This window comes from Cannabis sativa, chromosome 1, assembly GCF_029168945.1.
Source record: "Cannabis sativa cultivar Pink pepper isolate KNU-18-1 chromosome 1, ASM2916894v1, whole genome shotgun sequence".
Taxonomy (NCBI): domain Eukaryota; kingdom Viridiplantae; phylum Streptophyta; class Magnoliopsida; order Rosales; family Cannabaceae; genus Cannabis; species Cannabis sativa.
Genome location: NC_083601.1, coordinates 64,355,744 through 64,427,832, shown reverse-complemented (window position 1 = coordinate 64,427,832; position 72,089 = coordinate 64,355,744). Strand labels below are relative to the sequence as shown.

The window sequence follows — 72,089 nt, the reverse complement described above, 5'->3', positions numbered from 1 at the left end:
GATAAGCCTTGTGGATAGGTGTAATATATTGTATGTTATGTGTTTTTCTTACTGAATCTGTCGACTCACGGATATTATTTCTGTGTGTAGATAAAGGAAAGGCGAAGGCTGAACATGAGTGATTTCTGAGCTCAAGAGATGATTGCACATGTCGAGATGGTGCGACCTGGAGTGTTCGGTCTTGGGACGTCTTAAGCTGTATTTTGTTGTCGCCATGTGACATGTCTGTAAAAGTATTTTGATAATTATTGTAAAAGTTAAAAAACGGGATCTTGATTTATGTAAATATATATATATTCATATAGTTTAATAGTTTAAATAAAAAAAAATTTATATGGCACGATTTTTGAGAAAAATCCTTTGATTAGTAAATGTAGCATGTTAATTAGAAAATTACGGTAATGCGCTTAAGTATCAGGGCATTACAAGGGTACGGGAGGACTGATGAAATAAGTCACGTTGCTCGAGGATCAAAAAACTGTCTATGCATTTAATGCGGCATAGGAAAAAGCATCTAACACCTTACACTGACAGACGTAAGTTAAACTAATTGAACAAAGTTGTGCATAATTGAACAAAAAGTTAAATTAATTAAAATGAATAAAGATATATACATATTAATAAAGAAATACTAAGGGATGTGCTAAACACCATAAATAGTGACATATTGTTATTAAAAAAAGAACATTGCTATTAGGCACCAGTGGTGTCTAGTACCTTCTCGACATATCGCGTTGTGATTGGCTAGCGATACTCCCTAAAAACTATTATATTAAATTATATGGGACTCGATACTTAGTTAGACCAATACGATATTGACACATAGGAGGGTACTAGGCACCACTGGTGCCCTTTAGCATTTCTCTTAAAAAAATCATTCATTAAAAAAATAAAAAGAAAAAAATGAGATCATAAAAAAACACAAAATGACAAATTATCAAATCCATTTATATATAATAAATTTGACACAATATTTATTATGATACAAAATTTACATTAACATAAATATACAATTTTATTATTTACTTTTATACTATTTTTATTATTTTATTAGTATATTTAGCTTTAATGTTAAGACTAATTAGTAATTTTTCTCCCTGAACTTTGACATGTACTAAATCATGCCCCCTAAAATTTTTTGGCCGTTAAAAATTCCCCCGGAACTATTGAGATTATTAAATTTAAGGACTTTTGTCTAATTATAGTAAAAAACTTCTAACATGGATGAGAGTTCAAGGGGCATGATTTAGTACATATCAAAGTTTGAGGGGCATGATTTGATAGATATCAAAGTCTGGGGAGCATGGTTTAGTACATACACAAGCACTGAAAACAGTAAAATTGAATGAAATTTGTAACGCCCTAATGCTAAGGCACGCTACAGTGCTTTTTCAATTATTGTGCAATCTTTGCTAATCAAAGAAATTTCTCGAAAAACGTGTCAAATTAAAACTTTTGCTTTAGATATTAAACTTTGTAATATAATATAATATTTACAAATTCCAGGATCCCGTTTTTAAACTTTGTAAAATTTACTTTTCAAACTATACATTCAAAATACACAAGTTCTAGGTCGCACAGCGACTTTCAAAATACAACTCCCAGATGTCTCGAGACCGAACACTCCAGGTCGCGCCGCTTGACATGTACAATCTCACCCGAGCTCAGGTTCATTCCTGTTCAGCCTTCGCCTTTCCTTTACCTACACATAGAAGCAGAAACTGTGAGTCAACAGACTCAGCAAGAAATGCATATAACATACCATATAATTTCCGACCTGTAAATAGGCGCCCATACACCTATTTACAGAGCTTAACAAATGAGTATGAACGTTCAATACCAGGGTACAACCACTATACCACATACACATCGTACCTCACTGTACAAGTGTTGGTAGGGTTTACCCCGATCACTGAGTAACACTGAGTGATGTACCACACACCCTAGCATTTTCCCATGCTTGTGTTGGTATCACTGTATCGTACTCACAATCACAATAATCACTATACCAATGCACTCTATAACTCATTCATACAAGTGTTGGTAGTGCTTAACATAATTCAAGCATGCATATACAAACACATATACACACATTCAGATAATCACATCATATATTATACACAGTTCTTACCTGTTTTCCGAATTCAAGTGTGCTGGCCGACCTGAACGAAATTCACGTGCTAGATGGATGCCCTAATCACAATAATTGCAACACAGATGAGTGACTTGCTAAATCACTTTCCGGGACTTAAACTTGAAACTAAAAGTTTCCCTATCGATAAACCTCATGGCAATACCCTAAATATCTCAAAATTGGCCAAAACTAGGGTTCTGGAATTTCCCCCAACAGGCAGACCGGTTCCCAACCGGCAATCCGGTTCTGGGTCACCAACCGGTCGACCGGTTGGTACTGGTCCCCCAGAACCGGAATTCCGGTTCTGTGCTGGGAACCCAAAAATCATCCCCCTTAACTCAAATCAAGCCCAAACTTTACCAAACTCTCCAGTACACCTATACAATGCATACACAATAGAATCCAAGCAGTATTTCACAGAACAAACTAATAAATCCAATTATGCCATTAAAGCTCAAAGCTTGAGTTTCAAAACTCAAGCTTGCTTAGAACCAATATCCAGCATCAAAACCAGAAGCTAGGGACTTAATTTAACTCAAATAACCTATACAATTCAAACCCTAAGCATTTTAAAACCTAACAGCTCCCAACACCAAGAATCACAAGTTCAAACTAAGTAAAAAGCTCAATAATACATAAACAAGAGTTCTAGAGCTTACCTTAGATGAAACCTCCTTGAATCCTAGCTTAAATTCAAAGAAATGGAAGGAAAAATTCTGGTTTTGGTCCTTGATTTGTCTCAGCCGAAAGAAAGAGAGAGAGTGTTCAAGAGGAAAGGTATTTCTTCAAATTTCTTTTCTTTTCTTTGACTTTCTAAATTGGAAAAAGTATTGATTAATCCTTTGCTGAAAATAAAGGCTACTTGTCACCTCCCTAGGCAGCCACTACACCATTCTTTTAAAAAGACTTAAATACCCTTAAAGATATAACTTAAGTATTTCTAAAGCTAGGGGTAAAATGGTCAAAATCCATAACCCCGCTCAATCCCGATAATTTATTTCCTCTAAATTATTTCCCACTATGAAATAGGATTCTAAACTTACCCATGTGATCAATCTAGCCATCCATCGCATTTTCCGTTGTCGCCGAGCAAAAATTACAAAATTGACATATTTCACATATAAGCTAAATAATACCCCTAGAGTTTAATAAAATCTTCAGAATTGAGAAATTATAACTCTAATATCTATTTCTAAATATTGGGGTCCACAATTAAATTAATTCACAAATAATAATAAAATAATAAAAATTAGTGCTAATTGCCTTTACTAATCCACATTACTAGAGCGGTCATTACAATTATCCCCCCGTTAAAAGGATTTCGTCCCCGAAATCTAACCTGAATAGGTCTGGATGTTGAGTCCTCATATCCGACTCCAATTCCCAGGTGGCTTCTTCCACCTTACTGTTCCTCCAGAGCACCTTAACCAGTGCAACAGTCTTGTTCCGAAGAACTTTTTCTTTTCTATCCAAAATCTGAACAGGTTGTTCCTCATAGGATAAGTCTGGTTGTAGTTCAAGGGCTTCATAACTCAAGACATGAGTCGGGTCTGACACGTATTTCCTTAACATAGATATGTGAAATACGTCATGAACAACCGATAACGCTGGTGGCAAGGCTAGCCGATATGCTACCTGCCCGACCTTCTCGAGTATCTGAAATGGCCCAATGAACCTAGGGCTTAACTTACCCTTCTTCCCGAAGCGCCTAATACCCTTCATTGGTGAAACTCGCAGGAAAACATGTTCCCCTGCCTGAAATGTAACATCTCTGCGCTTCGGATCAGCATAACTTTTCTGCCTGCTTTGAGAAGCAAGCATCCGAGCCTTGATCTTATCAATAGCTTCATTGGTCATCTGCACTAACTCTGGACCCAGGTACTTCCTTTCTCCTGTCTCGTCCCAATGAATAGGAGAACGACATTTTCTACCATATAACATCTCATAGGGAGCCATCCCTATTGTACTTTGGTAGCTGTTGTTGTAGGAGAATTCAATTAAAGGCAAGTACTTACTCCATGAACCCTCAAAGTCCATGACACAGGCTCGCAATAGGTCTTCTAAAATCTGGATAGTTCTTTCTGACTGACCATCAGTCTGAGGGTGAAAGGCTGTACTAAACTTTAACTTGGTACCCATAGCCTTCTGAAGACTCACCCAAAATTTCGATGTGAATTTTGGATCCCTATCTGACACAATAGATTTAGGGACTCCGTGGAGACGAACTATCTCCTTCACATACAATTCAGCATACTGATCCACTGAATAGGTAACTTTCACTGGTAGAAAGTGAGCCGACTTTGTGAATCTGTCCACGATGACCCATACTGAATCATACATCCCCGTAGTTCTAGGTAAACCAGTTACAAAGTCCATTGCGATGTCCTCCCACTTCCATTCTGGAAGGACTAAAGGTTGCAATAACCCTGCCGGCCTCTGATGTTCAGCCTTAATCTGCTGGCAGGTTAAACACTTGGACACGTAGTCCACCACATCTCTTTTCATCCCATACCACCAGAAGTAGGGTTTCAAATCCTGATACATCTTGGTGGTTCCCGGATGCAACGAATAAGGCGTGGTGTGAGCTTCATCCAGTATTTCTTTCTTAAGCTCACCAACATTAGGAATACAAACTCGAGCTTTATATAACAACATTTCACTGCTCGAGACTGAAAAGCCTCTAGGCCGACCAGCCACTACTTCGTCTCGAACTTTAACTAGCTCGGGATCTTCCAGTTGTGCCTTTCTGATTCTCTCCAACAGATCAGATTGGAGTGTTAAATTTTGTAATTTCCCAACCACGAACTCAATTCCTGGACTAACCATTTCCGAGGCTAGTTGAGGAGCTACCATAACCGTAGTACAAACTTGCCCGGGACCATTTCTGCTTAAAGCATCGGCCACAACATTGGCTTTCCCGGGGTGATATAAAATTTCACAATCGTAGTCTTTAACTAACTCCAACCACCTTCTCTGCCTCATATTCAGATCTTTCTGGGTGAAAAAGTATTTGAGACTTTTATGGTCAGTATAAATCTCACACTTTTCACCGTAAAGATAATGTCGCCATATCTTTAAAGCAGAAACTACCGTAGCGAGCTCTAAATCATGAGTTGGGTAACGCTGCTCATAATCCTTCAATTGACGAGAGGCATAGGCTATGACTCTGTCAGCTTGCATCAGAACACATCCTAGACCCTGTCTGGATGCATCACAATAAACAACAAATTTCTCTTGGTCTGATGGCAAAGCTAACACCGGAGCTGTTATCAAACGCTGCTTCAACTCCTGAAAGCTTGTTTCACACTTATCTGACCACACAAATCTCTTATTTTTCTTGGTCATTTCGGTTAGGGGCATAGAAAGTTTAGAAAATCCTTCGACGAAACGTCGATAATACCCTGCTAACCCGAGAAAACTTTGAACTTCCGTCACAGACTTGGGCCTCGGCCAATTTTTCACTGATTCTATCTTATTTGGATCAACCATAATTCCATTCTTTCCAACAATATGACCCAGAAAGGACACTTCAGACAACCAGAATTCGCACTTTTTGAACTTGGCATACAGCTTGTGATCCCTAAGTCGCTGTAACACCATTCGAAGATGATGCTCGTGCTCCTCTTCTGACTGAGAGTATACAAGAATGTCATCGATAAACACTATAACGCAGTTATCGAGGAAATCCTTGAATACCCTATTCATGAGATCCATAAAGGCCGCAGGAGCATTAGTCAATCCGAATGACATTACCAGAAACTCATAGTGCCCATACCTGGTTCTAAAAGCAGTCTTCGGTATGTCCTCCTCCCGAATTCTAAGTTGATGGTAACCAGACCGTAAATCAATCTTCGAAAACACTGTCTTTCCCTGAAGCTGATCGAACAGATCATCGATCTTGGGCAACGGGTACTTGTTTTTAATCGTCAACTTATTTAGTTCTCGATAATCAATACACATTCTGAGGGAACCATCTTTCTTTTTCACAAAAAGAACCGGAGCTCCCCAGGGCAATACACTGGGTCGAATAAACCCAATATCAAGCATCCCCTAGAGTTGTAACTTAAGCTCCTTGAGTTCTGCTAGATCCATCCTATATGGAGCTTTAGAAACAGGTTCAACTCCAGGTGCCAAATCAATTACAAAGTCAATCTCTCGCTGTGGCGGCAATCCCGGCAACTCCTCAGGAAACACATCAAGAAAATCTTTCACCACCCGGACTACCTCAGGCCTAAATGTTTCAGGTCTGCTGGAGTCAAATACCACCGCTAGAAATCCTACACAACCATTGCATAGTAAATCCCTAGCCCTCAGCACAGAAATAACCGGGATCCGAGACCACAGGCCCGATCCAACATAAACAAATGGATCTTCACCTTCCGGCTGAAAAGTCACCATTTTACGCCTACAATCTATACTGGCCGAATACTTGGATAGAAAATCCATTCCCAGTATAATATCAAACTCAGTTAGTTTCAATTCTATGAGATCAGTACTCAATTCCCTATCTTCGATCCTAATTGGCATAGACCTAATGCGCCTATTAGAGATAACCAATTCCCCGCTAGGCATTAGGGTTCCAAACCCTCTTTCTAAAATATCACAAGGCCTACCCAAAAGATCAATCACTCTTGTAGCCACATATGAACGTGTAGCTCCCGAGTCAAATAATACTGTAAATAACAAGTTGTTGACGGGAAGCCGACTGTCTATGAAGGACTGGCTGCAGCATCAGCTTGGGTAATGGCAAACACACGAGCAGGAACTAGTTTCACCTCAGCTTTCGAATCCTCTTTCTTTGCCTGGGGGCAATCTTTCTTGAAATGCCCCACCATGCCACACAGAAAGCATGTCTTCCGGTTACACTCTCCCGGATGATGTTTCTTGCACCGTGGACACTCAGGGTAAGAGTAACCCTGGCGTCCTCCTCTACCTTGGTTCCCACAGAACCGCTTACTTTGCCCCGAGCCACCAGAAGCTGGAACAACTTTTCTTTTCTGCTCAGTGGTGGAGTCACCACCATCCCTACCATAAACAAGAGTAGGAACAGTGGGGGTTCCACCAACACTCGGAGTCACCCGGGGCTCCTGAAGAAATTTCACTGCTCCCTCGGCTCTCAGAGCCTTTTCAACCATCTCTGCATATATGGTTGCTTCAGTAGTAGTAATCACCAGATCATGTCGAATCTTTGCACTCAAACCCGCCAAATATTTTTCTTTCTTGCTAAAATCAGTCGGCACAATTCCCGCCGCCAACTTAGCCAACCGATCAAACTTTGTCGTGTATTCAGTAACCGACATTCCCTCGGTTTGAACTAGATCAGTGAACTCTTTCCGCTTTGCACTGCGGACTGCTTCATTATAATACTTGGAGTTAAATAACTCCTTGAATTCTTCCCAGGTCATCAGTGTGACGTCTCGAGTGAGGGTTATCAACTCCCACCACACGAGAGCATCTTCCTGAAACTGGAAAGTGGCGCAGGTCACCCGATCATTTCCAACCACTCCCATAAAATTGAGGATGCGTTCAATCACTGAAAGCCACTGCTCGACCTTCATCACATCAGGGCCTCCCAGAAACACTGGAGGTGCCTGTTTCCGGAATCTTTCGTACAACGGCTCCATACGGTTGCCAACAGCAGGTTGTTCTGCTGGCACCGCAGGAACTGCAACGGCCTGAACCACTTGAGGAGGCACGGCAGGAGGACCCTGCTGCCTCAATCTTTGGATCTCTTCATCTTGCTGGCGGATTCTATCTTGCATCTCAGCAAATCTTTGCTCCCAATCAGGAGGAGCTTGAGGTGGATTTACAGGGCGACCACCCTGAGCTCTGCCACGGCCACGGCCGCGACCACGAGGATTTTGAGGATTCCCCTGACCGCCTCCGGTCTCAACCATGCCACCCTGACTTCTTGTATTTTGCGGGACGTCCATTTAATAGGACTTAGCCTGCGAATCCATAAGCCAGGCAGGTTAGACAGCGATCAAAACTTAAAACCGCTCTTAAAGACTTAAAGGCAACACACTTTTAATATTAATTATTTAAAATCTAATATGCTTCCTAACATGCTTTCACATTCACATTTATTAAAGTACTAAGCAAGTACGGGCTTACTGAACCGTGAACCGAGCTTTCTCTGATGAAGATTGTACATGTCATAGCAAGCTTCGGTAGACAAACCTGGCGGCTCTGATACCAAAATTGTAACGCCCTAATGCTAAGACACGCTACAGTGCTTTTTCAATTATTGTGCAATCTTTGCTAATCAAAGAAATTTCTCGAAAAACGTGTCAAATTAAAACTTTTGCTTTAGATATTAAACTTTGTAATATAATATAATATTTACAAATTCCAGGATCCCGTTTTTAAACTTTGTAAAATTTACTTTTCAAACTATACATTCAAAAAACACAAGTTCTAGGTCGCACAGCGACTTTCAAAATACAACTCCCAGATGTCTCGAGACCGAACACTCCAGGTCGCGCCGCTTGACATGTACAATCTCACCCGAGCTCAAGTTCATTCCTGTTTAGCCTTCGTCTTTCCTTTACCTACACATAGAAGCAGAAACTGTGAGTCAACAGACTCATCAAGAAATGCATATAACATACCATATAATTTCCGACCTGTAAATAGGCGCCCATACACCTATTTACAGAGCTTAACAGATGAGTATGAACGTTCAATACCAGGGTACAACCACTATACCACATACACATCGTACCTCACTGTACGAGTGTTGGTAGGGTTTACCCCGATCACTGAGTAACACTGAGTGATGTACCACACACCTTAGCATTTTCCCATGCTTGTGTTGGTATCACTGTATCGTACTCACAATCACAATAATCACTATACCAATGCACTCTATAACTCATTCATACAAGTGTTGGTAGTGCTTAACATAATTCAAGCATGCATATACAAACACATATACACACATTCAGATAATCACATCATACATTATACACAGTTCTTACCTGTTTTCCGAATTCAAGTGTGCTGGCCGACCTGAACGGAATTCACGTGCTAGATGGATGCCCTAATCACAATAATTGCAACACAGATGAGTGACTTGCTAAATCACTTTCCGGGACTTAAACTTGAAACTAAAAGTTTCCCTATCGATAAACCTCATGGCAATACCCTAAATATCTCAAAATTGGCCAAAACTAGGGTTCTGGAATTTCCCCCAACAGGCAGACCGGTTCCCAACCGGCAATCCGGTTCTGGGTCACCAACCGGTCGACCGGTTGGTACTGGTCCCCCAGAACCGGAATTCCGGTTCTGTGCTGGGAACCCAAAAATCATCCCCCTTAACTCAAATCAAGCCCAAACCTTACCAAACTCTCCAGTACACCTATACAATGCATACACAATAGAATCCAAGCAGTATTTCACAGAACAAACTAATAAATCCAATTATGCCATTAAAGCTCAAAGCTTGAGTGTCATAACTCAAGCTTGCTTAGAACCAATATCCAGCATCAAAACCAGAAGCTAGGGACTTAATTTAACTCAAATAACCTATACAATTCAAACCCTAAGCATTTTAAAACCTAACAGCTCCCAACACCAAGAATCACAAGTTCAAACTAAGTAAAAAGCTCAATAATACATAAACAAGAGTTCTAGGGCTTACCTTAGGTGAAACCTCCTTGAATCCTAGCTTAAATTCAAAGAAATGGAAGGAAAAATTCTGGTTTTGGTCCTTGATTTGTCTCAGCCGAAAGAAAGAGAGAGAGAGAGAGTTCAAGAGGAAAGGTATTTCTTCTAATTTCTTTTCTTTTCTTTGATTTTCTAAATTGGAAAAAGGATTGATTAATCCTTTGCTGAAAATAAAGGCCACTTGTCACCTCCCAGGCAGCCACTACACCATTCTTTTAAAAAGACTTAAATACCCTTAAAGATATAACTTAAGTATTTCTAAAGCTAGGGGTAAAATGGTCAAAATCCATAACCCCGCCCAATCCCGATAATTTATTTCCTCTAAATTATTTCCCACTATGAAATAGGATTCTAAACTTACCCATGTGATCAATCTAGCCATCCATCGCATTTTCCGTTGTCGCCGAGCAAAAATTACAAAATTGACATATTTCACATATAAGCTAAATAATACCCCTAGAGTTTAATAAAATCTTCGGAATTGAGAAATTATAACTCTAATATCTATTTCTAAATATTGGGGTCCACAATTAAATTAATTCACAAATAATAATAAAATAATAAAAATTAGTGCTAATTGCCTTTACTAATCCACATTACTAGAGCGGTCATTACAAAATTAGACAAAAGTCTTTAAATTTAACAATCTCAATAGTTCGGGAGGGAATTTTTAACGGCCAAAAAAGTTCAGGGCCCACGATTTACTACATGTCAAAGTTCAGGGGGAAAAATTACTAATTAGCCTAACGTTAATTATGAACTATTTATATTTTAGTTTTATTGTTTTACATTAACAAATTAATGATAAATTTATTATTTTTTTTATATTTGTAATAAAAATATTAAATTTTGCATCAAAATTTACAATTATATATTGGAGCACAATACTAAAAATTAATGTAAATATATCACAAAATCTTTTTCTTTGTGTTAAATATAGTATAATTTTATCTCACATTGAAAATGTTCTTAAACTTATGTAAAATTAAAATTTTAATCGAAGTTAATAAAGATGTACATATTAATAAGAAAATATTAAGGGGCATATTGAAGTGTCAAATACCACAAAATGTAGCATACCATGCATTTCAATATCAACTCCCATAAATTTTAATTTAATAAATAAATTAGAAAAATGCTAACCAGTTATTGAATACTACATTGTAATGATATTGAACACCTTAAGGAGTCACATAGAAATCCCTTCCTACATTAGAAGGGATTTCATCGAGAAGACGATTGTGGGTCGGACTTTTTTCAACAAAGGGATCTTCAAAGGTCTTCTCAGATCGGCTTTTGCACAAAAATGGAGGTTATGGAAGGGTTGGAACATCAAGGAGGAAGATAAGAACATCTATATGCTAAGGTTCCATAAGAAAAACAAAGCGGATTTTGTTGTGGCCAGAAGTCCGTGGGCTGTGTGCGGAGGACATATGGTGCTTAAATCACTACCAGCTTATGGGAGATGGTGGTCAGCTAATCTGGATCTGATGGCCATATGGGTTAGGGTGTATGTTGTGCCACCACGGTTTTTTACTACTAAAAATGCTACTGCCATTGCCAGGAAGATTTGTGGGATAGTGAGTATTGATCGTATGTGGAGCAATGGGTTCCTTGTGGCGGAGTACATCTGATTCAGAGTTGAGATAAATTTGAGAAGGTCGTTACTAGTGGGACTGTTTCTACCGATGGAGGAAGGAGTCAGTTTATGGTGTTATTTCAAATATGAAAATCTCCCAAGAGTGTGTTTCAAATGCAATATTATCGGCCATGAAGAAATGCAGTGTGCGAGGCGACAAAAGCAGATTACTAATGAGTTTGACCACATTGTCCTTATGTATGGACCATGGATGAGATATGGCACTAGATGGAAACATTATTTTGAACGTGTAGAGATGGAGGACACGACTAGGGAAATGGGAAACTTAATCTTGATGCGGCGGTGGAAGTTGATGAGGCTAGGATTGGGGACCAGAGTGTGGAACCTGATCATGGGTTAGTTGGCACATAAGTTCACGTAAAAGGCATCGAGAAGCAGGACAATGCAGTTCGGCCAACCCAACCTCCGATGGTCGAAACGGTTAGGAGTATCAGTGATTTTGATGAAAGTAGTACTGTAGAGAATGATGACGTGGAGGGTCTGATTTCAGAATCGTGCTAAAAAATGGACGCGGTGACTGTACAAAGAATGGTACGAATAGCAGTAGTGGAGGGCAAGAGGTTGTTTAGGTGGCCCCCACTGATTCGCAAATTGGATACTTGGCGATGATTTTCCAAGGGGTTATTAATTTGGATTCAAAATCTTCTTACAAATTCAAAAAACAAAAGCTGAAGGGCCTTGTTAGAAAGGATATCAATGGGCTGGGTTTTGCTATTGGGCCCACGCTTGAAGGGCATGGGCCTAGCAAGAAAAGGAGACATGGAGAGACTTCTTTTGAAGGCAACAACTGGGCTAATACGGGGATGCATGAGTTAGTTGGCCCAATTAAGAAAATGTTCTCCAGATTTATCAATGATAACGGTGATAAACTGGGAAAGGAGTACGAAGTAAAAGAAGGTTGTCCAGTGGGGAATTTCGATAAGGGGTAATTCTCGAAGGAAAGCTGAGAAGCTAGGCGAGATCTTTGGAGATAATGAAGATGCTGTCCATGGAGACTCCATCCAAGATTTTGTTCAGGCCGAGGAGGCGAGCCGTATCATGCTCTCCAACTCTATATGTTAGTCCTTTCGTGAAACTGCCAAGGGCTCAAAAAACCTCAGGCAGTGAGGGCATTGCAAACGTTGATTCGTAATGTCAATCCAAATGTGGTTTTCCTCATGGAGACCAAAAAGAGTAAGGAGAATATGGAGGGGATTTGGCAAAGATTGGATTTTAATGCGGGAGTTGCAACGTCGACGCTGGGTGCTGCGGGTGGTGTGGCTCTTTTTTGGAAAATTGGGTGGAACATTCAGGTTCTCTCTCTGTGTATCGATAAGATTATAGTGCGCTTTGGTGAGGACATGAATTTCAAATCTTGGGTAGGATGTTTTGTGTATGGGCCTCCCAAAAGAAATGAAAGGGATAGTTTTGGGGGGTCGATGATTGAAATGGTGAATGGCCTCGTGGACGAATGGGTGGTTATGGGGGATGTTAATTCCATTCTTAACCAGAATGAAAAATTGGGAGGTAGGCCAGTATGTGAAAGTGAAGGTCGAGGGCTTCAAAATTTTGTGTTTGACTGTGGAGCGATTGATCTAAAGGGTATGGGTGCGATGTTTACATGGTCTAATGGGCAGGATTGGCATAGTCTGGTTCGAGAAAAGGAGGATAGGTTCCTTTGCTCTTCCAACTGGCTTACTCTTTTCCCTAAAGCAGGCTCCAAGATTATTTCCATTAGGCACTCTGATCACGCGACTCTTGTTTTGGATACGGTGATGGATGGTGCCCCATTCAAAGCTCCTTTTTGATACATTGATGCATGGAATAAGGATGAAGGTTGCAAAGCTATTATCCATCAGGCCTGGAACATTGATATCTCTGGGTAATATAGCTTCATCCTTTGCTCCAGACTTCGATCGATGACAGAGGCCTTGAGGAAATGGAATAGGGATTGCTTTGGCCACTGTAATAGAAAGCTTAAATTGTTGGAGCGATTATTAGTCGAGGTCCAGCATTGTGCTCCTTCTTTAGAGAATGATCAAACTGAAAGTGGGATCTTGCTTGAGATGGAGGAAGTGGAAGCATGTCAAGAAGATATTTAGAAGCAAAAATCAAGAGAATTATGGCTGAAGAATGGAGACCGCAACTCTTGATTCTTCCATGCTTATGTTCTGGTCAAAAGAAAAAAGAATTTTATTTGGGCGGTTACTGAAGACGGAGATCACTGGATTGAAGATCAAAGACTTATAGCTAATTTCTTTCGAAACAAGTTCCTAGAGATTAGAAGTCATTTATGTTTACATGTAGTTTTCATGTTTATGGTTTAATATATACAAAATCTGTTATGTCCATAACATATAGTCATTTACAATTACAGTGATGTCAACACAGTAGAATGTGATTGTGATTATATGCTTCAAAAGACAAAGTCCCTGTTTCATCAGTGTATTAGATTTACACTGATGTGATAATCAGCGATGAAGTGTACTTACACTTTGCATAAGTGTTATGTTCTTCCCAGAACATTGGCAAAGTATACTAGTTTTGAATGTATGGAGTATACATTGGATTGGGACTGATATTGATGTTGGTAAAGATATTATTGTTGGGTTTTGTGCCCTAAATAAAACCCATTTAATTATAATCAGATTTACTTATTAATAAAGATCAGAAATAACATTTTATGTTGCATGGTTCACATGATTTATTTCATGATTATATATATAATGTATGAATTCTATTTAAGTCCAGAACATATGAATTTGTTAAAGATTATAGTGTTGTCAGCACAGTGGAATATAATCTTAATTATATGTTCGAAAGTTTATTCCCTGATTTGTCAGAACACTGGATTTAGACTGACATGGTATAATTAGCGATAGGTATTCTCACACCTTGGAAAAGTGTTATGACCTTTCCAGGACATTGGCAAAGTTTACCAGTATCGGATGTATGGAGTATACATCGGAAGGGACAGATATTGAACTTTGATTAGATATATCAAAATTTACCGTAATATCTATTCAATTCAATATCACCTGTTGATCCTAGATCAAATGATCTTAATCCTGATATGATTAGGTTCGATCTCAAGAGTACTATACATGTTCTTTGATTTGTTAGTTAAGCCTACTTTTGGGTCAGGGTGATACGTACATTTTGGGAACATGATAGTATAATTGAGTAGGAGCGCTAACATAAATATGGAGTCTATAACTTCTATAGGAATTTAGAAGTGAAACGATAATATCCTTCGAGCTTGGCTAAACAGAGATAAATGGTGGAGATCTCATTTCACTTCGCTGAAATATCATTTATACGAAGCTAAGTGTTTTAAGGATAAAATACATTGAAGGTGTAACGGTAATTTAGTTCCTATTCAAAGTAGATCATCTATTAGAGGGTCATTGATCAAATTAGGATTATAACAATGGATAACTAATGACGTATCTATATTGTGGAACATATAGAGCGTTCTATATGACTGAGAGTGCAATTCCAAGTTCTAAGTGTGGATTCAATAAGGAATTAATAAGTTAGGGAATTTACTTGGTAAATTCGGTTCAACTTATTGGAAGCTCAGTTTATATAGGCCCATGGTCCCCATACTAGTTGAGACCATACTGCTTGTAAGACTTAGTTAATTGATTTTGATTAATCAATTATAATTCTAAAGTTAGACTATGTCTAGTTTATGAAATTTCACTAAGCAAGGGCGAAATTGTAAAGAAAATAGATTCTAGGTTTATTTATTAATTAAGATACTTTATATGTCTAAATTAATAAATATATTAAATGACAATATTATTTAATAATTATTTTTAGGTTATTAAATAATTAGAATTGACATTTAAATGGTTAAAATTGGAAAATTGGCATTTTTGAGAAAATGGGAATGAAAAATAACAAAATGGAAAAGTTGCAAAGTGAGGCCCAATTTCCTTATATGGCCGCCCACTATGCAAAGGGTTTACCATTTTATTTTTCCATTATTTTAATGCCATATAATTCTAACCTAAACCTAGACGGCATTCTATAAATAGAAAGTGTTGGCTTCAGGAAACTCATGACTTTGCATATTGTTCCTTTCAGAAAAATCCATAGCCACTTTCCTCTCTCTTTTCTTCTCTTCAAATTTCGAAAATTCCTTAAGTGATAGAGTAGTGCCCACACACATCAAGTGGTATCTCAATCATAGTGTGTAAGACTGTAGGAGAATCCAAACAACAAGAAGGAGAATCAACATCAAAGGAAGGAGAGAAACAGATCCAGATTCAGATCTTGATTATGCTCTGCTACAGAAAGGAATCAAGGGCTAGAGATCTAGGGGTGGATCATCTCATAGTCAATAGATAAGAAAGTGTTAGTTTAAACAAATACTAATTTTCTAAGAAAATGACTAAGTCTGAAAATAAAGTAGCAAATAAAGGAGATAATTTTTTCCTTGATTCCAAAAGTGTTCTATCATCTTATTTGACATATGATGATTCTACTGCCTCTGTTGTCTTGACACAACCGAAGAGGTCAATACCATTTAGTTTTCTTAGACACAATTCACGGTACCTTGTCGTAGTGGGAGGGTTTCTAGGAACTCACCTTCTTATGACTTGGAAGACACTAATGATTAAAATCTATTGTGAGTTTAAACAAGTAATGGATTGTCAAGATGAGAAACTAAGAAGAAAAGCCAAGAGAACTATAGTTTAATCCATTCACATGGAGTAACCTAAAGTTTTCGATTACAAGGACATGAAAGGAAATTTTTGTTAATAAGTCTATTCAATGGACTTAACAAAACTTCCTGTTCCTAGTATTATAGGTTTGAGTTTATCTAAACCTATGGCTTGTGGTATACCTGGTAATTACTTACTCTAATGCAAGCAACTTACTTTAGTAAGATGCTGAAGCATTTTCTTTCCAATGACAATCTATAGAAGCTTCACAACTTCTAGGCATAGATTTTATTTATCTAAGGAAAAGTTTCAACTATTCTAGAAAAGATAAAGCCATGAAAGAATTTCTCAAATCAACAGTGAGAGGTCTCAGATATGCTTTAGTATGCCTTAGACCAGACACCTGCTGTTGAGTGGGAGTAATGAGTAGGTATCAGATTAATCCAGGAGAGGAACATTGGAAAACAATCAAGTAAATCTTAAGATTAAGAAGAGGAACTATATGTTTGTCGATAAGGGTATGTTTAAAACTCTTAGACTACACCACATCAGATTTTGAGACTTGCCTTTGTGCTAGAAAGTCTGCTGATAAGATGGTGATTACTCTGGGGGTGGAGTAGGGATTTTGGAGAAGTGTAAAAACCTATCTGAAGTCTCTAGGTCTACCAGAGAAAGACTGAATGTTAAAGTTGCAGGAAAGGTACTTATTCACTCTAAGGAAAGTTCTATACATTTGTGGCACCGTTCCAACTTGTCTTAACTACTAGTGTTATTTTCCTTATTAACCAAAAGTAGTTGCCAAAAGTATAGAATCCAGTATCCAAAGAGAGTAGACATAGAGAGAGGAATTTCACATTATCAAGGATTTTGTGATTAAGGAAGAGTAATGGTGGAGAAGAGGTTGTGTTTAATTCAACCTGTCAGATCCTATTACGAGGAGTTTACTACTACTACACTTGACTTGTATATCAAGGTGTTGAGATTATTTGAAATACACATTTTGTTTTATATTAGTGCAAGTGGGAGTTTGTTGGGTTTTGTGCCCTAAATAAAACCCATTTCAATATAATCAGATTTACTTATTAATAAAGATCAGAAATAACATTTTATGTTGCATGATTCACATGCTTTATTTCATGATTATATCTATATAATGTATGAGTTCTATTTAAGTCCAAAACATATGAATTTGTTAAAGATTATAGTGTTGTCAGCACAGTGGAATATAATCTTAATTATATGTTCGAAAGTTTATTCCCTGATTTGTCAGAACACTGGATTTACACTGACATGGTATAATCAGTGATACGTATTCTGACACCTTGGAAAAGTGTTATGTCCTTTCCAGGACATTGGCAAAGTTTACCAGTATCGGATGTATGGAGTATACATCGGAAGGGACCGATATTGAACTTTGATTAGATATATTAAAATTTACTGTAATATCTATTCAATTCAATATCACACGTTGATCCTAGATCAAATGATCTTAATCCTGATATGATTAGGTTCGATCTCAAGTACTATAGATGTTCTTGTAAGAAATTATTTTACCAGGATCTTAGATCTACTCACAAGTATCTTGATTAACACCCTAAATATGAACTTTCTAAAACGATGAAATAAACACATATAAAGTTTAGTAAACCTTACATTGGGTGCAGCGGAATTAAATGACTCCTTCCGTTCAGATATCTAGCCCTTGATTCCTTTCTGTAGAAAAGCATTATCAATATCTGAACCTGGATCTCTTTCTCTGATTATTTAGTGCTGAAACTCCTTCTTGCTGAAAGTCTTTCTTCACGATCTTCCTCACTATGGTTGAGGTATCACTTGCTGTGTGTGGGCACTACTCTAACACTAAGTATTTCGAAAATCAAGAGGAAGAAGAGAGAGAGGGAGTGGGCGGCCAGATAGGGAGAGAGAAGGCTCAGTTTTTTCTGAATCAGAAGTGTAATTTTCCTGAAGCCTTCACTATCTATTTATAGCATTCCACTAGGATTAGGTTTGAATTATTTGGCATTAAAATAATGAAAATATCAGTTTAAATTCCCTACAAAAGTGACCGGCCCTATACAAGTGGATTTGGGCCTCACTTTTAGCAATTTTGCAGTTTTATCTTTTCTGCATCTGATTTTCTCAAAAACTTCAATTTTCAAATTCAACCATTTAAATGCCAATTCTAACTATTTAATAACTATAAGTAATTATTAAATAATATTGTCATTTATCATATTTATTAATTGAACCATACAAAGTATCATAATTAACAAATATGCCCCTACTAAACTCTTTCTTTACAATTTTGCCCTTACTTAGTGAAAATTTCACAAATAGCATAGTCTAATTTGAGAATTATAATTGATTAATCAAAACCAATTATATGAGTCTTACAAGCAATATTATCTCAACTAGTGCGGGGACCATGGGTCTATATAACCGAGCTTCCAATAAGTAGATCAAGAATTTATTACTAAAATTCACTAACTTATTAATTCTTTGTTGAACCCACGCATAGAACTTAGAATTGCACTCTCAGTATATAGAATGCTCTATATGTTCCACCATATAGACACATCATTAGTTATCCATTGTTATAATCCTAATTGATCCTCTATATGAATGATCTACACTGTAAAGGGATTAAATTACCGTTACACCCTACAATGTATTTTAATCCTTAACCCCGTATAAATGATATTTCAGCTTATGTGAAATGAGATCTCCACCATTTATTTTTGTTTGGTCAAGCTCGAAGGAGATCATCCTTTACTTACTATTTGCCAGATAGAAGCTATAGATTCCATGTTCATGTTAGCGCTCCCACTCAATTGCACTATCGTGTTCCCAAAATGTACGTATCACCCTGACCTAAAAGTAGGCTTAACTAACAAATCAAAGAACACGAATAGCCTCTTGAGATTGAGCCTAATCATAACAGGATTAAGATCATTTGATCTAGGATCAACTAGGCGATATTGACTTGAATAGATATTACGGTAAGTTTAATAAATCTAAGTCAAAGTTCAATATCGGTCCCTTCCGATGCATACTCCATGCATCCAACCTGAGCTTTACTTTAACCAATGCTCTGGAAAGAACATAGCATTTCTACAAATGCAAGTAAACTCTTGTTGTAGATTATCATATCAGTAAAACCCTATGTCTGATAAATCTAGGAAACTTTATTCACATAGTCATGTTTACTTTCCAATGTGTTGACATCACAATAAACAGGATCAAGTATGTGAAAAGGGTTTCAGATGAACTCATACATTATGTACATATAATCATGAAATAAATCATGTGAACCATGCAACATTAAATATTATTTCTGATCTATATTAATAAGTAAATCTGATTATATTGAAATGAGTTTTATTTAGGGCATAAAATCCAACAAACTCCCACTTGCACTAATATAAAACAAAATGTGCATTTCAAATAATCTCAACACCTTGATATACAAATCAAGTGTAGTAGTAGTAAACTCCTCGTAATAGGATCTGAAAGGTTGAATGAAACACAACCTTTTCTCCACCATTACTCTTCCTTAATCACAAAATCATTGATAATGTGAAATTCCTCTCTATATGTCTACTCTCTTGGGATACTGGATTCTATACCTTTGGCAACTACTTTTGGTTAATCAGGAAGTAACACTAGTAGTTAAGGCAATTTGGAATGGTGCCAAAAATGTATAGAACTTTCCTTAGACTGAATAAATACCTTTCCTGCAACTTTAACATTCAGTCCCTTCCTGGTAGACCTAGAGACTTCAGATAGGTTTTTACACTTCTCCAAAATCACTATTCCACCCCAAGAGTAATCACCATCTTATCAGAAAGATTTACTAGCACAAAGGCAAATTTTGAAATCTAATATGGTGTAGTCTAAGAGTTTTAAATACACCCTTATTTACTAACATATAGTTCCTCTTCTTAATCTTAAGATTTACTTGATTGTCTTCCAATGTTCTTCTCTTGGATTAATCTGATACCTACTCATTACTCCCACTCAACAGCAGGTGTCTGGTCTAAGGCATACAAAAGCATATCTAAGACCTCTCACTGTTGATATAAGAAATTCTTTCATGGCTTTATCTTTTCTTGAATAGTTGAGACTTTTCCTTAGATAAATAAAATCTATGCCTAAGAAGTTGTGAAGCTTCTATAGATTGCCATTAGAAAGAAAATGCTTCAGCATCTTACTAAAGTAAGTTGCTTGCATTAGAGTAAGTAATTACCAGGTATACCACAAGCCATAGGTTTAGATAAACTCAAAATAACAAAATGGGAAAGTTGCAAAGTGAGGCCCAATTTCCTTATATGGCCGCCCACTATGCAAAGGGTTTACCATTTTATTTTTCCATTATTTTAATGCCATACAATTCTAACCTAAACCTAGACGGCATTCTATAAATAGAAAGTGTTGGCTTCAGGAAACTCATGACTTTGCATATTGTTCCTTTCAGAAAAAGCCATAGCCACTTTCCTCTCTCTTTTCTTCTCTTCAAATTTCGAAAATTCCTTGAGTGATAGAGTTGTGCCCACACACATCAAGTGGTATCTCAATCATAGTGTGTAAGACTGTAGGAGAATCCAAAACAACAAGAAGGAGAATCAACATCAAAGGATGGAGAGAAACAGATCCAGATTCAGATCTTGATTATGCTCTGCTACAGAAAGGAATCAAGGGCTAGAGATCTGAATGGAAGGAGTCATTATATTCTGCTGCACCCAATGTAAGGTTTACTAAACTTTATATATGTTTATTTCATTGTTTTAGAATTCATATTAGGATGTTAATGAAACATACTTGGTAGTAAATCTAGATCCTGGTAAAATATTTCCAACAATTATAATCTTACAGTTGTATCTTTCTAAGTCAATATCACTAGTTGATCTTAGATCAAAAAATCTTAATCCTTATATGCTTAGGTTCAATCTCAGGAATGCTATTCATGTTCTTTGATTTGTTAGTTAAGCCTACTTTCGGGTTAGGGTGATACGTACATTTCTGGAACATGGTAGTATGATTGAGTGGGAGCGCTAAACATAGATATGGAATCTATAGCATCTTTCAGGACATAGAAGTGAAACGATGATTTCCTTTGAGCTTGGCTTAATAGAGGTAAATGGAAGAGCTCTTGTTTCAGTGATTATATTTTAGTTCACTGAAATATCATTTATAGTTAGCTAAGTGTTTTAAGGATAAAATACATTGAGGAGTGAAACGGTAAATTTATCCCTACTCGGTGTAAATCATCTATAGAGGATCTTTGATTATTGAGATTAGAACGATGGTTAAATGTAGATAGCGTATCTAACATATAAAGCGTTCTATATGACTGAGAGTGCAATTCCAAGTTCTATGAGTGGATGCAACAAGGAATTAATAAGGTAGGAAATTTACTTGGTAAATTCTAGTTGGGCTTATTGGAAGCTTGGTTGTATAGCCCCATAACAAGGAATTAATAAGGTAGGGAATTTACTTGGTAAATTCTAGTTGGGCTTATTGGAAGCTCGGTTGTATAGCCCCATGGACCCCATACTAGTTGAGACCATACTGCTTGTAAGACTCAGATAATTAATTTTAATTAATCAATTATAATTCTAAAATTAGACTATGTCTAATTTATGAATTTTCACTAAGCAAGGGCTAAATTGTAAAGAAAAGAGATTCTAGGTTTCATTTATTAATTGAAAGACTTTATTAAGTCTAATTAATAAATATATTAAATGACAATTTTATTTGATAATTGATTTTAGTTATTAAATAATTAGTATGGCATTTAAATGGTTAGAATTGGAAAAATGGCATTTTTGAGAAAAAAAGGGTAATTTTGTCAAAAGTGGAAAAATTCCAAAGTGGGGCCCATTAGTGTGGCCGACCACTTGGTTGAGGATTTTTCACTTAATATTTTCATTATTTTACTGCCTAATAATTCCTAACCTCAACCTAGTGTTTATTTATAAATAGATAGTGATGGCTCACACTTAAAGGTGGATGAAATTTCTTGTCTTCACGAAAAATTGAGCCATCCTTTCTACACCTATAGCCGAACCACCTTTCCTCTCTTTTCTTCTTCAATTTTTCATTACCCTGAGTGATAGATTGAGTGCCCACACACATCAAGTGGTATCTCAATCATAGTGTGGAAGACTATGAAGAATCAAGAATCAAGAGAAGGACATTCGGGCTCAGATCTTGGTGATAATCTGCGACAGACAGGATACAAGGGTTAGAGATCTGAGCGGAAGGAGACATTATATTCCGCTGCACCCAATGTAAGGTTTTCTGAAACTTTATATGTGTTTAATTTCATTGTTTTAGAAATTCATATTAGGATATTAATGAAATATACTTGGTTATAAATCTAGATCCTGGTAAAACATATTCCAACATTTCTTCGGTGAGCTTTCAAGTTCTTCAGAATGGGGGGCTCACTAGAACTTTTGTACCTCGCAGAGGTTTAAGGCAGGGGGATCCTATTCATTTTATATTTTGAGATTCTTTCTCGATTGATCATGGAGAAGGAGAGATAGGGGATGCTTGAAGGTTATAGGGTCTCGAGGAATGGTCCGTCGGTGTCTCATTTAATGTATGTAGACAACACTATGTTCTTTATGAAGGCCAATATGCAGAATGTGGAGAATCTCTGTGAGGTACTTTTAAAATATTGTCATTGGTCTGGCCAGGAAGTCAATAGAGGTAAACAAAAAATTCTTCTGTCTAAGAATTGTTGTTTGGAGCAGGGTGTGGAGTTGGATGAGATTATGGGCTTTGAGTTTATGGATGGTAATGAGCTCTTCCTAGGTAATCCCTTATTTGTGAAAGGTAACATATGCAATGACTTTAACTTCATTATTGACAAGGTGAGGAGAAGAATTGAAGGTTGGAAAGCCAAGTTACTTTCTCAAGTCGCGAGAACAACATTATTTAAAAGTGTGGTATCTACTTTACCAACCTATAATATGGTTGTGCTCTCGATCCCGAGTAGTATCACTAACACTCTGGATGCCTTGGTTAGACATTTTTGGTGGAGGGTAAACCTGGATGGGGACGATACCTCGCTCTTGTAAACTAGAACACTATTTGTAAACCTAAAAACTGTGGTGGTCTCGATATTCGTAGTTTTTGTGATATTAATATGTGTTTTCTTGCCAAATTGGGGTAGCTGATGGTGAAAAACACAAACGCTCTTTGGGTTAATATCCTTACGGCAAAATATTGTCGTGAGTCAGGCTTTTGGCATTGCAATCTCCCTCGTTATGCTTCGCATGTGGCAAGGGGGATTTGGAAAACCAGGCAATTCATCAATGATAATTGTTTGTGGTTAATGGGACATGACTCGAAAATCCAAGTGTGGAATAATGGCTGGTCTTGTGGCGATGGTGTTATTATTGATGCTAGTGCAATCAATCCTCATGTGGTGACGGATTTACCTATTCATGCATTTTTAACAAAGAATGGAGTAGAGTGGAACACGACTGAAGTGAAATGGGTGTTCAGGCCTTCGATTGCCGAGGTAATCTTGAATTGTAGGACTGAGGATTTCAGTGAAGAGGATAGGCTGGTGTGGAGAAATAGTCCTAATGGCGAGTTTTCAATTAAGGCTGCCTATAGGTGTTTACACACTGCTACCATGTTCCAGGATAACACTTGTACTAAGATTTGGAAGCTGGGGCTCCAGGAGCATTTGAAGCCTATCCTGTGGAAAGCCTATAGGGATTGCATCCCCTTTAAATCTAGGTATAATCGTATTTTTGGGTGGACAGTGGGCGACTATTCCTTGTGTGGGGAGGCCTATGGTGATTCCGAAGCTCACTTTTTCTCGACCTGTCCAATAACTTGTGGGTTGTGGCGCGAAAGCAAATGGGGTATTCGGTGTGAGGAGCCTTGTCTGTGTTCGGGGAATGAGGTTGTAAAATGGATTATTGATCCTTCTACCATCCCTGGTTCTATCCAGGTGTGTGATAGGGAAGAGTTTTCTCTCTTTGCCTCGGTCATGTATCACCCTCTTTGGTCGATCAGGAATGCGAATTATCATAACAATACCAAATGGAGATTTTGTGATATGAAGAAGAATATCTGGGATGAATTTCACTTTCAGTGGAAGCTAGTGGAAAGCGAGAGAGGGGATTCATTTGATGGTGCTCCTCGCCCTGCTGTCTACTGGAAGCAGCCTAGACCTGGGAGAATCTGGGTCAATGTCAATTTCCCTACTAAAGATGGTGTTGGGGCGATTGGGGTTGTGACATGGGATGAGGTCGGTGGCATAAAAAGCTCTTTATGCTACTAAAGTTCCTCTGTTGTCGGTCACTCATGGGGAACTGGAGGCGATTGGTAAGGATGCTGAGGTTCTTCGCAGGCTGGGTATTAAGGAGGCTGATATCCTCTCTGATAATCAAGTTGTTGTTCAGGCTCATTCTGCTTTGGTTACGCCCTTCTGGAATGTTTTCTTTTTGTTCTCTAAGGCTCTGACCATGCTTTCTAGTAAGAAGATTGAGGTCTTGTGGATCCCTAAGACTAAGAACTCTTCTGCCCATGTCTTGGCTAAATGGGGATTGTTTAACAATTGTAAGGGGTTTCTTAACTGCTGGGAGGTGACGCCTGCTCACCGAGATCTTAAATCATTATGAATAAAAAGTTTGGTTTCGTAGCAAAAAAACAAATTATTTACCAAAACATAAGTAGATATACTAATCAATTATTAAGTGTCACACGCGTATGATATTGAGCACCATAATAAAAATGCTAACTAATTATTGAATACTATATCTTTATGATATTAAATACTTTAAAGTAACATGTAACAATAATAGTTAAAAGAATTAAAAAACAAAAAATCATAAAAGGACAAAACAACTTGTGGAGATGCATTTATATATATAGTAGAGAGATAGTAGATATATAATTTATATCTTACTATTATAAAAGTGTCATAATAGTGTGATAATCATAATGACAACTTTACATAGTGCGATAAAAAGATAATTTTACCATTTGAAAAGTCAAAATACCACTCTCTCTCTCTCTCTCTCTCTCTCTCTCTCTCTCTCTCTCTCTCTCTCTCTCTCTCTCTCTCTCTCTCTCTCTCTCTCTCTCTCTCTCTCTCTCTCTCTCTCTCTCTCTCTCTCTCTCTCTCTCTCTCTCTCTCTCTCTCTGTAATTAAACAAGTACTTTTGATATTCTATAAGCTTAGTCAATTTTTTTAAACACTACACTATATTATTTATCTAACTAATAATAAGTGTGACAAATATGCAAATATACATACAATAATATATAGTAAATTCATAAGCAACCATTTATAATAAAATTTGTTGATAATTTTATTATATATTTATAATTTTTATCCTCAAAATTATTATGTGAGAGAGATTATTTTTACATGCCTTAAAAATATTAGTTTTTTTTTTACTTAATATATAATCTAATAATTATTTTTGCTATTATTTATTTAAATTTACTATATTTTTGAACTAAATTTTTAAACACATTTTGTAAACTAAATAAAAGTTACATAGTTTGATAAAATAGAATTGAACAAATTCTCTATCTAATTTTATTTTAACAAAAACTTATCTCAATAGTATATAATTAAATACATATTTTTGTTCTAATATGTATTTTGTCAAAAAAAATTTATGTTTTACTTTTTATTTACTTAACTTTTTAATTTTATTTTTTTTGTGACAATACTCTTTTACTTTTATTTTCGATTGTAAATTTAAGACGCCTGTTAAAATTCTACCATTAAAAGTTAGTTGAATTTTCATTGTGGACACTTTTGTATGCGAAATATAAAAGTTAGTTAAAATTCTATTTCATTTACATTTTTGTTTATTTAATTTTTATTTTCTAAATAATTATTATAAAAATTTATATAATTTAATTCTTACAATCATAATAAATAACAATGACTTTTCTTGATTACTTTATTTTATACAGTATTTTTTCTTAAATTTTTAAAAATTTAGACAGTATTTTTTTATTTTTTAAAAAACTGTTTGCAATGCTTTTTAGTGTAAAAACATTTAAAAATCATACACCTAATTTATTTTTCTTTATTAAAAAAAAAAATAAAATAAGAATAATAGTTACGTGGTATTAATTATAAGTATGGACAGATTAAGAGATAAGTAGATTAATAATTAATTAAATTATTAAATTATTAAGGAAGGAATAAGAAGATTAATTTGACTATTTGAGAGAAAACGAAACAATTATGGTGTGGTATATTATAATTAATAATATTGTTGTTGAAATTGATCAAGTTTCATTATATTATATAATAAAAGCATGCATGTGAGTAGTAGTTTTTCCTAAAAAAGTTTATTTGTGTTATGTGATAAATTAGAGTCCATCATTAAAAATAATTTTTTTTCTTCAAATTTTACTATAATTCAAACTTTCATTGAAATGAAAAATACATTTAGGTTTTTTTTTTTAAAAAAAAAAAATTATTGTATTCTCTATCCGAATTCAAGATAACTTATGGAAACATATAAATTTTTTATTAGGATAATCAGCGACCAAAACTCTTTTACGTTTTAGTTTTTATACACATAACTCTTTGTTATATTTTTTTTTTTTTTGTAGCAACACTTCTTTAACTTCACTTCTGCTTACAAAATTTGAAGAACAAGTTAAATTCAATATTTAAATGTTAATTGGAATTGTCACTGTGTACACATGTATATAGATCAATGGTAATGTTTTGGTAATTTGAAGTCTTTTATATATATATTTATATAACTATCCTTTTATTTTTATATGGTTCTAACTATATTTTGGTATTATTATATATATTGGTAGATTTGGTTTAGAATTATTCTTCAATGGGATCTCATTAAAATCATAGGTATGTATTCCTAAATTAATTTTGTGATTAAAGTGAATGCTTATTTTGTTTATTATTAGTTTTCTCTTTTGTTTCTTTTCTAATAATGTTAAGAAATTTCCTGCACTCTATAGCAATTAGAAAGAATGCGAGTTTTTAAAGTGCAATTAGAGAAATTGATAAGCTGAATGGATTGAGTTGAAAAACAAGTAATACATTAAAAAATATACTCTCTTCATCGAAGATAAAGAAGGCGATTATTAGCTTTTTTTTTTCTTTTTTTTTTTTTTTTATATATATATATAATTAATTGTTTTTATTTTCTAAGTTAGTTAAGTCTCCATTACATTGTTTGATGTCAAATTTATGTGTTTCATTATCTTACCACATCAATTGTTGATATTATATATAAAATAAAAATAATATTCGTAAACATAGTGTTATATTATAATTAAATTTTTAATAATTAGAATTTAAATTATAGATTGATTATTATAGATATTAGATATTTTGAATAAATATTTTATACTAATATTATTACCTTAATTAATTAAGGTAAAGAAAATAAAGGAAAATTTAAATATTTAAGGTGAACAAGAAAAATTATTTAATATCTATTAATTAAAGTATATAAATTATAAAAAAAAAATTAAAGATATAACAAAATATCATAAATAAAAATTGATATTATATTGAAAATATTTAATTAATGGAGGTAAAATAGTATCTATAACAATAATAAAAAATTCAAATTATTTATATAGTTTAAATTTAGGGCTTAGATAAATATCATAAAGGGCTTGAATCTACACCTTGAATTAAGATTTGGACTTGAATTGTATATTGAAATATTATTAAAACACTTTACAACTAAATTCTCCATATTCATATTATTTAGAGATTAAAATTGAGTCTAAAATTACAAAAATATGTTTTGATACCAGAATAATTAATGGTAATAAATAATTTATATAGAGTTTATATTGTTTAATAATTTTATGGCTACAACAAAATAAAATTTTCCATACTCATATTATTTGAGATTAAAATTGAAGATATAAATTCATTGGAACTAATTAATATATAAATAATATTGTTACTTCTTTCATATTTAATTGTCCGGTGTGCCTTTAAAAACTACAAATTCTATTAATATCCTTATATTTCTAAACTTGTTAGAGTTTGACTCAAATTATTTATTTCTTTCTTTATTTATCTATATTTGTAAAGTTACAATTTCTTTTTGGGTAATTATTAATTATGGGAAAAGGAAACTCTTGGTTGCCAAGTTTTGAAAAGTCTTCTTAAGGAAGCTTTGGAATGTCTTGGTCTCCAAGCTGTCTTGGTGCTCAAGTTTTGTAACTTTATAAATATGTGTTTTTTGTGAGAGAGAGGGGGGGGGGGTGTGTGTGTGGAGAGAGAAAAATAGTGAGTTGTGAAAAGAGAAGTGTGTGAGTTGTTATATGGTGAGAGTGAGGAAGAAGCAAAGGGTGTAATTTTGAAGTGATAAGTGAAATATATCTCTCTTTGTGGGTTTGGTAGTTTTACCAAACTGAGTAAATTTCTTTGCTTTGTTTCTTTGTTATTTCGATGCGCTTGAAGTTTATCGTTTTTCCCAACAAGTGGTATCAGAGCCATTTTCAAATCAGCACAAAAAATTTCAAAGATGGTGTCTTCCACAAAATTTGAGATCGAGCTTTTTGATGGGAAGAATAATTTCAGTTTATGGCAGAGTACGGTGAAATATGTGTTGGTACAACAAGGGCTCCTAAAGGCATTGCAGGGAAAGAAACCTGAGAGTATGACTGATGAAGATTGGGAAGAGTTGCAGGCAAAAGCGGTAAGCAATATTCGTTTAAGTTTAGCTCTTGAATTAAAGTATAGTGTATTGAATGAAACATGTCCTTCTAAGTTATGGAAAAAGTTAAAAATTTTATATGTCAAAATCTCTAACAAATAGATTATATTTAAAGAAGCAGTTATATGAGTTAAAAATGGTTGAAGGACAAGATGTTAGGGACCATATAAATAAATTTAATAAGTGCATAACTCAATTGTTAAGTTTAGAGGTCAAAATTGATGAAGAGGATCAAGCTATTATTTTGTTGGCATCATTACCAAAATCATATGAGACATTAGTGACTACACTTTTGGTTGGAAAGACTACTTTAACTGTAGATGAGGTGTCAACTACTCTTTTGGAGACAGATAGTATCAAGCAACCAAGTGGTGTGTCTCATACTGATCAAGCTCTTGTGACAAGATCAGAATCAAGTCGTGGTAGGAGTACATCGAGAGGAAGATATGATGACAAAAGAGACAATCACACTCATTCACGCTTTTCAAGGGAAGTGGAGTGCTACTATTGTCACAAAAGGGACATGTTAGGCGGAATTGTGAAGAGTTGACTAAGCATCTTGAAGCAATGAGGAATCAAGATTGCAAAGACACATTAGATTCCACAAATGTTGCTGGTGAAGGCTTTGAAAGTGACTCTGATGTTCTCTCTGTCATAGCTGATGAAAACTTTTCTGACTCTTCAATTTTGGATTCTGGTTGTTCGTTCCACATGTGCCCGTATAAGGAGTGCTTTGACACTTATAAGGCATTTAATGGATGTACTGTTTTTGATGGGTAATGATTCTAGCTCTAAAGTTGTTGGAATAGGAACTGTTAAGGTGAAGATGTTTGATGGTGTTGTGAGAACACTGACTGCTGTGAGACATGTTCCAACATTAAGGAGGAGCTTAATCTCTTTGGGAGCCTTGGATACTCGAGGTTATGTCTATTCTGCAAAAGATGGTGAAATAACTATCAAGAAAGGAGGCTTGGTAGTGGTGAAGGGTAAGAAAGAGCGAAATTTGTATAAATTAGTCGGGAAGACTATTTTAGGTGGAGTTGTGAAGGTAGAGTCACGTCACAAAAGATATTTAGTTAGTGCAAAGGAATGGGACAAGGTGGAGAAGACTCCAATTTCACTTAAAAGTTGTTTGAAGAAAGAAGACATCAGTGAAAGATTGAAGAATGTGAAGACAAGTGCTCAAGTGAAGTTCAATGAGAGTATGAATTCGGTGCATATATACTCTTATTGATGGCTTGAGTTGTGAGTTTAGAGAATTTGAGTCAAGGTGGAGATTGTTAGAGTTTGACTCAAATTATTTATTTCTTTCTTTATTTATCTATATTTGTGAAGTTGCAATTTCTTTTTGGGTAATTATTAATTATGGGAAAAGGAAACTCTTGGTTGCCAAGTTTTGAAAAGTCTTCTTAAGGAAGCTTTGGAATGTCTTGGTCTCCAAGCTGTCTTGGTGCCCAAGTTTTGTAACTTTATAAATATGTGTTTTGTGTGAGAGAGAGGGGGGTGTGTGTGGAGAGAGAAAAATAGTGAGTTGTGAAAAGAGAAGTGTGTGAGTTGTTATATGGTGAGAGTGAGGAAAAAGCAAAGGGTGTATTGGGGTTTGGGTAGAGAGATTGAGATAGAGAGTATATGTAATTTTGAAGTGATAAGTGAAATATATCTCTTTTTGTGGGTTTGGTAGTTTTACCAAACTGAGTAAATTGATTTGCTTCGTTTCTTTGTTATTTCGCTGCGCTTGAAGGTTATCGTTTTTCCCAACAAAACTTAACACTCACTTTATCGTTCCGTTAGTTGAGCAATAAAGTGATACATGTAAATATAATATTGGTCAAACTAATAATTCTTTTAGAAAAAATAATTTAAATAAATTAATTAAAATAAATTCATATTATATATATACATATTAAATGAAATAAAAAATTAATTTTTCTATTTTCTTCCAGCCATATTATCTTTACAGATTAACAATAAACTTTTTTTTTGTAAGGAGATTAACAATAAATTTTGATTCTCGATTCAAATGCTATTTTTCAATTCTATTTTCATATATTTAAAATTCTCATTCCATAAACTTTTTACTAATATTTTTCAATCAATGAAACAAAAAGGTAAATTTAATTCACGTATGAAAAATTAAACTTTCAATCTCAATAATCAATAGAAACAACATAAAATTTGAAGTTATCAAAATTTATAAAATAATTAAACAAATAAATAAAAACAGATCTCATAAACACAAACTCAAATATTAGAACCCCAATAAAATACTAAAACTCAAACATTAAAAACACACTTAATAAAATTCGAACCCAAAACTTAACACACACATCAAAATAAAATTCGATTCAAATGCTATTTTTCAATTCTATTTTCATATATTTAAAATTCTCATTCCATAAACTTTTTACTAATATTTTTCAATCAATGAAACGAAAAGGTAAATTTAATTCACGTATCTCAATAATCAATAGAAACAACATAAAATTTGAAGTTATCAAAATTTATAAAATAATTAAACAAATAAATAAAAACCCATGTGGGACATTGTCCACAATATTCCCCCTCAAGATGATGGCTATTTTTTGCTCATCAATCTTGAACCGTATCAGAGCGGACATGGTCACTATCTGTATAGGTGCGGATCGAATATGATCACTTGCCCGCAAGGGATATGGCTCTGATACCATGTTGAGAATCATGGGGTTCTATCTCAAAACCAATTGGCAATGAGTGGAGTAGCCCATGTTCTTATATATGGCTCAATTCTCTACCATTTATTCCATGTGGGACATTGTCCACAATACTCATAAACACAAACTCAAATATTAGAACCCCAATAAAATACTAAAACTCAAACATTAAAAACACACTTAATAAAATTCGAACCCAAAACTTAACACAATCGAAATAAAAATTAAACCATAAATGAGTATTTATGTTACTATTTTTCGAATTTCGGTATTTATTAGCAACAAATTTAATATTTTAAGTATTTATGTCACAAATTTTTTAATAGTAAAGTTAAAATTTTAATATAATTTTATTAAGTAATTATTATTAATTAAAATAGACAATTTATTTTTATATATCCGCGATGTTTACTAGTTTAAGTATATAGTAGATATATTATATCAGGTATTAAATAATTAATTTTAAAATATTATCATCTCAAAAAAAAAATTATAAAATATTATCTTGAGTAATGTGAATGTGTCGTTCATTAAAAGAAAAAAAAACAACTTAGCTGAACTCGAATCCACTATTTAATATTGTTTTTTCTTTTTCCCTTTCTTTCTTTGGCGTGTAATGTAAATATGATTTTGATAAAAAAAAAAAAAAATTAGAAAAGTGTCCTGTTGTTTGGAAAGAATTTATTATTATTATTATTATTTATGAAGGAGAATTTATTATTATTAGTGTGCTATATAAACAATATGATTTTTCTAGGGAGATGCCATGCTAAATAAAAAAAGGCAAGTAGAGTTTCTTTATTGACCAAATTATCAAGTTTTTGATTTGAAACTAATTTAAATTCGAACTGGGAACCTCTAACTATTTATTTATGAACCACCACCCCAACCCAATCCAGTAAAAAAAAAATTGGGTGAAGATTTAATTTCATTTATGGCAATCACTTAAAGTGATAACTATTCAACCATTTTACACAACCTATATAGCAGAGGAATCCTGTGACTGCATTAACAATTTTGTCATTTGGGTAGGCTTACCTTTTCCTTTTATGCTACCAAACTCACCTAAGCAACTTACATTTTTATTTATAGGATTGATCCACCTCCATGATTTATTTATTTATTTATTTATATACATATTCTTGGCTGATTCATTTATTAGTTATATCAAAAAAAAAGGAGGATATATATATATATATATATATAATCATATGACAATTAGGCTCACATAAATAAATTATTTGGTGTGATGGTGTCTCTTATATATCATCCCATGAAAATGTGTGGCACAACAAGAATGCGGTATCATTCCATATCTAATATTCAGAATTTGGGACTACTTGATTAACTCAATTGTGATGATATCATTATTTCCTTTAATGCTAATAGTCCTATTATTTTGAAAAAGAACGTATCATTATTTAAAGAAGATAATAATATTACAAAAAGATTGATGGGATTCCTTCCATTTAAAGAGAACAAATAATTTTCTTTGTGTAGTTAAAGAGCATGTTAGTTAAACCATTTCGTCTGCGTAATAAAATATGATAAACATTAAAAATAAATACTTAAAAAAATTTGAATAACAACTATAATCAAGATAGCATTTTTAAAATATTAATACTAAGATAAAACATTTTAGTACTGGCTAGTGCTAGTATTTTAGCAAGTGGTTTGAGCTTCTTTTTTTCCACGTTATTAATGTCTATTAACAATTCCAACCATATGAAAACAAAAGCAAAAACCATCTTAAAAGAAACCAAATTATTATGTAAATATTTCTTTAAACTTGAATATCCATTAAGTCTTCACATAAACCTAACGATGGGCCTACTCTAGAAAGAAACCCATATGAATGATAGTAGCATTTCAACTTACACACACCTCAATCCCCAAACCCCACTAATTTGTCCCATAATCTAAGCTAAGGGCAAGGGCTTAGCAAATATCTTCTTATTATTATTCATAAAATAATTAATGGAACTACAAAATTTCATATTGTTTTAATAACAAGTATACCACCAGTTTAGCAAAGAACAAAAACAAGTGTACCACCAGAGGAAGGGAGGGGGAAGGTTGCATAAATGTATAAACACATTACACATGGTTAATCAATGAATTGTAAGATATTTATTATTTTACTCAAAAGTTTAAGTTTAGTTTAAGTTATATTGATTATGCACATGACTTTCTTCATTGGTTTGTAGCATAATAAATATTGACATGTGGTTTTATTGGTTTCATCTTGTAACAATAAATTACGAATGAGGAGTTTATTTACACTTTAAATATAAGCACACCTTAATATTAAAAGAAAATGAAAAGAAACTTCAAATAGTTTTTAAAAAACAACTCTTAATATTTTTTTTTTTAAATTATTCTTTTCATATTATTTTGGATAATTTTAATATTTATTTTAATTTTTTTTTATATTTTTTAATCATGAATAATGGTTTTTTTAATTTTTTCCAATAAAAGTTTATACATTTTTTTATTATAATTTATTTTCATAATTTTTTTTTTGAATTATGTATATTTTTTTTTATTTTTTCTAATCAAATTTTATGCAATTTTAATTTTAATTTTTTTTTTGCGATAATGTTTAAAATATATATTATTTTTGTTTTATAATTATATATATATTTTTTAAGAATATACAAATGAAAAAAATAAAAATTTATTATAAACAAAAAATATATTTTTTTATAATAGGGTGCAAATAAAACTCCCCAATCTTTTCACAAGAATTTTTTTTATTATCTTTTTAAAGAAAAATGGAAAAATCTTAATACTTTTTTGTTTGGAACTAATACTTTAGGAAGATTTTTTTTTTAAAAAAAAAAACTATGATAAAGTGTCATTTTAATTTCTACAGTAACAGAAATATGTTTTCGATATAGAAATTATAATCTAAATTTTGTATAAGATGATTTATATTACAAATATTATACATCTCTAACTATTTTCATAAAATTTTGAATTGTGTACAATGTTAAAAATAGAGTCCAAAGTAAAAGTTTTGTTGCAAATTGGATAGTTACTGCTGTATTATCTTACTTTAATTAATAAAAGATTGCTCATAAAAATTCTACAAGCACAATGAATTTTAGTCCTTTTATTCAGATGGAGCATTGGTCAGTTCCTATTATTGATGTGATTTTTGTCAATGTAGATATTTTTGTCACTTCTTAAGCTTTTTATTTTGAAATTAGACGGCTTGCCCGTGATCATCATGGAGCTGTCCTTTATCATTGGTCCAACACAATTGCCTGACCATGTCTCTCCTCTTTTGGTAGAGGCAATTGGGTTGAAGGAAGCTTTGAGCTGATCAAAGAATGGAGCCTAGGTCAAGTTGTTGTTGAGTCGGATTGTAAAATCATCATTGATGCTATGTATAGTTCGTCTCTTTTATTGTCTCTTTTTAATTTAGTTATTTTTGATTGTCGTACTTTAATGTCTGATTTTAATAATATTTTTTGTGTTTTTGTTAAACAATTTACGAGCAAGGCAGCCAATCATTTGGCGATTGTCGCTTGTTTCTCCCCAAGTTCTAGCTAGGATATGGGGTTTCTTCCTATTATTTTTCAAGCTATTTTAATAAATGATTTGTCCGGTCATAAATAAAATGCATCTTTTTTTTATCAAAAATATAGAATTTAAAATAATTAATTGTACAAATATAAAAAAAATTATAAATAATTCGTTATTTAACACATATAAATAAAATAAAAAACATTTTCGAAATTTTTTCTAAAAGTTTACCTATAATTTATTTACACGATTATAGAAAAAAAAATTGTACTACAAAACTCTTGTATTCATTAAAAAGTAGGGGGTCTACCGAGCGTACATTTTAGAGTATCAAAAAAAAAAAAAAATACTGATGAACATGAAATCCAAAAACATTTTAAACAAAATATTATGTGCATTAAATAAAAGTAAACTACCATGATTTATGACGGTAATAATAATAACACAACAGATCAGAACAGTACCGACTCACTCACACACTATTCCGTATTGAGTAATTTTTTTGAATAGATTTTTGGTCATTCTATTCTAGAAAGTAGAAACTTGGCAACAAAAATGTACGAAACAAAATAATTAAAATAAGATATTAACACTGCAAATTAGTCGCACCTCATGATCTCCTAATGATCTTCTTTGTCTGTGAAAAGCAACCAAATCACACACCCTTTCCTCTTCTCTCTCTTTTTAGCCATCAAGTTTCAGAGAGGGTACGTTTCCACAAAGTCAATGCACCCACTAAACAGCTTTCCTTCCATGGATCTAACTTAACTCTCTGCTAGCTCATTTTGAGTTGGTTAAACAACTTTTTTCTCTCTGCTTTTTTTCTTCTTTTCTTTCTTTCTTTTCAATTGTTCTGTTTTTGAGTTTGTTTGGTGGGGTTTTGGAGGAGAAGACTCAAGTTTTAACACAATTCTTAAAAACAAGTATAAAACTCAGGTAAACTGTGTTTGGAGTTTATATAGAAGTTTAGACCATTTTTTTAAGCTAACAAATTATGAATGTGCTCAACATTTTTAGATTTAATTACTTTCACATTTTTTCCTTCACATTTTTCTTGAAAAAAATTCCACACCCTCTGAATTATCTGTAAACAGAGTATCTCTTTTAGTATTTTTAAGTGTTGACTATTAGTTATTTTTAAGTATTAGAAAAGAGAATCTTCTTTTCGTTTTCTGATGACATTATCACTTGATTGTTTATTTATCTCGGCGGCAACTGATTTTATTTTTGTTTATGTTTGTGTCTTTTAGTGAAAAAAAGAATCAAAGAAGTATTATATATGTCTCTCAGTGGAAAATCTTGGAAAAGATTGACTAGTGTATCCAAACCCGTGTAAGTATTTTTTGTTTTTTTATTTTATGAAATTAAATTAGTATTGGGATTGATAAAATTTTAATTGTTTAAGAGTAGTATTCTGAGGTCTCAGCTTCTGATTTAGTCAATGTATGTAATTTTCTATGACAGAGAATATGCCTCAAGACGGTCTAAGATCATCCATATACAGGTCTTTTGTCACATGTAATGATCCTAAAGGAGTAATTAGTTGTAGAACAATCATAAAATCCAAATCATATTCTCAGAAAATGAATCATCACAAGAGAGAACGCCAAAGAAAGTTGAAGAGCTTAAGTACACCATCTTTGAACTACGAACCAGAGTTAGAGGAGATAATAATGGCATCATCTACTAAAGAGATCCCAGAAGAAATTCATAGCCCAGCTGCTTTTCAACTCATGGAGGTCTCTAAAGGAGCCAAAAAACTTAACCACATGATTGATTCTTGGACTAAGGGTGTCAAGTTTGATGGGCAATCTAAAGATATGGCAAAGGATTTGTTAAAAGGTGCTCTTGATCTTCAAGATTCTTTGGTTATGTTAGGAAAGTTACAAGAAGCTTCACAGTACATGGCTCACCTAAAGAAGAAACAGATTGAGAAAAATGAAAGAGGAAAAGAAGATGATGAACCTTGGATTAGAAGAACAAGCTCAGATCAGTTTAGAGACCATTTTTCAGTGACAGGTTATCAAAAGCCTCGTCTTTCTGTTGATGGGTATCCTAGCAATTCAACAGAGGAGCTTAAGAAGGTTATAAAAGAAAGCCTTGTGAGCCAAAATCTGTTACCAAAAGCTAGAAAGCATCATCATCAAAAGACTCACTATTTTCCTCATTTGGACTCAGCTTCAACTTCTGAGTCTCCATCTGCAACTAGCTCAACTAGCCAATCTTCAATGGCTCGTGTCACTACTAACTCCCCAACTGCTTCTACATCAGTATCACCTCAGACAACAAAAGGTCTTAATTTGATAGCCAGGCTGATGGGTTTGGAAGAATGCCCTTTGAAACCTTTGCAAATTACACCACAGAAGAAGACACCAAACCAACTTGAACCCGTCTTAGATATTGACAAGCCAAAGGTAAAAACGTCTCAATGCAGAGCTCAGAAGACTACTGATCCAGAGAGAAAGACTTTGGATGAAATACTTGAAAACATGCAATATAAAGGACTTTTGCGTAGTAGCAAAGCTGCAAAAGAGGTTCAGCTGCCTTGTTTGGATGATCTCAATGTGTCTCGTTCCAGACAGAGACTACTAAGTGATAATGGTCCACCACCACCTATTGTACTTATGAAACCTCTGAGAGTTCCATTCCAGGTACCAAAGGAGACAAACAGACCAGTGTTTGAAGAAGATGACCCTTTGTACAGAAGAAAGATGCTGAGAAAATTGAGAAGAAAACAAGAGCTTTATCCCAAAGGAATAAACTACAAAGATGGGAATTTGAAGTCTGGTATGGTTGTAAGCAGGAGACCAAATGGAGAAGAGACTAGAATTCGAGGGATTAAGGAGGAAGCAGCTAAAGATAAAAGAGTAGTAGTTGAAACTCCAGTGGATCACAAAGAAGTTGGTGTAAACGAAACAAGTGTTGTAGTAAAGTTGAAAGCCTATCAATCTGTAAACCAGAAGCAACAAAAAAGTGAGGACATTGACAATAGAGCTAATGAAAACATACTAAAGGTGACCACTGCTAACAAGAAATCTTTGGATAAAGATGTGGTGAAAACTAGAAGTGTTCCAAAGTCTCAAGTTCAAGCCAAGAAAACCTTAAATAAGGCGGTAAAGCCGGAGTCTGAATCAAACATGGCAAGGAGGAAGGAAATATCTAGACAACCGAGTACCAAGCCAGGTTCCATTAAAAATGCAGAACAAGGTGCAGCTTGTAATTCCATTTACCAAAGAAAGAACCGCCTGAAGAAAGGCAAGCCTGTGAACAAGCCTACAGCATCTAAAACAGTTGTGAGTCTACCTCAAATCTAAGTCTTTTGTTTAAATTCCAATATAAAGCTTATGTTGAGGTGAAAATATTGTGTCAAAGAAAGAAAATAAGTTTGTTCAAAACTTGATGAGCTCTTCTGTTTATCCAGGCTGAAACTTGTGTACGTGAAGTAGATGAAAAGATGGACGATACCAGGGAAATTGATTGTCATGTAGTAAGGGTCAGCAGTAGTGTTCTTGAGCAACAACTCCCTAAACTTGAGGATCAACCCCTTGAAGAAGAGAGCATAGATAGTTCTGGTTCTCATATTAGAGGTAAGAAAACCCCTTATTACATGTGCATATAAGTATATACTGTCATGTTAAATGACTGACAACCATATTCTTACACCTTGTAGAGCTTGGCAAAGAAGGGAAGATTTCTCCTTTAGAAATCATATTACCAACACCAAGCGCCAACGATGAAATGGACACCAAAAAGGAAGAGAAAGAAGAAGATGAAGAAGCTCTCAAAACCATAGATGTTTGTGAAATCACATATGACAAAACTTCCATAAGTGAAACCAGTTTGAGAGATGTGCTATTGAGTAGTCTATCTTTTCAAAGTTGTGCAGAGGAGCTTTTCGATGTGAACATGAACAACAGTAGCAGTACTAACATCATTCAATGTCAAACATCTTGCATTGATGATTTTGAGGCTCAAACACTGAGACTGCCTTTGGAATGTGCAAAAGAAATCATGGAACGTAAAAGCTTTCAAGGCTCACAAACAATCTATCCTTTGTTACCATGCATAGCTAAATCAAGAATAAGCATCTCCATGGAGATGTTGGTTGAGGATGTCATGAAAGGGATTGAGAGTCTTGCCATTTACAGAAAGCTTGGTGGTGAAGATCTTGTGGATTGTTTGTATGCAATGTTAGAGAGAGACTTAATGTGCAATGGAGTTGTGAATGGAATCTGGGATTCTGGTTGGAAGACTGGATTTTCTTTGGATGAAGCTGAACAAGTTGTGAATGATATCGAGAAACTTGTCTTGACTGGGTTGATTGAAGAGGTATTTGTTTGATTTCAGCACAGCATTGTAACAAAATAATTTTCTTTGCTATTTTTGGCCAAGTTGTAAACAAAGTCTTTTTTTTTAATTTTTATTTTAGTGTAATGTTAGTTTGTATGTATATATCATATTAAGAAATGCTAAGTTTCTTACATGGGAAAACTAAGAAGAGGTAGACATCTTTTTAACTAATGTCTTTGTTCTGATCACTGAGAACCTCAGTCCTCACAATGGCTTTTTATTGTATTATGATTATTTTTATTTATATCAAATATTCAATAATTAGGAAAGAAATGAGTAAAGAGATATTATTAAACATAAAGTTCGAATAATCATCACAAGTGCAAGAACGTAGTGTAGCAATGTGGTAAAAAAATGAATAATAGAGAATCTATTTAAATGTTTTTTTTTTTTTACCATTTTTCTATATATTAGAGGTGTATCTTTTTTTGCATAATCCATTGTAGTGTTGTATAGAATAACACAAGGATGATTTGTCTCCTTTTATTGTATTGATTTATGTTGCGTAGAGTAAGTAGATGACGAAAGTAGGTTTGATTTGAAATGTATTTTGACATATTGAAAAATATTGTCCTACATGAATTAAATGTAAAACTATTAAGCCATATAAGAATATGACTACTCCACTCATCAAATGCGATTGATTTTGAGATGGAGCATGATTCTAAATAACATATCACTTAATTCTTCTTTAAAACATATTATTATTTCAAATTTTTGTCTTATTCTTTTCTATTTCATTAAACGGCAAATCACATGACAATTTCCCATATGAGATAGCCGTACATGTGGATATATAGTCTTCAGGGTATTTGTGTGTCTTTAATTTTGTTGAAATTTTATGTATTGAATAAGTTAAAGTTTATAGGACAACTCATTGCTTAATTTATGAGAAATGATCATATAGTAATCTATTTTTTATATTGTGCAGAGTCCAATAGCACTTTCCGTTAATGAAATTGAAATGGAACAGAACATCATAAAAGTCCTTCAATTCAACATTCTTAATACAGTTTAAGAAATATTTTTAACAAATTAAAAAATTAGAGGTATAATTTAGTTCAAGTCAAATTTCCTAAAATAAATCCTAATTAGCTATTTATTTTTGAATAATTTGCAACCTTAATTTTATAAAGTTAGTTTCCTCAAAAAGAAAATTAGAAAGTTAGATAATTAATAATTTTTTTATGGGAGATCATTGTATGTTTGTGTGTGACTCTTCTAAATACAAATTTTATTGTTTAAAATTATATATTTGAACCAATAAGGAAAAAAAAAAAAAAAGACACATACGCACTTTTTTTAACTATAACAAAATGTAAAATAAAGATTTAGATATTTGGCTGTCTTTATTTGTTATTATTTATATTTTTACATTTTACATACCACTTTATTATAGTTTCAAAAATATATATATTTTCTCAAAAAAAAATATATATCTCAGTTTATTATTATTCTATAAAAGGAAATGATCAAATGTAATTTAATAATTTAAAATCCACAGCACATCCAATTAATGAAAAAGTGTTTCTTTACATTGATATGGCTGTTTTCACGTGTAATCTCTTTTGCATCTCACCTTCTCCAAACGGAGACCCAGCAATAAGTCATTGGAACAAATTAATAAAGAGACAAGTGGCGAAGGGGAATCCATGGCAGGCTATTCGGTCATATACCCACATGCAAAAACTTGGTCTTTTTCCTGATAATTTTACGTTCCCCATTCTTCTCAAGGCAGCGGCCACTGTCTCCCATGCTCCTTTTGTGTTTGGACTCCATGCCCAGGCCATTAAAGCTGGCTACTCCCATCACGCTTTCGTCCAAACGGCTCTCCTCAACGCCTACTTTACTGTTGGACTTGTTGAAGATGCACGTAATGTGTTTGATAAATTGTCTCAGAGAGATTTAGTAGCTTGGAACTCCATGATTGATGGGTATGCCTCTAATGGCCAGATGGGTATTGCATTGGATCTGTTTGATTCAATGCCTGTTAAAGATGTTTCTTCCTATAATATAATCCTAGCTGGGTTTGCAGGCTTGAAACAAGTTGAGTCTGCTAGACAAGTGTTCGATAAAATGCCTGTTAGAGATGTTGTTTCGTGGAACTCGGTGATATCTGCGTTTGTTATTGCTGGACATATGGCTGAAGCGAATGCGTTGTTTGAGGAGTCCCCGCTGAGAAATGTTATCACATGGAATACAATGATTACTGGTTATGTACAAAATCAACTCTATTCTGAAGCTATTGATTTGTTCGACGAAATGAGAAGTGGTAATAATTCTGAACCGGATCACTTATCAGTGACGGCTGCTTTATCCGCTTGTGCCCATTTGAGATTCCTTGATAAAGGCACTCAAATAGACTTCTATGCGAGAAAACATGGGCAGTTCTTTACTCCTCATGTTGTGACTGCACTGATAGATATGTATGCCAAGTGTGGTAGCATACAGAACTCCTTAGAAGTGTTCTATAAATTTGAACATAAGGATGTTTATTGTTGGAATGCCATGATCTCTGGACTTGCTCTCCATGGTTATGGTGAAGCGGCTTTGAAATTGTTCGACGAAATGAGAGAGAATTCTATGAAGCCGGATGATATTACTTTTATTGGCTTGTTAAGTGCATGTAGCCATGCAGGTTTGGTAGAAGAGGGATGTGAGTTGTTTGAGTGTATGGAAAGGGATTTCAAAATCACTCCAAAGATAGAGCATTATGGATGCATTGTTGATCTTTTAAGCAGGGCTAAATTTCTTGACAGAGCCTTTCGGATTATTGAAACGATGCCGTTTAAACCGGGAGATTCCATATTGGGTGCTTTGCTTAGTTCTTGTGTGATTCATCAGGACCTTCACACTGGGGAGAAAGTGATAAATTTAATCTTTGACAAGGCTAATAATGATGGTCGTAATAATCAGTTGAGTGATGGGGAATACATGATGATCTCTAACTTATATGCATCTTGTGGTAAATGGGAAGAAGCTAATAAATGGAGAAGTATGATGAATAGTTCAGGCGTTGTTAAGACTGCTGGAAGTAGCATAATTGAAGTTGATGGAAAATTTCACCATTTTTTAGCTGGGGAGGTTGATTTTCACCCATACTAAAAAAAAAATACCCATTTGGGAATCGGGATAATTACATATTTTATGTGTACCTACTGAGGAACAATAATAATGCAAAGGATTCATTTAATTTATTTGTAACATGTTTAAAAGTATGCTTACTTTAAAGCTGGAAAGCATCATAATCATCATCATAAAAGGCTCACTATACCCCTCCGATGAATATCTGAGTCTCTAGCTAATCTTCATTGAATATATTTATGAAACTTAGTAAGACATTATGGGAAGTGAACATTGGTATGAAACGTATTTTTCTTTCCTATTTTACCTCCTATACAAACCAGCTCATCTATGAATTCTCGGTACTGTTATTTTCTGACTTCAATGAAAAAGAGTTCCTCTTCTTTTTTTGGTTCCTTTGTATGGTGAATAATCACTATTTTGTTTGTTTTTTGTGAGTAAGGGTTCCTGGGCATTTGCCATAATAAAAGTATTTCCACCAAAGTCGAACAGAAAGTCACCTTACAAGTATAGAATAATCACACTACTACTAGTACAGGTACTACACAACCAGTTCTTTATCGTCCCTAATAAACGTACTAAGAAGTTCACATGTACAAATACTACAAAATGACTTTTGCCTAAAAGAATCAGATCCAGCAAAAATAAATAAATATTAAACAAAAGAATTTTGAAATGGAATTGCCTATTACAATCCAGTATCATCAACAAAACTATATTTCCAAGAAAATATTTCTACACTAACATGACAAACGATGTTACAGGTGTCATCAGAATACATTACAACAACCAAAAATTTGACAATCTGATCAAATCAAATTAGCACAAACAACAAATTGGTTGCCAGGCCTTTCTGAGGACTCAATGAAAGAAACCCAAGAGATATATAAGCAAACATATCTGCTACAGCTAACGTCTTCACTCAGCTTCTGTTAGGTCTACTACTTCTATCAGCTGGTGAAATCTGTTGATCAACAGTTGACAGCATCTGGGGCATCGACATGCCTCCGGAAACGACAATTTCTGCATTTGAGAAAAACACAAGGGAGAATCTCTGTGAACGTTGTTTTAATTAATGGTAAACCAAGATTTTGTTCACTTTTGAGGTCATACTTAACTCCTGTGCTTTATGCAGCAGCAGAAGTAACAATCAAAAATAACTGGAAACTGATAGTATATTAAGGAAGATGTTTTGTACACACTATTAAGAATAAGGCATCTAATGAGGGTATGGGCATTAGAGAGTCCTAAAACTGAGATCCGGAAAGGTATGTATCGTAGTAAGAATAGATAATGTGCAATTCTAATTTTATCAGTTATAAAGAGATAATCATTATTTATCCTCAAACAGTCTAGATATAATAAAAATATTAAAATCAAAGTACTGACCAATTCCTTCTCTAACTGATAAATTTGGCCTTATAACATCGTTGGCGTTCACGAGGAATATATCACCAATGTATAAATGGTTGGTCGGCACATAAACACAGCATAGCTCCTCCTCTCCGGAATAATTCTGCATCAGGGAAAAAAACTCAAGTGATTACTAATTGGTAATATTCAAATAAATGAATCCATGTAATCTATTAAAACTTGTTAGGCACCAATATTCATTCTCACAAATCACAACCTCAATTTCTAACACATCATTAAGAAATAAAATGGCATGCCCAACTCTTTACACTAGACAGAAAGTAGGACGTAAAGTAGTCTTTATTTTCAGAAGAAAAAGAAGTACACTCTAGGTGGCAAAAGTTAAACCTGGCTAATCAAACATATTCAAGGAATTAATGCAATTACTTTACAGAGCTGAAGCAAGTTTCACATATGAAACACTGACCTCAAAAGAACACTTAAATGAAAAGCAAATTAAGCCTAAGAATTGGTGATTTGGTAGTATGTAGTGCAAGCTTACAATCAAGTACATTGGTAAGAAGTCTGTATGCATATGATCTTGTTTGCTTAAAAATTGAAATCAAGGAATTATTAAGACAATGTAAAAAATCATAAGCAAAAAAAATGTAATCACCACCATAAGGGAATATATTCAACTAAAGGTAGTCTAGATATGATTATAGTTCCAGAAAACACAAAAATGATAAACAAACCTGCAGAACAACAGATGAAGTGATGAATCCAAATGCATATTCACCGATACGTGGATGTCTAATGATAGCAACCTCCTTGAAAGCTTGTGTATTTTGATCTGAAATTGTGAAGCCATTTATTATGTAGACTGCATTCCAGCCAGCGTACCTCACTTTGTTAGTTTAATTAAAATAACAAGTTATAGTAATATGTAGCAGACCTGGGGATATGGCAGAACTAATCTGCTTGGAAGCATTGTAGATATGACGAACAAAAGGCATCCGTTTGATAAACCACTCCCCAAGATTTAGGACCGAAGCACCCAACCATGATGACATGAACACCCCAACCAAGAAGATGAATGTTATGGAAGTTACAAATCCAAGACCTGATGCCAATGTCAAAGTGACATAATTAATTAAATACTCAGTAAAGCCAGAAGAATTGCCAAGTGAAACTATCACGATGATGACAATATTAGATTCTACAAGACATGAAGAGATACGTTCTAGCTCAGGGAATTCGGTTGTAGGTGTATAAAGTAAGATGGAGAGGTAAATCATTAAACGTAGAGAGAGAATAAAATAAGAGGCTATAAGATATCAGGAGAATATTCGGTTTCAATACTACAGAAAACATTTTTAGGCCACTCTAATAAAACGTGGCATATTAATAAAATAATCTTAAGCATACAAAATTGTTCATTTACTATTCCTGACCCATGAGAGAACTCATTAACAACATTACAAGTCAACAGAAGTAAATTTGACCAAAACAAATGTATTTGAGTAATGTTTTTCATAATAAACAAATATAAAGAACGGAGAACAGAACATACTGCCAGATAGTGGACATGCTTACCAAAAATATCAATTCCAAGTTGAGCATAAATTGGTGAGAAAAAACCGTCCACAAAGTGAATAAACCACCATGTAATATAGAAAGTTATAGCTATTGGAAATAAGATCACACTGCAAACAAAGCAAAGAGTTAAAATATAATACAACAGCAAAGAGAAGAAAATCCATAACTAAACAAATGGGTGTTCTTTATTAAAATAACAATTTCTGCAGCTACATACTGAGTCAAATCATATTTGTATAAAAAGAATGACATAATTGTACAGCTAACTTTAATAGCAGCCACCTCCATTACCAATCATAAAACATAAATACAGTACAAACTTTTTTTTTTTTTAATACAGTGAGACTTTGAGAGAGCCACTCTGAATATTAGCATAACTATTGCATTTAATAAAACAGAATTCCAATAATAACTTTAACTCCACTCTGTCTAAAACCAACAACCTATGTATATAATACAATTAAATATGCATAGATGAAGGGCACGCCCCAAGCCTAAAGATTAAAGAGCTTAATTTTCAAAATCATGAGAACTTTGTTTGTATGATTTTTGGCTAGAAAAATATATAGGGTACAGTACAAAACTTTAGTGGCAGTAGCAGTTGTTTGTAAGGTTGGCTGTAGTAGCAGTGTAGTGGTAATGGTGGTTGCAGAACATTAGTCTTCGAATTTTACATGCAGATAAATTATCCACGTCCAATGTCTAAACCCTATTAAGTAAAAGACTCGAATATAATTAAAAGATGAAGAAGAAAAGCGCACCATCCTGTCATGAACTTTTTTGACGCCCAGCTTCTAACGACTTTGCTAAAAGTCTACAAGTGACATAACAAAGTTGAGCAAGAGTTAGATATACAAGACAGATACACAAATGCATGTATAATCAGAAAAAATCAGGTTACAAAGAGATTTAAGAAAACAGGACATGCATAAATGATGTGTCATGGACTTATTTAAACATGTATGCATCATATTTCTCAAAATCGATCACTTGAATCGACCAAAATGCAATAAAAGAAAAATAGAATCAGTGATCGTTCACCGGGCATAATTTTGTTTAACCCTTATTATTACACTTAACTTTCTAAACAACGCTAAAATCCAGTTGAATTAAGTTTTAAAGCAACACACACCAATTAAAATGATAAATAACAATAAACCCTTTATTTCCTTATATAAATCTTTCTACTAGAGTCTAGTGTGAAATCCGAATGACCCTTCTAATTCCAGCACGCTTTAAATTTCAATCCTCATCAAAAGTAAATACAACTACAAAACAAGCTGCAAACCAAGCGAATCTAAGTTTTGCATATCAATTCACTACAAAAATGAGAATGAAATGTACTAGGTCAAGTCAAACACAGCTAAAAACTATGACTCGGACACAGACAATCAAAGAAGCTTTCCCATTACCAAATCCACGATCAAAAAAAAAAAAACTACAGAACTCTAATCTTCCCTGCAATTCTACAAAATTCGGCAATCCAAACAGAACTAAAAAAATAAATCAAATCAAATCGATCAATCGTGCAACTGAAATCCAAATGAGTGAAAATTACCTCGCGACCGGGGTGATGAGACGAGGATGAAGAAGAAGAGGGTTTAGAAGAAGGCTCATCGTGAGGAGAGTCAGCGACGGGAATAAGAAGCTCGCGATCTCGCTCTCTGTCTCTGTTGGCCATTACAATCGACGATGTCTTATCATCGCCCATCGCCGCCGGTAACCCCAGAGAAAACGACGCCGTTTCAGCTCCGCACCCTGTGTGGCTTCGGTCCCGAAATTTCCCCAAAGAGAAGCAAACAAAACAATCACTCTTATTAGAATTTTCCTTTGCCTTCCTTCCTAATCTCGCTTTTTTTTTTTCCCAAATTTGAAAATATTATTATTATTTTTTATATATATAATAATAACCTATAGGAAGGAAGGAAGGACTGGGATGGATACGGATTAAGAAATACTAATTAAATATTAAAATTTAATTAATTAATAGGTTTAGGTAAATAATTATTTAGTTTTTGGCCGGAGGAGGTGGGGGGTTTTCATGTGAGCAGTTTAAGAAAATGTGGATTATTTTAATTAATATTGTTAATTTATTTGCATTGTAGACTAAAACTAAGGTTAAGCTGTATTTAAAATGAGGGGGCGGATGAATCAATGGTGGTGTTGGAGTTTTAAAGGCTTAAACTGTAAATATGCTGTCAACAATTAGTGCTTGAGGAGCTGTCCCCAATGATTGGCTGCCAGAATTTTTGTGTGAGGGGCATATTTGTCCTCTCAATCATCTTTTATTATTTACCTGAGAAATTTTATTTACACCCCAACATTTTTTAAAGACATCCTCATTTTAATAATTTTTATTTTATATAAAATTTATATTTTTAATTGTACTAAAATTTTTTAATTTTTTTTTCCAATTCATATTTTTAAAAAATACACCTATCAAACAAAAATAAATTATATTTTAAATATTATGAGGAAAAAATTAAAATAAAAAATTATATAAAATTTTTTTAGAAAAAATAAATATATATACATGACTTAGAAAAAATTATGAAAATAAAATCAAAATAAGTATTGAAATTAACATAAAATAATGTGAGAAATTTTTTTTTAAAAAAATATTAAGAGTAATTTTTAAAAGTTATTTAAGTTTATATTTTTTTTTAATAATGGGGTGTACTTATCATTTTGTGGGGTGTAAATAGAACTCGCCTTTACAAATTTTACATTGTCACTGTCCATTCATTTAATTTTTATTAGTATTGTTAAATTTAAAGTAATTCCATTTTAAAAAAAAAATTAATTAATTGGTGTCTTGTGACTAAGAGCTAATAATTATAGGGGAATTTTAGAATGTATTCTAAAAAAAAAAAAAATGTATCCATACACTATTTTATAGAATGATGCCCACATATTGTAAATATTTAGATTAATATTATATATATTTTTTTAGAAATTTATAATAATTTATAGGAAAATTTTATAATGTGGTATACTGATGCATTTTTATCTGTTTTGGTATTTAAAAAAATAATTTAGTTATTTTTTTTTTATAATTGTATACGTTATATGTAACACCCTAACTACCTTAGGCGTATTACGTGATTTTTAAACGTACTGTGCAGCTCGTTGCTAATCAACGAGGTTTATGGAAAAACGTGATTAATTAAAATTTTGCTTTTTAATTAAACTCATAAACCATATTACAAAAGACTCGGGATCCCGATTATAAAAAAATATTTACAAAAAGTTTAACTGTTTAACTGTTACATCAAAATAAAAGTCGTCTAACGACCAGTTACAAAAATTCAGCCTTGCTGTCCCGAGGATCGTACGCTCCAGGCCTAACCGCCCCGACATGTACAATCTCATAAGCTCGCTCACGGTCCATCAGCTATAGCCTTGCCTTTACCTACACATAAACGTAAACTGTGAGTCGACAGACTCAGTAAGAAAAGCATAATAATATCATACATAATTCTAACTGCCGTGTCCAACACGATGCGAGTCCGCCATCGCCATGTCCAACATGGTGCCGAGCCACTTCTTGCCATGTCCAACATGGTACTGAGTTTTGAACGTTCGTAGGGACGGTACTATTGACAAGTATCCTCCTGATCGGTCGAGCCGGTCATACTCCGCCGTCGGTCATACTCCGGCTGTACCGACGGGATAGGTCAATAGCCGAACCACCAACCAAATGTCACTGATCGGTCGAGCCGGTCATACTCCGTGCGGTCATACTCCCGGCTCGTACCGAGCGTGACGGGGTTGGATGGTTCGAAGCCTATATACATAACTAATGTAATCTAGCGGTGCTTCCTACATGCACGCTAAACATGTAATCTACATATGCATACTGTTATACTAATCTTACGGATTAGATTTCGGTGTGCGGGTCAACTTTGGGAACGAAAGGCGAGAGCGGCGGATTGCGGCTCCAAAACCATAAAAATCACAACTGTATTTATAAGTGACACGCTAAATCACTTCCCGGGGACTAAAACTTGGAACTAAAAGTTTCCACTATCGATAAAAAGCATGGCAATACCCCTAAAAACATAAAAACGAGGAAAACTAGGGTTTCGGAAAATTCCCCAATAGGTAGGCCAGGTTGCCCAACCGGAATTCGGTTCCGGGAATTCTTGGACACCCATCCGGAATTCGGTTGCACAACCGGAATTTCGGTTCCTCGCAGAATTTTTCAAAAATTCCTAACTTGATCAATTCTTACCCAAATCAATCCAAACCTTCCGGACACTGCTCTAAATACCCCAAAGAATGCATCCACAGGCATCAAACTAACCCGGAATTCACGGATGCAAAAATCACCATTAAAGCTCAAGCTTTGAGTTCTAAACTCAAGCTTGAGCAATTCCCACAATCAAGCATTCAAACAAGCTAGAATCTACTAAATCATGCATAATTAAGCCTCTGAAAACAACTAAGAATATCCAGCAACTTCACAGCAACAATTTGAACCATTTCTTTCAAAAATTCATAACTTTTTCACATAAGCATCTAACCAACTAGAACAAGAACTTAAGCATGCAATTCAATCTCATCAAACCTACTGAATTCAACACTTTAAACACAGAAACAACAACAACAATAACCAGCAGCAACAACATCAAAACCTCAAGCATGCATCACCATTTTCATCATTTTTTTCAAGAAATTACAACAAGAAAAGGTTAGAAACTTACCAAAGATTTGAAGAACACTTAGATTGGATGAAACTAGCTTGCGAATTGAAGAAAAATCAACCCTTGAACCCCAAGCTTTCAGCCGAAAAAAGAGAGAGAGAAAAGAGAGAAAAAGTTTCCAATTTTCTAATTTTTTCTAAACTTTGAAATTTTTGATAAAATGAATTAACCCCCATTACATAACCCTTATTTCAGCCAAATAATACTAAAAATTAAACATTTAATTTTCAAATAAAAGTCACTAAAAGACAAAACACTAATGGGGCAAAAAGACCATTTTGCCCCTCCACCATAAAATCACATAAATCATACTAAAGGGGTATTTTTGGGACATTCTAAATTCCCGGCCATTCCCGACATTCCCAATGTCTAAAACCCGTCCCCAAATTACTAACATACTAAGTTGTGATTTCTACTGAGCCAAACGCCGAGTTCCAAAATACCGAACACCGGAAATGCAACATATAAAAACTACTGATAACATAATCATGCATTTCTGAATTCCATACATAACAGTAATAAATTATTTAAATAGCTATAAATAATTTCATAATTAATCACAATCAACTGATAATTTCCAAATTAACTAAGCGGGCTTTACAACTATCCCCCCCTTAAAAAGGATTTCGTCCCCGAAATCTAACCTGAATAACTCTGGATATTGAGCTCTCATATCTGACTCTAGCTCCCAGGTGGCTTCTTCCACCTTACTGTTTCTCCAGAGAACCTTGACCAATGCTATGGTCTTATTCCGAAGGACTTTATCCTTTCTATCCGGGATGCACCGGTTGTTCCTCATAGGTCATGTACGGCCGAAGTGAAGACTCTCATAACCGAGTATATGAGAGGGGTACGAAACGTATTTTCTCAACATCGAGACATGGAATACGTTGTACACCGCCGACAAGGTGGAGGCAATGCTAACCGATATGCCACTTGACCTATCTTCTCGAGAATCTCGAAAGGTCCTGTAAATCTAGGGCATAACTTGCCTCTTTTCCCGAAACGTTTAATCCCCTTCATCGGAGATACCCGTAAAAACACATGGTCCCCTACTCGGAACTCAACATCTCTGCGTTTCGGATCTGCGTAACTCTTCTGTCTGCTCTGTGAGGCAAGCATTCTAGCTTTTATCTTCTCTATCGCCTCATTGGTCCATTTATCTTGACTCAGGACCTAAGTATTTCCTCTCCCCTGTCTCATCCCAGTGGATAGGGGATCTGCATTTCCTACCGTACAACAGTTCATAGGGAGCCATCCCTATCGTACTCTGATAACTGTTGTTGTAAGAGAATTCTATCAACGGTAGATACTTACTCCATGAGCCTTCAAAGTCCATGACACAGGCTCTCAACATATCCTCCAATATCTGAATTGTCCTTTCGGACTTACCATCTGTCTGAGGATGGAATGCTGTACTAAATTTTAGCTTTGTACCCATTGCCCGTTGCAAACTTTGCCAAAATTTGGAGGTAAACTTCGGATCCCTGTCCGAAACTATAGACTTCGGTACCCCGTGAAGTCTCACTATCTCTCTGACATATAACTCTGCCAACTGATCTACTGTAAATGTTGTTCTAACCGGCAGAAAATGAGCAGATTTCGTAAATCGATCCACTACTACCCAGATGGAATCAAATAAACCCGTGGTCCTAGGTAACCCGACCACAAAATCCATCGTAATATCCTCCCATTTCCATTCTGGTAGGGTTAGAGGCTGCAACAACCCTGCTGGTCTCTGATGTTCAGCCTTGATCTGCTGACAAGTGAGGCATCTCGATACGAATTCTACCAAATTCTTCTTCATACCGCTCCACCAGAAGTACGGTTTCAAATCTTGGTACATCTTGGTGGTGCCGGGATGCAGAGAATATGGGGTAGAATGAGCCTCCTCAAAGATCTCATTTCTAAGTTCCACACTGCTCGGAACACAAACCCTGGCTTTATACAAAAGCATCCCACTATCTGACACTGAAAAGTCCTTGGCTTGACCAGCCAACACCTCATCTCGGATTTTCACTAACTCCGGATCTGTCATCTGAGCGACTTTTATTCTTTCTAATAGATCAGATTGCAGCGTCAAGTTGTGAAGCTGACCTACCACAAACTCAATGCTGGATCTAACCATATCCTCAGCTAGGTGGGGTGAGATCTGAACCATGCTAGCTACTTTCCCGGGACCCTTTCTGCTCAGGGCATCGGCCACTACATTGGCTTTTCCGGGATGATAGAGGATCTCGCAATCGTAATCCTTCACTAATTCCAACCAACGCCTTTGTCTCATGTTCAAATCTTTCTGAGTAAAGAAATACTTGAGACTTTTATGGTCGGTATAGATCTCACACTTCTCCCCATAAAGGTAATGCCGCCAAATCTTCAGTGCAAAAACCACTGCGGCCAATTCTAAATCATGAGTCGGGTATCGCTGCTCATAATCCTTTAACTGACGGGAGGCATAAGCGATAACCCGGTCGGCTTGCATCAATACACACCCCAAACCCTGTTTGGATGCGTCACAGTAGACTACGAACTTCTCCTTGTCCGAAGGCAAAGCTAGTACCGGTGCAGTAATCAATCTCTGTTTCAGCTCCTGAAAGCTAGCTTCGCACTTATCTGACCAAATAAATCTCTGATTTTTCTTTGTAAGCTCGGTTAGGGGCATTGAAATTTTGGAGAACCCCTCCACGAACCTACGGTAGTACCCAGCTAATCCCAAGAAGCTTCTGATCTCTGTCACTGTCTTCGGTCTCGGCCAATCCCTGACGGATTCAATCTTCCCGGGATCCACCTTGATCCCATCTTTACTCACAATGTGCCTTAGGAAGGACACCTGAGACAACCAGAACTCACATTTCTTGAACTTGGCGTAAAGCTTATGTTCTCGAAGTCGTTGCAGTACCATCTGAAGATGTAACTCATGCTCCTCTTCTGATTGAGAGTACACGAGGATGTCGTCGATAAACACAATCACACAGATATCGAGGAAATCCTTGAATACTCTATTCATCAGGTCCATGAATGCTGCAGGAGCATTGGTTAGTCCGAATGACATAACCAGAAACTCGTAATGTCCATACCTAGTGCGGAAAGCCGTCTTCGGAATGTCCTCCTCTCGGATTTTCAACTGATGATAACCCGAACGGAGATCAATCTTAGAAAAGATCGTCTTCCCCTGAAGTTGATCGAACAAGTCATCGATCCTAGGTAATGGATATTTATTCTTCACCATCAGCTTGTTCAATTCTCTGTAGTTGATGCACATCCTCATAGATCCATCCTTCTTCTTGACGAACAAAACCGGGGCTCCCCAGGGTGACACACTGGGCCGAATGAACCCTATGTCAAGCAACCCTTGGAGCTGAATCTTTAATTCCTTAAGTTCAGCTGGAGCCATCCTATACGGGGCTTTGGAAACCGGATCCACCCCTGGTGCCAAGTCAATCACGAAGTCAATCTCCCGCTGAGGTGGTAACCCTGGAAGTTCTTCGGGAAAAACGTCCAAAAATTCCCAAACCACTCTGATGTCCTCTGGCCGAATGGTATCTGGCCGAGTGGTGTCCACCACCACGGCCAGAAACCCTAAGCACCCGCCGTGCAACAATTCTCTCGCTGACATAGCCGAAATCACCGGGATCCGAGATCCCTGAACTGAACCCACAAATACAAACGGTTCTTCACTTTCTGGTTGGAAGACCACCATCTTCCTTTTACAGTCAATGCTCGCCGAATATTTAGATAGGAAATCCATTCCTAAAATAATATCAAATTCGACTAAGCTCATCTCTATCAGATCAGCGCTTAACTCTCTACCATCTATCCTGATCGGCATAGACCTAATCCACCTATTGGATATAACCAATTCTCCGCCAGGTAACAGGGTTCCAAACCCTGATTCATATCTATCATAGGGTCTACCCAATTTACTAAAGACTCTGGCCGCCACATAAGAATGTGTAGCCCCAGAATCAAACAACGCTGAATATAACGAGTTGTTAATAGAAAGCTGACCTGTGACTACTGATGGGCTGGCATCTGCATCAGCCTGCGTGATAGCGAACACCCCAGGTCGGAGTGGGTATCGCTGGAGCTCTCGGTGCCTCTGATCGGAGCTGGGGACATTCCCTCTTGAAGTGTCCGGGCATGCCACAATGAAAGCATCCCTGACCTTTGCACTCGCCCCGATGGTGCCTCTTGCAGCTAGGGCACTCGGGATAGGAGAATCGGGTCTCAGTGCCACCGGGACGACTCCTACTCGTTCTAGTTCCCCCGAACCTCTTGTTCGACTCGAGCCACGGAAGCGGTGGGTGCTCTCTTCCTCGATCAATGGCCGAACCACTACTCCCTGCTAAAGCCCGATGCGGGGAGGGGTAGGAGCTCCGCCACTAACCGGAGTACTGGCTGATTCTGACATGCACCCCACTGCGCCCTCAGCTCGCAGTGCCTTCTCCACCATCTGAGCATAGGTGGTGCTGTCGTCGGTGGTGATCATCAGGTCATGCCTGATCTTGGGATTCAACCCGTCTAAATACTTCTCCTTCTTACTGAAATCGGTCGGCACAATTCCCGAGGCTAACCTCGCCAACCGATCAAACTGAGTAGTATACTCAGTGACGCTCATGTTCTCCCGCTGGGTCAGGTGAACGAACTCTTTCCTCTTGGCGCTTCTGACCGCCTCATTGTAATACTTTGCATTAAAGAGTTCCTGGAACCTTTCCCAGGTCATGGTGGTGACGTCATGGATCTGAGACACCATGTCCCACCATACCAAAGCGTCCTCCTGGAACTGAAACGTGGCGCACACCACTCTGTCGTTATCGGTGACACCCATGAAATTCAGAATTTTGGTGATCACCGTCAGCCATTGCTCGGCTTTCATCACGTCCGGACCTCCCAGGAATACCGGAGGTGCTTGCTTCCGGAACCGCTCATACAATGGTTCCAATCTATGGGCCGCCACCACTATCTCGGCACAGGCGGCAGGGGCGAGGTGCCACCGGAACTATGGGCACCGGAGCTGGCAGGAGCACCTGCCGTCTCAACCTACGAATCTCGAGGTCTTGTTCTTCGATCCGGGCTTGCATCTCCGCAAACCGTAACTCCCGGTTCGGGGCTCACGATCGGCCGGGGGAGCACAGGCGGCTTGTGGCGAGTTTTCATCACCCCGGCCACGAGCCCTGCCTCGGGGACCTCTACCTCGGCCCCTAGCAGGTGGGGGAAACTGAGCTCCCTGTCCTTGATTCGACCCCACGGATTTGCCCTGACTCCTGGTAGTCCGCCTGGCGTCCATCTGATTAGAACCGCCTGCGAAACCAAGAGTTGGCATATCAGGTCGTATTCAAGGCGAGCTTACTAATGCCGCTTAATTTGGAAATTAAAAACGAAACATGCGCCTATTCTACTATCAGGCTACTAACATGCTTCCTAACAGGCTTTTCTTTTTCATAACAGAATAAAATAAACTACTAAAGCAATAAAGGCTTACTGAACCGTGAACCGAGCTAACTGCTGATGATGATTGTACATGTCGTGACGATCTTCGGAAGACAACACGGCGGCTACGATACCAAATTGTAACACCCTAACTACCTTAGGCGTATTACGTGATTTTTAAACGTACTGTGCAGCTCGTTGCTAATCAACGAGGTTTATGGAAAAACGTGATTAATTAAAATTTTGCTTTTTAATTAAACTCATAAACCATATTACAAAAGACTCGGGATCCCGATTATAAAAAAATATTTACAAAAAGTTTAACTGTTTAACTGTTACATCAAAATAAAAGTCGTCTAACGACCAGTTACAAAAATTCAGCCTTGCTGTCCCGAGGATCGTACGCTCCAGGCCTAACCGCCCCGACATGTACAATCTCATAAGCTCGCCCACGGTCCATCAGCTATAGCCTTGCCTTTACCTACACATAAACGTAAGCGTGAGTCGACGGACTCGGTAAGAAAAGCATAATAATATCATACATAATTCTAGCTGCCGTGTCCAACACGATGCGAGTCCCGCTACCGCCATGTCCAACATGGTGCGAGCCACTACGCCATGTCCAACATGGTGCCGAGTTTTGAACGTTCATAGGGACGGTACTATTGACAAGTATCCTCTGATCGGTCGAACCGGTCATACTCCGGCTTCTTGGTCATACTCCGGCTGTCACCGACGGGATAGGTCAATAGCACTGAACCACCAACCAAATGTCGGCTGATCGGTCGAGCCGGTCATACTCCGGCTGTTGGTCATACTCCGGACTGTCACCGACGTGACGGGGTTGGATGGTTCGAAGCCTATATACATAACTAATGTAATCTAGCAGGCTTCCTACATGCACGCTAAACATGTAATCTACATATGCATATCGTTATACTAATCTTACGGATTCCGATTTCGGGTGTGCGGTCAACTCGATGGAACAGAAGCTGAGCGGCGGATTACTGGCTCCTAAACCATAAAAATCACACGCTATAAGTGACACGCTAAATCACTTCCCGGGGACTAAAACTTGGAACTAAAAGTTTCCCTATCGATAAAAAGCATGGCAATACCCCTTAAAACATAAAAACGAGGAAAACTAGGGTTTCGGAAAATTCCCCAACCGGTAGACCGGTTGCCCAACCGGAATTCCGGTTCCGGGAATTGCTGGACACCCATCCGGAATTCCGGTTGCACAACCGGAATTCCGGTTCCTCGCAGGAATTTTTCAAAAATTCCTAACTTGATCAATTCTTACCCAAATCAATCCAAACCTTCCAGACCTGCTCTAAATACCCCAAAGAACAAATCCTAGGCATCAAACTAACCCAGAATTCACAGATGCAAAAATCACCATTAAAGCTCAAGCTTTGAGTTCTAAACTCAAGCTTGAGCAATTCCCACAATCAAGCATTCAAACAAGCTAGAATCTACTAAATCATGCATAATTAAGCCTCTGAAAACAACTAAGAATATCCAGCAACTTCACAGCAACAATTTGAACCATTTCTTTCAAAAATTCATAACTTTTTCACATAAGCATCTAACCAACTAGAACAAGAACTTAAGCATGCAATTCAATCTCATCAAACCTACTGAATTCAACACTTTAAACACAGAAACAACAACAACAATAACCAGCAGCAACAACATCAAAACCTCAAGCATGCATCACCATTTTCATCATTTTTTTCAAGAAATTACAACAAGAAAAGGTTAGAAACTTACCAAAGATTTGAAGAACACTTAGATTGGATGAAACTAGCTTGCGAATTGAAGAAAAATCAACCCTTGAACCCCAAGCTTTCAGCCGAAAAAAGAGAGAGAGAAAAGAGAGAAAAAGTTTCCAATTTTCTAATTTTTTCTAAACTTTGAAATTTTTGATAAAATGAATTAACCCCCATTACATAACCCTTATTTCAGCCAAATAATACTAAAAATTAAACATTTAATTTTCAAATAAAAGTCACTAAAAGACAAAACACTAATGGGGCAAAAAGACCATTTTGCCCCTCCACCATAAAATCACATAAATCATACTAAAGGGGTATTTTTGGGACATTCTAAATTCCCGGCCATTCCCGACATTCCCAATGTCTAAAACCCGTCCCCAAATTACTAACATACTAAGTTGTGATTTCTACTGAGCCAAACGCCGAGTTCCAAAATACCGGACACCGGAAATGCAACATATAAAAACTACTGATAACATAATCATGCATTTCTGAATTCCATACATAACAGTAATAAATTATTTAAATAGCTATAAATAATTTCATAATTAATCACAATCAACTGATAATTTCCAAATTAACTAAGCGGGCTTTACATTATAGTTATTTATCCTGTAAATTTTTCTAAAATTTAGAAAAATTTTACATGCCGAAAATATAGTGTTTCTACAATGCATTCCCTTAAAAGCAATTTATTATATAAAAAGTAATGTTCAAACAGTCTATTCACATGCGTATAAAATAAAATAGTCACACATCCAATATAATGTTTGAACCTTATTTTCAGCGTGCTAATTTTTTTTGAATTTTTTAAATTTTACAAGATATTTTAAATAACTATAACGTATATGATCATGAGAAAAAAAATTTGATTAAAAAAGTATGTTAAATATCAAAACAAAGATATATAGTGCATAAAAAAAGGGTGTGTGTGGTAAAATTTTCCAATTATAAATAGTGTATAATTATGAGAAATCTCTTAAATATTATGAGAAGTGTGTGTTTCAATCTTTATTCTTATAATATCTTTTTGAACTTGATTTATTATTTGTAAAATAAAGTGTAGTATCTTTTAAACTCTTTATAATGACTCAACATAGTGATTCTTCTTCTTTCTCTTGCTACAATTTGTTTATAATTGTACTAGGTGAATGTTACGTGCCGAGCCACGTAAATGTTAGTTTTATTTAAGATTTAGGTTTCTTGGTTTTTTTTAGATTTCTGTAACTAAAGGTATGATTATATGAATGATTTGTTTTATTAAAATAATCTTCGTGTTATTGTATTTAGTTAGTAAAATATACTTGTGTATATAAAATTATGATATGTACATTGGTATTAATAATAAAAAGTACGTTAATTGTAATATTTACAGTTATCCTTATATGAAAAAATAATTTATAATAAGTCAAAACAATATATAACTTTATCATTTATTATTCTAATTTTCATGTAAATATATTTAAACTTATTCTCTGTATAAGTAATACTATTTTTGTAACTAAAGTATATATATATATATATATAAAAAAAAAAAAAGTGGATGATCATAAAGTAGCAAAATAATAAAAAAAAAATGGAAAAAGTGTAGGGTCTTTCTCACCTAAAATGATAATAGAAGAGTTTGGAGTTTATTTGCAATATGGGATACATGAGCTATTCTATCAAAACTTACAAAGTATCGAACTAAAATATAATTAAAAATCATCATTTTAGCAAAATTATCTTGAGATTCACTTTTCACTCCTAAAATTATTAAAACGCATATATTCTTTCTTATCATTATACTTTTGTTGCTTTCGAGCTCAAACAACTGCTAAAGATATTGAATTCTAAAGATGATTTATTTTATCCATTTCTATAGGGTTGTGAACTCTTATGAATTAGATTATGACATCACATAGGAAACACACAATGAACCTTGAATTTGTCAAGCAATTTACACCTTAGTCTTCTTGTGAAGCGACTGTGCAACAAAGTCTTCTTGAATTTGTTCTTTTCCTTAGTCTTTAGTCTATTCCCTTGTATCTACTTGCCCGATCTCAAATAGCTGAGCAACTTTGAATATATGAGACTTGGGTATCTAATAAAAAAAACTTACATGAGAAAAGTAAATACCTCATTAATAGCTAGGTGTTCTGTTCTATTTAGCTTTATGTGATACCAATAAGCCTGAAATAGCCCCCCACTTTGCTGGCAGATGCAAGATTGAACTTCTTGACCAATAAAAGCTCTAGAGATTAAATGTCACTTCAACAAGAAGTCTAGAGGTTCATAATTCCAATATGAGAAGAAAAAAAAAAGAGTAGCATAATATATAGTCATTGCTCAAAATAAGTCATATTAGATGCATTAATCCATATAGATACTAACCCAATAAAGTAAACTATTTACTTAATTTATTGATTATATTCCATCCCCAAATTGAGTATTCTTAGTAGAATTCCATCATCGGAATTAATCATACATTGTTGGGTTATATAAAAGTTTCAATGGAAAAAAAAATGAAAATTAGTTCAATTGAAAGAGAAGAACCTACTCTTACTTATGATTTCAAACATAGTTTGGGAAAAATTTCATCTCCAATTGAACCATTCTCTTCTCTTTCTTTTGCATTTTTCCACCTAGAGAAGTAGGCTAAGCAACTGCTCAATTTCTCTATGTCAATGAGTAACAATTGTATTTTATTGGACAAAAAAATCTATATGCCTAAAGTGTATGAAAGCATAATAGTAACCACAATATTAGAACATTAATTGCAGATACAACAATGCATATACATCACTCACTATATAAAATTGCAATTACTATAATAAGAGAGTGGAATATGACTTGGGCTTTGCAATGACTACACCTTTCGGGATACAATATAGTACAGCGGTTCATCACTTGCAGCCCACTACCCGCCAACATAACTGCTACCTATAGTCACATGACTTTTTTTTAAAGCTATTCAAATGAATATTAATTTAAATCCAATGTGACATAACTTTTCTATGACAAACATTTTAACCTGAGAAAGGAGCATGAGTAAGAGAAACTTATGAATAGTAAAAATGTATTGATATAAGGAATTTAGATGAAACAATAAGTATACATATAAACAATGGAAGACTTGTTATGAAGAAAAAAATTTACAAGTTATTTACTTATATTTCAACAAACTAATGAAAACTGAATATGGTGATTGAGCAAGGCAAAATATAGGAATAGGAATGGGAATGGGAATGGGAATAGGAATGGAATGGAATAAAATTTAAAATGGATAAAAAAAATTGATAAAAAAATAATTAAATTTTTTTTCTTGTTACATTGGAATGGTCATTCCTTCCTTTTTAAAATGGAATAGCCATTCCACCAAAATGGTGGAAAGAGCATTCCATTGGAATGCCATTCCAATACTTTAAAATGCAACCAAACAAAGGAATAGAATGAAAATTATTTCCTTTTTCATTCCATTCCATTTCATTACCTCTAACCAAACGCCACCTAAATTCAGTAATAGCTTGGTCAAACTGGCTGCACTGCAGTAGAATAAACTATTAGGCAAATGTCTATTATTGATAATTATACGGCTAATAAAATAAAGATTGTTTCCACATAATTTCTCCAATCAAATAATAGAGAGAGAAAAAAGGCGTCATCCAATAACACAACAACAATATATGAAACTACTGATAGGAAAGATTACGTCTAGAAATTACCCTAAATTCAAACAATACTAAAATAGTGGCAAAACCTTTCTTTGAGTCATTTCATCAAAAACATATAATATGCATAATTATAAATATGAAATTGTCAAATCAATGTATGCTACTTAAATCCCTCAAATATCATTCGACCTCCTTACAGACAAAAAAAATAATAAAAAATTGGACTTTTTTTTATAAATGTACAACAAAAATAACATAATTACAAAAAATGTGCAAAAAAAATTATTTTAAAAACTTATACATTTTGAAAACTTATTGTATGAAACCATACATTTTAATCATTAAATAATAAAATATGTTTATTAAAACTCAAAATAAACAATTTCGTAAAATTAATTAAACAGTTTTATAAAAATAAACAAGTTAAATATTTTTTTATTAAAATACAAATATTTATTATCTATTTTAGTATGAATTATTATTATCTGATAAGATTTTTTTAATAAAATACAATATCAAAATTATAAACATTAACGTATATAAATATAAATCAATACTTAAAACTACTAAAAATAAACATGACACATAGAGTGATATAATAAACATATGTGAATATTATTATTTTGTTTATTACATTAGTATGTTTAATAAATAAAAAACAAAATAAATATATATACAAAAATATTTTATATTATTAATATGTTTATTATACTATACTAAAATAAGTATATTTTCTTTCTATTGTTCTGTATATTGATTATTTTCTAATGAGTTAGTGAACGAATTTTCTATTGAAGTATAATTCTTGCATAAAAAAATAAATTAACAAACATAACTTTATAAACTCCAAAAATTATTTAATTTGAAAAAATAAACATGACACAATAAACAAAGAAAAAGATGAAGATCAACAATTTTTTTTTTATATATATATTATTTATTTTCTAAAAAATTACTAAAAAATAAACATAACACACATATAGTGATATAATAAACCTATGTGAATATTATTATTTTGTTTATTAAATCAGTATGTTTAATTAATAGAAAATAAAATAAACACATATATAAGATATTTTATATTATTGGTATGTTTATTATAATTGTAAACATAAAAATAAACATAACCAATATTACCATATATATAATAATCAATAATTATTACCATATATATATATTATAAAAAAAATTGAAAAAAAGTTTTTAATTATATATAAAAATGTATGAGAAAATGACAATATGTTTTTTTTTGCACATATTTTGTAATTAATTAATATAACATATACAAAAGTGTAAAATGCCCTAAAAAATTATCATCCAATCAACTTTTCAATTAAAGAAGAAAAAAGATGAATAATTAAGAATAATATGAGTAACCATGCTAAAGACTGGTGTAATTGTAAATAAAAAGAAAATCTTATATAATAATTTGTGAAAAAAGAAAAAAATCAAATGCAAATCTGAACTAAGAAAACTTAACTGACATATTAAAAAAGAAAACAAAGTGAAGAAGAAAATAAACTTAGAAAAATAATTTAACAGGAGGTATTTAAGAGTAATCAATAAAAATCCCCTTCAAATTATCAAGGGATTGTTGATACGAACTTGCACCAACCAGAATGATGAGCTTCCCTAGGCCTTCATCTCCAATCGAAGCATCAAGAACCTTATAGTATTAGGTATATTCCTCCCATACTTCTTTTCTTTTGATTTAAGTTGCGACCCAGCGATTAGGGGTGTTCGCGGTGCGGGTAGTGCGATTTTTAACCATTTTTTTAAACCAACCCGCACATGCGGTTTTTCCAATTTTCCAAACCGCACCCGCACCGCGATACTAAAAAACCGCAAAAACCGCACCGCAAAAAATGATGCGGTGTGGTTTCTGCGGTTTATGCAGTTTGTATTAGAATATTTTATATATGGATGTTATTTTCTAATTAAGGAAATGATTTTCTATTTAAGGAAATAAATAAATAATTGATTTTCTGATAAATGAATATTTTATATTCATTAAATCTGGACAAAATCAATTATGTAATATTCTATATATGGTCAGATTTCTATATTCATTACCTGATTTGATTTCCTGAATTAATTGTCAAAATATTCTGACAATTAATGTGGCACGTATGCGATGGAGTATCTCACCTATAAATATAGGGTCTCGGTCCCCGAGCTCCTCACTCATTCTGAATCCATTCAGCAAATTCCATCTAAAGAGAGTTGAGAGAGCGAGGAAGCCCGAACTCCAATACCGAAGCTATCGCAGGGATTAAAGCTCAAAGATCAATGGCTGGAGGTACATCGATCCTTTCATTGCATATATTATTGATATGATTAAAGTTTATTTTCCGCATTTCATATCATTATATATGCTATATTACATACACTATATATATAGTCTAACAGTTGGTATCAGAGCGGATTTATCTCTGCCTTGATTTTATTTGAGTTTCATATATATATATATATAAACATACATATACTGTTCATATATATACATATTTGTTTTCGGTTCTGTATATATATATATTTATATTCATACCATTTATATTATATATACATTTTAATCAGTATATACATATATATATATCTTTTATTGTTCATATATACATATATATTATATACTCATACATTCATACTCGTACGTGTATATATATATATATATTTTATATGTATATATGTTTATATATATATTGTATATTATATATATGTTTTGTCACATAATAATAAACATAATATTCATTTTTTTATTATGTGATATATACATGCATATATATATATACATGCGTATATATAATCACGATCGGTCCATGGTTTTGTTTTTTCCTTTTTTTTTCATTTTTCGGTGTTTATTTTGAATTCTATATACATTACTATATTCGTATAGTATTATAGATCGATCTAAGCATTGAAAATCCATTGAAAAACTTAAAGATGGAAAAAATTTTCAGTTAAAACTTTTTCGGACCCGATTAGTTTCGTGATATTAAAGTATATATTTTTTCGTGTTTTCGTGCATAAAATCTATGTGGATCTCTTTATTATTTGATTTAGAACCATTTAGATTTGAAAACACGCAATTTGGTCGTCGGAAACGCAATTTCCGATCGGGTTTGGGTCGGGTTCGACGGACCCGCGTGCAGAAAAACGGGTCAAAATCGACCCGGTTTGGCTGAAGAAGACGACGCAAACGACATGTCGTTTGCCAAAAAACGACGTGTCGTTTGCCCAAAACGACGTGTCGTTTGTCAAAAACGACGTGTCGTTTGAAAGCCTTCAGTTTAGCTGTCGTTGTTGAAAAACGACATGTCGTTTTTCACATTGTGGAAAACGACATGTCGTTTATAGTTTATGCCTCAGCCCTGCATTGCGTAAAACGACGTGTCGTTTTCTTCTTCATTTTCAGCCCTTCAAATTTTGGAAAAACGACGTGTCGTTTTGCTCTTTGCAAAAAACGACATGTCGTTTGGCAGTATGGATTTTTCAAAAAAAAAAAAAAAAAAAAAAAAAGGGGAAAAATTCCGAATTTTTTTTTATAAATTTTTATTTATTTGGAATATTAATTATTTTCCCATTTCAGTGTTAATTTAGTCAATAAATTGCATTTAGTTAATTTTTCATTTTTGTTTAATACATATATATAGTATAAATTGAAAATGGAAATTTGTTTAAATTTGGTAATTTATTACATGATTTATTTAGGCATGTAAAAATTGTGCTAATTTGTGCATTTAATTATACATTACCAAATTTCTGCAATTTATTGTCTAAATTAATTTTGAAAAATCTGCCATTAATTTCATATTAAGGAATTTGCATTTAATTAATGATCATACATTAATTGTATTATTTTGTATTTATTTGACAAATTTATGTTTAATGCAATTAATTTGGATTTGTATGATTTAAATGCTATACATAAATTCCTTTTATAGTGCTAGATATATTTAGAAATATTCAAACATTAAGATAGGTTGAATATTTTATTTAGCAATTAAGTTTCATAAAACTTCATAAAATTATTCATAAAACTTTATAAAATGAATAAAATATGAATAAAACGTAAGTAGTTTTGTGGTTTGACATAAGAAAACATGAACCTGGGACAAATGCTCATATCTAGAACGGTTTTTAATGATCTTCGGACGACCACACTAGGAGCACTAATCTCAGTGATTGTCTATTATGTTAATAACGAAATTACTTTTAGGTAGAGCCCAATACCTAATGTCTAAAGTGAAAATATAATTTTTTATAATTAGGGAGTAGCCACAGCATCTTTAATTATATAAAATTATATATTAATTAAAATTCACCTTAATGGACAAAACTTGTAATTAATTATTTGGATATAATAATTTTACCCCACAGGAATTTTATTATATTTTTATAATTAATTAGGATAATATATTAAGTTAAATTCTCTTAATTTACCCCACAGGGAGTTATGAGGATTTGAATTAATAGTGTTATCACAAATTTTAATTAAAGATAGATTTCATTCCTCCATTATTTCTAAATTAAATATTTCATTAAATCTATCATAAAGTTCATCTAATTTTATTAGATTTAAAATTTAGCCCACAGGCAATTTTAGATTTAATAAAATTTTCATCTTCATCATGTTTCTACATTGGTAAAACATGAATTCATTAAAGCCTCAATTCTTTTAACATCTAAATTTTTTGTAATCCTACTCTTGCAGCTATTTCATCCACCTCTAAATATGCTGAAATCACTAGTGAAATCCCTGAGCTTAGGAGTGACAACTTCAAAATCTGGAAGGAACGAGTTCTTCTCCACCTAGCTTGCACTGACATGGATTATGCAATAAGGAAAGATGAACCAGCTGCTATCACTGATACTAGCAACTGCTGCGAGATTGCCTTTGCGTGAAAAGTGGGAGCAATCTAATCGTCTGCATCATGTTCATTATGTCCAGAATTCCTATGGGAATGCGTGGATCGGTGGAGCCACCTGAGAAGGTGAAAGACTTTATCAAAGTTATGGATGAGCAGTTTGACACTTCAGATAAATCCTTGTTCATCAACCTCATCCAAGAGTTCTCGTCCACAAAACTCCCGGTGTTAAAGGAGTTCGAGAACATATTTCTAAAATGAGGGACATCACTGCTCATTTGAAGAAACTCGACGTTATCATTCCTGATACCTTCCTGGTTCATTACATCCTTCACAATCTTCCTCCACAGTATGGGCCTTTCAAAATTTCCTACAACACACATAAAGAAAAATGGACTATCAATGAATTGATGACCATGTGTGTTCAAGAGGAAGCCAGGCTCCTACAGGAGCAAGGAGAAAGTGTTCACCTGACCACTCAACCTAAGAAACGCAAGCCATTCAAGAAGAACAAAGGGAAAAAGCCCATGGCTCCCAAGGCTGCCATAAAGAAAGATTCCATCAAATGTTTCTTTTGTAAACAAAAGGGACATGCTAAAAGGGAGTGCAGCCAGTTCAAGAAATGGATGGATGACAAAGGTAATCCAATTTCCTTAGTATGTTATGAATCTAATATGGCTAATGTTAATCTTAACACATGGTGGATTGATTCCGGTTCAACAATTCACATAACAAATTCCTTGCAGGATATTCAAAATCTAAGGAAGCCAGTGGCAAGTGAGCAAAGCATCTTATCTGGAAACAAGATGGGCTCACATGTGGAAGCTATTGGAACATGCAATTTAGTTTTAAGTAATGGTTTTATTTTAAAGTTAGAAAAGACCTTTTATGTACCAAGTTTCTCTAGAAACTTGATTTCAGTTTCAAGACTTATACCCTTTGGTTTTTCCTTTACATTTTCAGACAAATATTTCAATTTATATTATAAATCTGAATGTGTTGGAAATTGTATTTTGTATGATGGTCTTTACTGCCTTAATTTACAAAATAATACCACTAATAATGTTATGCATGTTCGCGCTGGCACTAAAAGATGTGTTATGAAAGAGGATTCCTGTACATTGTGGCACCGGAGATTGGGACATATCTCAATTGATAGAATTAAAAGGTTGGTAAAAGATGGGGTACTCAATACCTTAGATTTTACTGACTTTGATACTTGTGTGGATTGCATTAAGGGAAAGCAAACCTCCAAGTCTGTCAAAACTGGTGTCCATAGGAGTTCTGAAATATTAGAAATCATACATACTGATATATGTAGTCCAGATATGGAGTCACATGGTCAGAAATACTTCATCTCATTCATAGATGATTACTCACGCTACATGTATATCTACTTACTTCATAATAAAAGTGAAGCATTAGATGTCTTTAAGATATTTAAAGCTGAAGTAGAGAAACAATGCAACAAGCAAATTAAGATAGTGAGATCAGATAGAGGAGGTGAGTATTATGGTAGATACACAGAAGATGGACAAGCACCTGGTGCATTTGCGAAGTTTCTTGAAGAAAATGGGATTGTTGCCCATTACACCTTGCCCGGTACACCCGAGCAAAATGGTGTTGCAGAAAGAAGAAACCGAACATTAATGGACATGGTGCGGAGTATGCTTAGTAGCAACTCTAACCTTCCTAAATCCTTGTGGACTGAAGCATTAAAGACATCCGTGTACATATTAAACCGAGTTCCAACAAAGGCAGTCTCAAAAACTCCTTTTGAATTATGGAAAGGTTGGAAACCAAGTTTGAATCATGTACGCATTTGGGGATGTCCATCTGAAGTCAGAATATATAATCCACAAGAGAAGAAATTGGACCCAAGGACCATAAGCGGATTCTTTATAGGGTACGCTGAAAAGTCTAAAGGTTACAAGTTTTATTGTCCATCTCATAGTACAAGAATTGTGGAATCAAGGAATGCAAAATTTCTTGAGAATGCCTTGATCAGTGGGAGTGATCAATCAAAGGACTTAGGTCCTGAGAAAGATCCTTCAGAACCTTCCACTTCAAAAGCAAGATTGATAATGGTTAACACTCCTGTAGTTCAAACGAATGTTGAACAACCATTACCAATCACTGAAGATCCACAAGTTGGTAATGATAATCCAGTAGATCAAAATGTTCAAGAGTTGCCTGCAACTGTTGAACAACCTGCTGAACCTGCTGCTGCTCCCCAAGAGCCTGTTGGTGAAGTCTTAAGAAGATCTACTAGATCTATCAAACCAAAGATTTACAAAGACTATGTTGTGTATTTATTAGAATCTGATATTGGAATTGGAAATGATCCAGAAACGTTTTTACAAGCTATGAACAGTAGAGAATCAAAATTGTGGTACAATGCTATGGATGATGAAATGAATTCTATGAGGTGCAACAGAGTTTGGGAACTTGTAAAGTTGCCTAATGGGGCGAGAGCCATTGGCTGTAAATGGGTCTATAAAACTAAGAAAGACTCATTAGGCAACACTGAGAGGTACAAAGCGAGACTTGTTGCTAAAGGATTCACTCAAGAGGAAGGAATTGACTATACAGAGACTTTTTCTCCTGTATCAAAGAAAGATTCCCTGAGAGTCATCTTGGCATTAGTTGCTCATTTTGATTTAGAGCTGGAGCAGATGGATGTAAAAACTGCTTTTCTGAATGGTGATCTAGAGGAGGAGGTATACATGAAACAACCAGAAGGATTCTCCTCTAGTGAAGGTCAGGATTTGGTATGCAAGCTCAAGAAGTCCATCTATGGATTAAAACAAGCATCCCGTCAATGGTATTTAAAATTTCATGATGTCATCTCTTCCTTTGGATTTTAAGAGAATGTCATGGATCAATGCATATACCTGAAGGAAAGTGGGAGTAAGATCTGTTTTCTTGTTTTATATGTGGACGATATTCTTCTTGCATCCAATGATAAAGGGTTGCTACGTGAAGTGAAACAATTTCTTTCAAAGAACTTTGAGATGAAAGACATGGGTGAAGCATCCTATGTCATAGGCATTAAGATTCATAGAGATAGATACCGAGGTATCTTAGGTTTATCTCAAGAAGCCTACATCAACAGAGTTTTAGAAAGATTTCATATGAAAGATTGTTCACCGAGCGTTGCTTCAATTATGAAGGGTGATAAATTAAATTTGAGCCAGTGCCCAAAGAATGATTTTGAAAGAGAACAAATGAAGAACATTCCTTATGCTTCTGCTGTCGGAAGCCTAATGTATGCTCAGGTGTGCACAAGACCCGACATTGCTTATTCTGTCGGAATGTTAGGAAGATTTCAGAGTAACCCGGGGATAGACCACTGGAAAGCTGCAAAGAAAGTAATGAGGTATCTTCAGGGTACTAAGGATTAAAAACTGATGTTCAAACGTCTCGACAATCTAGAAGTAGTTGGCTACTCGGACTCGATTTATTTGGTTGCAGTGATTCACGTAAATCTACATCTGGTTACGTGTTTATGTTTGCTGGTGGAGCTGTGTCCTGGAGGAGTAACAAACAAACCTTGACTGCTACTTCTACTATGGAGGCTGAGTTCGTTTCTTGTTTTGAGGCTACATCACATGGTGTATGGCTAAAGAGTTTCATTTCAGGCCTTAGAGTGGTTGATTCCATTGCAAGGCCGCTAAAGATGTTCTGTGACAATTCAGCTGCTGTTTTCATGGCTAAGAACAACAAAAGTGGAAGTCGAAGCAAGCACATCGACATTAAGTACTTAGCTATTAGAGAACGTGTTAAGGAAAATAAAGTGGTCATTCAACACATTAGCACTGAATTGATGATTGCCGATCCTATGACAAAAGGCTTGCCACCTCATAAATTCAAGGATCATGTAGAGAACATGGGACTTGGTTCCCTTATGTAATTTGTACAAATAAAGTTATTATTAATGAAACTCTTATTTTGATTTTTCTCATATTTATGCGCATCTTAATTTTACATTTGAGAAAAATTTCAGAGGACCTGAATAAACATAAGGTTTAGGGTTTATTCACTTAAGTACATTGCTACATAAAGTACATTGTTATATAATAAATGTATTGTAATACATGGAAGATAATACTCGATTCATAATGAGGACATGTCGCTATGATTCGTATGTTTATTATATAATGAGGAACGTTGGGTTTGAATATTTTAGTTTAAATGCTGACCAAGTGGGAGAATATTAGAATATTTTATATATGGATGTTATTTTCTAATTAAGGAAATGATTTTCTATTTAAGGAAATAAATAAATAATTGATTTTCTGATAAATGAATATTTTATATTCATTAAATCTGGACAAAATCAATTATGTAATATTCTATATATGGTCAGATTTCTATATTCATTACCTGATTTGATTTCCTGAATTAATTGTCAAAATATTCTGACAATTAATGTGGCACAGATACTGATGGAGTATCTCACCTATAAATATAGGGTCTCGGTCCCCGAGCTCCTCACTCATTCTGAATCCATTCAGCAAATTCCATCTAAAGAGAGTTGAGAGAGCGAGGAAGCCCGAACTCCAATACCGAAGCTATCGCAGGGATTAAAGCTCAAAGATCAATGGCTGGAGGTACATCGATCCTTTCATTGCATATATTATTGATATGATTAAAGTTTATTTTCCGCATTTCATATCATTATATATGCTATATTACATACACTATATATATAGTCTAACAGTTTGAACTATCACAATTTTTTTTTTTGAAATCATCATAAAATAATTAAACTATCATTAATATAATTATTCCAAAACACTTAAGAAAATACAACAAACTTGAGACTACTAAAAATTATAACAACAACAATAAGTTAATAATTTTTTTAAAGTTTCAACAACACACCTAAATCAAAATAACAAACTTGAAACTAATTAAATTCCAACAACAATATAAATGTACAACTAACATACTTTATTAAAAATAAAACAAACATAAACTTCCAACTCCAAATTTCAATACACATGTATGGGCTTGGGTTTGTTGCTAAGAAGCGAGGGTTTGTGAAATGTTATGGATTTTGCCCTAACATTTATGGGCTTGGGTTGGGCTCATATGTATGGGCTTAATTAAATAAATATAAAAATTGAAATTTTAAAACATGCGGTGCGATGCGGTTTGAATCGCGGTTTAATAATTCAAAATCGCAAACCGTACCGCACCGCGCGATTTGGGAAAAATTCAAACCGCAACTGCACCGCGAAGAATTTTAAACCGTATTTTTTTTGCGGTGCGGTGTGGTGCGGGCGGTTTGATGTACACCCCTACCAGCGACATATGTTATCAAAAGTTGTTGGTAAAATCAGAATTGCTGGAATATTATTTGATCTATTATTGAAACTTAATTAAGTTCTCTCACCTAAAAACGACTGAATGGTCGCCTTTCCGGGTTTGAAGGCAGTCGACAGTTTGGGTTTTTCATTCTACTTAGTCTAGTCATCATCGATAATACTGAACGAATTTCTGAGTTTGTAGACAGTCGAAATATCAATGTATTATTTTTTTTCTTTTTTTTGAAGTTAACGATTGGAAAGATGAAAAGAAATAGTTTACACCACAGTTTCGTTAAAGTTAACTGAAGTTAAAAAAAAATCGGTTAACCTAAAAATTGCAGTTAGATAACTATTTTTGATGAAATTTTTAATATATAAAGATACTAAAACATTATTAATACATTGAGACAAAACACAGAGTCCTCTCATATATAATTATTTTATTTTATTTTATTTTTGAACAACTTTGATATATAATATTGTAATAACGTTTATTAGGTTACGCAATAAACCTTTCTCCACCAATAATTATTTGTTAAAAGTCTTCTAAATTGACCATGACCATATTATTGCTTTGCCCATAAATTCTCGTGCTCATTTCAACCATGGAATACTAACCCTCCCATTCCCCACCACCACCATATCCATATGATGTCAATACCCATACTTCATTACCTTATTTTCTTTTTTATTCGGAAAACAAATAACAATACATTACATAATCAAACCCAACTTCAAATTTCTAATAAAAATATTAAAAACTTAATGTTAGAAAAACACATTTTTATACACATACACCTATAAGATAATTTCCAAAAAAAAAAAAAACACAAATACAACAAACAAACAAAAAAAATTATAAAAATACGGTATGTACGAAATTTTTAATATTTTTACGGTTTTTAAGATTTTATTTA

General features: G+C 34.4%; 5 protein-coding genes across 5 annotated transcripts; 4 read left to right on the top strand and 1 right to left on the bottom strand.

Moving 5' to 3' along the window:
* Positions 1-22,755: 22,755 nt before the first annotated feature.
* Positions 22,756-24,759, top strand: LOC115703919 (uncharacterized). Its single transcript, XM_030631153.2, has 4 exons — positions 22,756-22,782; positions 22,873-22,992; positions 23,295-24,386; positions 24,457-24,759. The coding sequence occupies exons 1-4, from the start codon at positions 22,756-22,758 to the stop codon at positions 24,757-24,759; spliced, it is 1,542 nt and encodes a 513-aa protein (XP_030487013.2).
* Positions 24,760-35,512: 10,753 nt separating this feature from the next.
* On the top strand, positions 35,513-39,580 carry LOC115705437 (uncharacterized). Its single transcript, XM_030632773.2, has 5 exons — positions 35,513-35,978; positions 36,293-36,374; positions 36,507-38,335; positions 38,464-38,629; positions 38,713-39,580. Exons 3-5 carry the CDS (start codon positions 36,512-36,514, stop codon positions 39,381-39,383), a joined length of 2,661 nt encoding a protein of 886 aa, XP_030488633.2. The 5' UTR covers positions 35,513-35,978; positions 36,293-36,374; positions 36,507-36,511; the 3' UTR covers positions 39,384-39,580.
* A 1,182-nt stretch (positions 39,581-40,762) lies between these two features.
* LOC115705425 (pentatricopeptide repeat-containing protein At3g29230) lies at positions 40,763-42,782 on the top strand. The gene has a single exon (XM_030632759.2). The coding sequence runs from the start codon at positions 40,935-40,937 to the stop codon at positions 42,495-42,497; it is 1,563 nt and encodes a 520-aa protein (XP_030488619.1). The 5' UTR covers positions 40,763-40,934; the 3' UTR covers positions 42,498-42,782.
* Positions 42,783-43,110: 328 nt separating this feature from the next.
* On the bottom strand, positions 43,111-47,567 carry LOC115705426 (protein LIKE COV 1). The gene is made up of 7 exons (XM_030632760.2): positions 46,987-47,567; positions 46,190-46,242; positions 45,426-45,535; positions 44,785-44,952; positions 44,585-44,682; positions 43,866-43,992; positions 43,111-43,499 (listed from the first exon to the last, which is right to left on the bottom strand). The coding sequence occupies exons 1-7, from the start codon at positions 47,137-47,139 to the stop codon at positions 43,399-43,401; spliced, it is 810 nt and encodes a 269-aa protein (XP_030488620.1). The 5' UTR covers positions 47,140-47,567; the 3' UTR covers positions 43,111-43,398.
* Positions 47,568-66,085: 18,518 nt separating this feature from the next.
* LOC133033658 (uncharacterized) lies at positions 66,086-66,916 on the top strand. The gene is made up of 2 exons (XM_061108654.1): positions 66,086-66,496; positions 66,604-66,916. Exons 1-2 carry the CDS (start codon positions 66,115-66,117, stop codon positions 66,636-66,638), a joined length of 417 nt encoding a protein of 138 aa, XP_060964637.1. The 5' UTR covers positions 66,086-66,114; the 3' UTR covers positions 66,639-66,916.
* Positions 66,917-72,089: the final 5,173 nt, after the last annotated feature.

Excerpts from the sequence above, each read along its gene's own strand:
- LOC115705426 (XM_030632760.2), bottom strand. The coding sequence starts at position 47,139 with ATGGGCGATGATAAGACATCGTCGATTGTAATGGCCAACAGAGACAGA. Across the intron at positions 44,953-45,425 it reads ACTTGGAATTGATATTTTTG|GTCTTGGATTTGTAACTTCC; the intron begins GTAAGCATGTCC and ends CATTGGCATCAG. Across the intron at positions 43,500-43,865 it reads ATCAGTTAGAGAAGGAATTG|AAATTGTCGTTTCCGGAGGC; the intron begins GTCAGTACTTTG and ends TCTCAAATGCAG.
- LOC115705437 (XM_030632773.2), top strand. The coding sequence starts at position 36,512 with ATGCCTCAAGACGGTCTAAGATCATCCATATACAGGTCTTTTGTCACA. Across the intron at positions 38,336-38,463 it reads CTACAGCATCTAAAACAGTT|GCTGAAACTTGTGTACGTGA; the intron begins GTGAGTCTACCT and ends CTGTTTATCCAG. Across the intron at positions 38,630-38,712 it reads TTCTGGTTCTCATATTAGAG|AGCTTGGCAAAGAAGGGAAG; the intron begins GTAAGAAAACCC and ends TACACCTTGTAG.
- LOC115705425 (XM_030632759.2), top strand. The coding sequence starts at position 40,935 with ATGGCTGTTTTCACGTGTAATCTCTTTTGCATCTCACCTTCTCCAAAC.
- LOC115703919 (XM_030631153.2), top strand. The coding sequence starts at position 22,756 with ATGCAGAATGTGGAGAATCTCTGTGAG. Across the intron at positions 22,993-23,294 it reads TTAACTTCATTATTGACAAG|CTGATGGTGAAAAACACAAA; the intron begins GTGAGGAGAAGA and ends AAATTGGGGTAG. Across the intron at positions 24,387-24,456 it reads GGGTTGTGACATGGGATGAG|GCGATTGGTAAGGATGCTGA; the intron begins GTCGGTGGCATA and ends GGGGAACTGGAG.
- LOC133033658 (XM_061108654.1), top strand. The coding sequence starts at position 66,115 with ATGAGGGACATCACTGCTCATTTGAAGAAACTCGACGTTATCATTCCT. Across the intron at positions 66,497-66,603 it reads GAAATGGATGGATGACAAAG|GATATTCAAAATCTAAGGAA; the intron begins GTAATCCAATTT and ends AATTCCTTGCAG.